Consider the following 60,948-nt stretch of genomic DNA (forward strand, 5'->3'; position numbering starts at 1 on the left):
AAAGTCAGGTATAGTATATCATATCACATTATTATAAGATCGGTGTCATAGACAACCTTTTATATAATAACATGACATTATACAAATATGATTATAATGTTTAAAAACCTTAGAGGCTTTTATACTTGTCGTATCCTTTACCGGGAGTGTGGGATGTCGTCTTAACATCCTCCCAGGATTTATAACAAGTTTTTTAAAAAATTCATAACATGATATTATATATTAATATATACACAATAAAAATATATAAACAATAAAATAAAAATTCTTACTTGTTGAATATTTTTGACTTCTTCTTGTATTTTGGAGCGTCGGAAATTATAGAGAACCTTCGAGCGATCGTGCTGATAACGTGTTGTGAAAAGTAAAATTTATAAAACTCAAAAACTCAAAATATTCTCAAACTCCACACTTTAAATTTATTCTCTCAAAATTGTATTTTTCTACACAAATGGAAAGACCTATTTATAGATCTCAATGGAAGATTAGTCCAAAAATTAAACCATCATCATCTACATCATCACACACTAATTTTCAAAATAATATCGCTCAATTTTCAACAATTCTAATATAATATAATATAACAGAAAGCTTATTATTTTGGGTTAGATTCAACGCATACGTGAATTAATGACTTATTTTTTTGCTGTACTGACAGAAATGCTTCCACATGACAAAGAAAGCTTATTGTTTTAGTCGGGCAAGATTAGCACCATATAAATTCAGAGATACTTCATTTGTTGATAAGTACTTCCAGACACACCAAAAGGAAACACATCAGCATTACACTATTACTATTACTAGTGAAAACGAGAAAAATTTAATTTAATTTTCCCAATTACTGCTCAATAATAATCTGCTGAATTTTGGCAAGACCATCCAGAAGTTCACGAAGGGTAGTTGTGGTTTTGTCCGCTGCACATAATTCTTCAATAACCATCTTCTTCAATCCTTCCAACTGCTCTGAAATCTGCAGGTGCCCGTCCACATTTTGCTGCACTGGCAGATCAGTTTCAACATTTTCTGGAACCACCGCAGCGATATCGTCAACACCGCTGAATCCCATGCCAGCTAATTCAGCGAGTTCAACGGAAACAAGATCGGAAACAGCATCGTTTTCTTGAATGTTCGAGTTCAAATCTTGGCCATGATCATGATCTTCAACCACAGAGATATCATGATGATCTGTGGGTAAGCCTTTGCTTGAGTCCAACACATCATCAACTGTTGTTATTTCATCGATCGATTCCAGTTTACTATTGGATTCTTCTGTGCAAAAGAGACGCATGCAACAAAACACAGAGTCACCCCTTATAGTCGAGGGATCGATCGGAGTACATTACAACACGTACGGAACATACTAACTTCTACTGCTCTTCTATTATATAAATAAATATATATATATTATTGTTAAGAATAAGAACAGTTAACCTTGAATTGATGATTGAGTTTTTCCTTCAGTTTCCTTCTTCTTGGCAGCTTTCCTCTTCTTGGGTCCAGACGGCATTGTTATTGTTAATGTGTTGAAGGACAAGTTTTCTTGGCTTTATATTAAATAAAAAAGTAGTATTCGTAGGAGGCAAATTAAAAGGAGACGAAGGGGTTGTTCAATTTAATTGCAAGTCTCTAGCTAGCTAGCTAGGATTCCATTCCCGGAGATTAGACTGTTGGAATTCTGACCTCTCATCTTCCATGCATTATTAATATTATGCATGGAGAAATATTAATTAGCTAGGAAGCCCCGCGGATCGACTCCATTCATGAAATGTACTTGACATATATCTATCAAATGTACTTGACATATATCTATTTCGTAAGTTCCGGAGTTTACTCATTTCAGTGTGTACGGTCGAAGGATATTATCCACTGCAAGTTCATGTTTCCTCATCATCATCATTATGTGTAATATGTATGTCATTAACCTTTTGATTAAATACTTATAACTTAACGGCAAGATTTGGGTATCCAAAATTTAAACTACCCACATATTTAGAGGATCTGAAAATCATAATTCCTGGTCGAAATACGGCTCAATTTGTTGGTTAGAAGAGTTATAATTCAAAGTACGTACATCAATACATTTAGATCATGGACAGGAAATTAAAATGAACATATATATTATACTTTATTTTTTTGAATCGTATAATATTTGATGTTGGACTGAAGTATATCAAGTCAGCATATATATTTTTTCTTCTCATATGCAGGGCCAGACCTTCCAAAAAGCCAAGGAGGCATTTGCCTCAGGGCCCGGGAAGGAGCCCAATCTTAAAAAAATTAATCATATACGTATAAAAAAATCTAATCAATGTTAAATAAAAGAAACCAACTTTAATATTTTTATAAATAATTGCAAGTCTAATAATCTTTTCAAGTTCGGTTTGAACAATTTAAACAATATCAAGAAAATTTTGATTTTTTTTAAAATAAAAATTGGATAAATTAACGAATAAACCTTGAGATTGAAGGAGTCTTGCATGAAGCTTCAACTATTTTTTATTAACAATGGACATTCAGACAATAATGATGACGAGTAGGGGTATTCATCGGTCGGTTCGATTTTAATTTGTCTAATTTCAGTTCGATTTTTCGGTTTTCGGTTTATAAAAAATGTAATCCGAAGTCAAACCGTTCTACTTTGGTTCGGTTCGGTTTTTGTACTATAATGGACCGGTTTATACGGTTCGGTTTTGTCGGTTTGATCATTAATAATATATAACATAATAAAAAAACACAAATTTCATTCAACATGTAATTTAAATACCCCAACACACAACTTAAAGTTATAATCATAGAGTGAAGAAACAAAAAAAATAACAAACAATATAAGGACAAACATCCAACCACAATCTTATAATATTTTACAAAAACAAAACAAATTTTGCTACGGTTATTCCGATTTTGATAGAATTATTAAAATTAATAATATAAATACATTGTAAAATATAATATTCTTTTTACATGATTTTTTAGTAAAAAAAATTAAAAATAAAGTTTAAATGATTTACATAAACTACAATCAACTAAAAATTACATAAACAACAATCAATTAATCAACTATAAATTACATAAACAACAACAATAAATAAATAAATAACAATCAACTAAAAATTATTCAAAATGATTATTCATTCACTAAATATCATCTTATAACATATATAATGTAAATATAAAATATAAATAAAATTATTAATCTAATTCAATTTCGGTTTTTTCGGTCGGTTCGGTTTTGACATATATAATCGAAAACCAAACCAAATAAACTTGGATTTTAATATTTATATCTGAATTACAAAATACGGTTTTCGGTTCGGTTCGGTCTTTGATTTTTTCAGTTTGGATTTTTGATTTTTTCGGTTTTATCCGAAATATGAACACTCCTAATGACGAGTTGTGTTTGGAGTTGATTGTCGTAACTCGTAAGATGCAACTAAACAAATGGAAAAGAGTAATCGATATGCTACAATATTTGACAAAACTGAATGGTTTATTTTCAAATACTAATATTGCTAATAAAATTTTGTTATTCATATTAGGAACAATTATATCAGCAAAAAGAAACTTGTCAAGTTGAAGTTAATAAAAAATTATCTTTGATTAAAAAAATGTTACAAGTTATACTAAAATGGCTAGTAATGTTGTATATTGACAAATAAATGGTTTGACAACTAGATTACATATATTTGAAAAATATTATCGTATCTAAAACATCTATACGAGTAGTATTTATGTCATTATTTCAAATATTTGTTGACTTGTTATTGATGTAATATATTGTTTCTGGTGTATTTATGTACTATTTGTCACATTTGTTATTTGCAAATCAAACTTTACAATTATTGTAATAAGATAGCCAATATTTTATTTTTCGCCTCATGTCTCGTCGAACTGAGATACGGTTGTGTTGATATGCACGAGAAACTTCGGTAGTCCGGTGTTGTTTACCCCAAACCAAGTTCAATAACACCAGAATTTTAAGATCGTGGCCGAAGTACAATGCACACGCCTTATTGAAGTACATATGTTCTTGCAAGGGTAGTGTGTTAGAATTTAAGTTAAGGGAGAAAAACGTAATTGTATATTCTGCTTGGATTTCACTGTCCCTAGGTTTAAGACGTGTTGAATCTGTAGTTGAAAGGAGTCAATTGATCGATTGAGTCCAATTTTGGATTCAATTTTAGCCCACCAAGATAAATCAGGCTCAAATGTTTTGACATAAACGAAAATGATATTTGAGAAATTTGGAAGTGTACAGTTAGCGTATAGGTTATGAGAAATTCTTAAGCATAGGTTCGTGAATGAAACGCACTAGTTCACCATTCATTTCCTATTCACATAAACAAAAAGAAAAGTTAAGCATTCATTTAATATTACAATAAGGAAACGGACTTGGACAAACACAACTACATAATAAACTTATGAACAACTATTCCAAAATAGTAACTGTTTTACGAAAATGAATAATCTCGATATAATATTCGTTATGTCCCGTTACATAAGCATTTAAAGAAACCTCAATAATCAAAGTGACACGAAAGACAGAGTGTTGGAGTACACAACGCTACCAACAGTGACCATTTTTTTAAGGAACACTGCTTTAGCTGTGTATTGTTTGTCGTTTGTTCCCATTTTATCTCTTCTTTGCTTGTTGGTGTCTCTTCAGTTTGTCGTCAACCAATCCTTCATCCTTTGGGACAGGCTTTGCAGATTCTTGAAAATATCTTTTTAAGCTTTCGAATTTACAAATTCTTTTCCCAATTCTTAAATATATACATGTAAATTTTGACACATTGATGATGCGTGCAACTTAAAAATTAAATTACAATATAATTCTGTATGTATTAAATTTTTTTAATATAAATAATAATTATTTATATTATTTCCCCATCTCATTTTGTGCTGAAGTATATAGAATTGGTTATAGTTTTTGTTACGAAAATAAATTTATTTGTGAGACTGATCTGATTCATATTTGTGATTAAAAACAATACTTTTAACATAAAAAAATATTTTTTTTTCATGATTTGTGTTGGTTAATATCTGTCATAAAAAAATTTACGTGTGAGACGGTCCAATAAATTTTTTTTCCTGTTTATATTGGAGATGGAGGAGACTCGAATCCAAGTCCTTCATTTATAGCGGGGGGAAAGGTGTATTTAGGGATGTGCAGCGATCGGTTTGATTCAGTTTTATATAATTATGATTTGATTTTTTGGTTTATGATTTTTCAAATGTCTAATTCGATAACCAAATCATTTAATTACGGTCTGGTTCGCTTTTATAGTACTATGGTCTGGTTTATACGGTCGGTTTTGCGATTTTAGAAAAAAATTCAATTGATTAACTATGTATCATTCTACGAGTTGTAAATTGATAATTTAAATTCCGTTTTATATAATTTTTCGTTAAGTTTTATGAGTTTACAATCATAAAATTTGATAAAAAAATTTTTTTACTGCTTTTCTGATTATAAGAGTTATATATTAAATTATTTTAAAATATATACAAATATCTTGTAGTAAACTTTTAGTAAATTTATAATTATTTATACAAATTTAATGCGTAAAAATATATACAAATAAATATAAAATAATTTATATTTGGATTATTAAAATGGCAAATTATTTTAAAATTCCCAAACCCAAACATTTCTTTCTCTTAACTCTCTACACTCAAATTTCTTTGTTTCAACTCCATAGTGGTCCCCAAATTTGTCTTAACAAATTGTTTAGAATTTAATCCTTTGTACGTGGCATTGTTTTACCTATCGAACCAGTTCAGGCAAAGCAGAACTATCGGTTACGCAAGGCTTCTAGCCGATATACTCTGGATTAGGGTCCAACATGCTTCCGTAAGATGAATTAAATTCAAAAACCTCTTTGATCATAGTGTCGTCGGGTCATACCTGTCGAGTTTTACGAAGTGCTCCTCACACTCCAACCACGTAGTCGCAACAGATGGTTTCTGCACAAGCTCCTTCAATGACACCCAGCACAACCTTAATTCATTTTCTACCTTAAGGCGTATGGTATATGAATTTAATTATAAAATATGAGCATGAAAGAACAAGAGACTTTAGAAAAATTATTCAGACATAATATTATTACATAAATCAACTCCTTTGAAGAGGAGAAGACAACTTGTTTAGCTACTCATAGTAGCTTTGTTCTTGAAATACATAAAAAGGAAACTTATTAAAAACTTAGAAAGAGAAATATTACAATAATTTATTTGTTAGAAAACTGAAGGGAATGATCGATATCTTCAGCTTCCTTGAATGCTTGTATTTATAGCTGAGGTTCCACTCGTTTCACCGAGAAACTTCAGGGAATCTTACAGCTGTTTGTCTTGTCCTTCTATGCCATTATTAATGGCATCTTCAGCTAGTGGATGAATCACCAGTTATTCACCTTGTCCTGTTATGCCATTATTGATGGCATCGTTTGTTGGTGGATGAGTCATATGTCGTCCTTTTTCTTTTGGCATTATCCTCCTCACATGTCTTCTTTATTCTTGTCGGGGCATCTTCTGCTTTTGCAGTGGTCCCCTGAAAAAAACGCATCTTTGGTGGTCCCTGTCCATCTTTGCTTGTCTCGGAAAGATCTTTTCGATCCGTTCGGGGTCTGAATGTTTTTCCAAACTCTGGCTCCTTCTGATCAGGACATTCTGGGCAGATAACCTATGACCATCTTCCTATGTGAGCCATGTTACAAAATTTTTGGCGAGTTTCTTTTCTCCCCGGCAGCTTGTTGTTCCACAAAAAGTTTATCTTCTTTTCAAAGAGTTCTTCCGCGAAAGCCGTAGTTTTTCCTTTTATTGTGTTTAACAGGAACGATCCATTCACAGAATTCTGGTAGAATTTGAACGGAAATTTGACTTTGTCCATCTCGGTGAGACAGACCCTAATATCCCATGCTCTTCTGGTTGAGATTTCATTTTCTCCAAAAGTGGACACCAAGGGTATTTTTTCAGCTTTAGGATCCTTGATAAATTTATGGCTCGTCATATCAGGTCTTCTTAGCTTGATGAAATGAAAGGGTTCGTGTGATCCTTTCCTTGTTGGTTCTGGAGCTGCACTAAAGAAATATAATTCTAGCACATCTCATCTGGACAAATGATCATTATTTGCCCATGTTTCTTGAACTGCTTCCTGGATCCATTTTGGTAACTGTGATATCTCCGGGAAGCTTGGAAACGTTGTATAAACTGAGGCCAAAGCCCCAAATTCATACCAGAGTTTTACATCCTTAGGATTGACATTGTTTTTTAGCCAAACCCTTGGATATATTCCTGCAACATCATCCCTGCAAGTGTTCGGATTGATTTCACTCCCTGTCTTCAATTTCTCCCACTTCTGTTGATAAACCTGAAATGAAAAAATAATAGCTGGATTAGTATCAATCTTAGATTTACCCTTGTCAGTGTTGGGCCTAAGATTGATCTCTTCCTCTTTTACCCCAGAGGCGGAGGGTTGACTTGATGAGTTATTCTCATCAATTGTTGCTTCATCCAATTCATCAAAAGCTGATGATAGATTAGCACTTGTTTCTTGGGTTTTGAAATCCTCAACCTTTTGTTCTACAACCAGTGGATGTATTTTTTCTTCTTGTAAAACCAATGGTTTTAACATTTCCTGTTTATGAGAAACCAATGGTTTCTTTATAGCCTTAATAGTTGGCCCTTGAATAGCAGCCTATAGTTGAGTTTGAGCTTGCATACATCCAGTAATACGATTATATACTTTGATCCGATCAGCTTTCTGTAACTTGCCAGCCATTTCAGCATTAATGACTAACTGGTTGAACTCGGTTTGAAGCAACCCAAGCTGTTCTCTGAGATGCCTTTGCATTTTCATGATGGAATCCACGTCACTGCCTTCCATCTCTTGTTAAGAAATCAGCAAGAATATTTTAATGAGATTTAATAATAACAATATCAAAAATATAATTTTGACATAATGCTTGCCATCTTAATAACCTACCTTTCTTAGGTTTGGATTCAATCTTATTTCTTAAGAAAGCTTTTACATGAGTGTTATCAACTTTCAACGTGAATTTTTTAGAAAGTAAAAATAATGGCCATTTTTCAAAAGTCCTTTTAACTGCATAAAATTCCTTCTCGTTGATATGCCATCTGATGGCCTCAGATTCTGAAAAAAGACCGCTACAGTATCTGCATGGTATTTCTCTTTCCGGGGTGATCTTGGTAAGAACAGCAGCCCACCATTCGTCACTGGCATCCGTGAATAATACCAGATCATCTTCATCTATGGGTATAGCCATTTTTGGGAGATTCTTACATATCTCCTTTAATTGGTTTACCCTTTTAGTATGGTCATCGGTCCATATAAACCTGGCATCCTTTTTTAACAAAGAACTGGACACCTTTCTGTACATTGCTAGGTTGTTTATGAACATCCCTGCAAAATTAACTACTCCTAGAAAACTCTGGAGTTGTTTTACATCTTTGAGTTTATTTGGAAAATTCTTTACCTTTTCCACAATATGGGGTTGTAGAATTATTCCAGTTTCATCAATCTCAATACCAAGAAATTCAATTTTCCTTGTTGCTATGACTGCTTTCTTTTCAGATAAAACGAGTCCTTCTTGTTTACAAATTTTAGAGAAAATCTCTAAGTATTTAACATGTTCGTCTATATTTTTTGATGCTATAAGAATATCATCAATATAAACAAACATAAAGTTGAAATAATCTTTAAAAAGATTATCCATCTTTCTTTGAAATATTTGGGGTGCATTGGCCAATCCCATAGGCATAACTTCCCAAATATAGTATCCTTGTGGAGTAGAGAAGGCTGTGAATTTTTTACTGCCTTCTTCCATTCGAATTTGGTAAAATCCAGACTTACAATCAAATTTTGAGAATACTCTAGCATTTCGTACACAGCTAATTAGGTGTTCTCTACTAGGTATGAAGTACCCATCAAACTCCAGGATTTTATTAATACCTTGGTAATTAATAACTAACCTAGGTTTTCCTCTTTTTATTTCATCATGATTTTTGACCATAAAACCTGGGCTGCTATATGGTGAAACTCCTTCTTTGATTAGACCAAGGTCCAAATGTTCCTTGATAATCATTCTCATATTCCTTTGATCTGTTATGTTCATCGGAATAGGCTTATATCTGACGAATTCATACTCTTTGCCTTTCTTTAGAGTAAGGCTGACTTTGAGTTGATTTCTATCCCACCATGCCAAATAATGCTCATTATAACTTTCTTTGAGCCTTCTTTTGACATCTTCAAGGGATACCTTATTTTCTAACTCTATATCTTTGTGATTTAGAGTTACCTTGAGAAGCTCCATATCCTATGTTCGGAGTTCTTGTTCTGTTGTTATTTTCAACATGGTTTCTCCAAATCTTCTTGGATATTTCATTTTTGGGTGAAAAAGTTGTCCTTTATTATCATGCTGGCTGCGAAATATTATCGGCAATTGTCGATAAAAAGCAACCTTGAGTCTTTGAACGATAATTTTATGATCAAAAATTGTAGTGAACATAAGTCTTCTTGACTCATTGTCTTGTGTGTACTTCTTAAACATTTGTAAGAAGTTATTTCCTAGCAGGATATCAGCTCCTGTATCATGGAAATAGATTGGTGGTGTCTTTACCTTGTACTAAGGTGTTTGACCTGCTCCTCCCACAAGGATTTCTGCATGTTTTATTCCTTTGCAAAGAATTAAAATTCTTCGAGATAAATCTCGTCCAGCAATTTTTGGCAAGTCCTCTTCACATTCTTCAGGAAAGACTCCTCTTTTTGCTGTACAAATTCCTGCTCCCGAGTCAATATAAGCTGCAAAGTATTCAGCCTTATATTGTTCGTATAACATCCCAATTGGAATGTAGATAGAGAAAGGACTTGTTGTCATTTTACTTAAAGGGATTACTAAATGGTCCTGCCATTTTTAGTAAACTGCATTGTAACTCAGTAATGCGATTAAGACTATTTAGCCTTAATACGTATAAGGCCTCAGTAGGTAGAGTATTGTTACTCTTTTTTACTTCTTTAATGAGTTCTAGTAAATCATGCTCATGATTTACTAATCTCAAAAGTTGCTTCTTCCTCTGTTTGTGAAAAGAGTTTTCGAATTTGATTAAGGGATTGTCCCTTATCCAATTCTCTTGGTTTTCCATTTCGTAGAATTCTTATTGAATCCTCCAAGTCTTTTCTTTTGCCATGAACTCTATTTTCTTTTCAAGGCGTTTCCATGGTTTATGATCCTCCAGGAATTCTAGACCAAGAATGAGCTGATCCACTTCTTTTCCTGGAATTCCACAGATTTGAACTTCCAATTCTCCAATATTTGTGACTCCTTGGTAAGTTTCTTTTTCTTGTTGTTCCAAATAGTAAATCGAGTTACAAGGGAACTGGTTCCGATGACTTGTAATTTCGAATACTATTCACTTCTTTCCATCCTTCTGGAGATCTAAGTTTTCCTATTATAGAAAACTCTTTTTCTTCTGGTGGAATTTCTTGAATAGGAGATTTGTCTCATCTCCTACTTGTCATTCGGTTTCCTTGGAAAGATAACCTTCGGGGTTCTATTTTAAGGTCTTTATATAGAACTGGTCTGTCTTCAATTTGGATGCTGTTTCCTGAATTAAAGGAAACTCGATTCTTTCCGGGTATATTGCTTGAGCAACTTTCCCGAAGATCTCTGGAATTTCAATGAACTCATTTCTAATAAATAATTCAGAATGATGAGTATTAGAAAAATCATATGAAATTTGATATGCAATAGAATATGGTCTATTACCTTCCTTTATTAGTCTTTTTTCCTTGAAGTTTTGATGCAACATCAAGGCTCGACTAAAGTCCCTGACAGCTAAATTGTAGGCTATTCTTGGATAAATAACTCCTACAATTTTTTCTGCACAAAGATTTCCTGAGATAGTACCCAGTACAGCATCTTGAATATTCCCCATTCTTTTATCACATACTACGATATCTATGGGTGAATCTATTCCTTCCTTAAAAGTTGCCTTAATCATTATTTGGATTGCTCCAATATGAATCCAAGACATCGTCCTTGCTATCTCACTTTTCAGATTTTGCAATTCCTCTCTTATTTTTTCAAAAGGAATTAACTGCATCTCTATTTGATTACTTGTTAACTCCATAGGGATTTCCATTTTCCTTCTGGATACTTTGTAAATCAAATGATGTCTTCTTTGTCTAAGCCCTAGGTTGCTTAAGACTCTTTCTACTTGTCCTGCCGAAAATCCTTGGTACTTCTGTAACGTTGGATTTTCTCTCATAATCCTTTGGACCATATTATGAGATATAGTTGTTTGACTAAAGAACCCAGCCAAACTCTCATTTGTTTCATGTCGAAACACTTCTTTTTTATTCTGATTCTGATTCATCATCAGATTCTTCTTGGCTAAACAACATCTCTTCTTCGTATATGTTTTCATCTGAGGGGATATTCTCAAATTGATATGCTTGGACTAGATCTTGAAAGAAGATCGCATCATCCATATCCGGCGTTGCTTCAAAGAGTTTAACTCCTTTTTTTCTTGTTTTCTGGACAGTTTTTAGATATATGTCCTCTAGCTCCACATGTCCAGCAGTTGCAATCTTTGAAACTTTCAATTGCTCTTGTATGAGTTCTTCTGAAAGTTCTTCTAGATGGTGTTCTTTCCCTGCTTTGTGATGAGCCTGTTGCTGGGGATGTTCTTGTAGGTCCACTTTTTCAACCCGATCTATAGGATCTGGCCTTTTTTTTGGACCAAAATGTTCTTGGTTTCCAATAACTTTTCATTCTTTTATTATAGGGATTATTTCTGAATTTCTTCCTTTTAAATCCCTGTGATCTGTTTTCGATGATCGTTGGAAGATCATTTTTTTTACAACATAAAGGTGTACGTTTATCTATACCCCTTATTTTCTTGTAGTACTTCTGTAATGCTGCCATATGGCACCATTCTGCCAATTTTTCTTTCAAAAAGGAGGCGCGTCTTGCCAATGTATCAAGATTACCTGGAACGTATTATTTAATCAGCATTTCTCTCCAGGGACTTGGCATTTTTGCGAAAAATAGCTGAATAACTACATTTTCCTCGACTCTTGAATTTCATATGTATTTATTGAATAACATAATGTATTCATCAACTAAACAGATATCATGTAACTCGAGGCTATACAGAGTTTGAGTATATTTTCTCTTTTTCTTTATATCTTGATTATTGAAATAGTCTACCCCTATGAATTGTGCTTTAAATAGGATGGCCATTCTTTCTCCAATCTCGCTGGAGGATTCTCCTGCTAAGATTGATTCCTTAGTTTCTGGCATAGTCATCTCCCAAGCGATCTTGACAGATCCCATTAGACTCATTTCTAGAAGTTTAATAAATCATTCTTTATTGAGATCTAATGTTTCTGCTGCTATTTTCATAGCTGATGTCCAGTCATCTATGAGATCTTCTCTGTTTTTGAAGTCCAGAACATTAAGGTTTAACATAACCCCATAAGGATGTATCGGGTCTAAAACAGTTTTTCCATAAGGAGTTTGATGTAGTGGTATCTTACTCCTTCTTGATCTGGTTCCTACTGGATGTGAATTTTCTCCAACATGGAACTCACTATGTGTTTCTTCTGTTTTAACCACATATCTTGGGGGATTCCCTATGGGTTGTTCACCCTCAGGGGAATTCATTTTTAGATCTACTACTTTGAGATTCGCAAAAGAATCCGCAAGATCTTGTAGATCCTCGAGATTTAATCTTTTTAAATTAGTCATCAGATAGTGTTTTTCTCTGATACTGCTTTTATAAGATTAATCATCATTTCATCATCAGTTAAAGGTTTTTGAACCATTTGGGTTTTACCTTTCTGATGTAACAATGGTTCGGTACCAAACGAGAGTGATAACCTTCTTCCTGTATTTTTTTTTCTTGAACCAGAAGTGTGTTCTAGATTTATGATTTTATTTTGAAGATCCTTTAAAGTTCCAAGAATTTCTTCTTGTTTCTTAAGGATTTCTTCAATTTGTCGAGGTATTTCATACAGCTGCTTGCTGTAATATTGTACCGTCTTTTAAATTTCTCTAAGATCTCCGGAGAGTTTAGAGAAATCTGGGGTAATCTCTAAAAATTGAGAGTTAGAAATCATCTTTCTTTATCTCTTCAAAATTGAGAGCATTAATCACAACATGTTGTAAGTAATCTATTGTGAATAGATTAACTTGTTTATAGGATTTTATATGAATAAAATCTTTTTGATTCAAACCTTCGTTTGAAGTCATCTATTGTAAAAATCTTTTCCTCAACAAAGAAAAGTATGAATTAACGAATAATATAAAGTCTGAATAATTAACCTAAAACTTTGATACCATTTTTGCGGATAATTCAAGTACCATAATTGAGCACAAACATTGCATAAATGAAGTACATAAATGCATAAATTGGGTACAAGAATTAAACATTGGATTTGACTAAGTTTGGTGGTCCTAGGGAGTTTTAAAAAAGAATTTTTATTGTAGGGATTTATAAAAAAGTTAGGTTTGGGTTTAGGGATTTATTCACAATTCACTCTTATCAAACTATATACACTAACCAATAGTCTAAATATAAATAAAATATTTATTTTATTAAAGTAAGGTTTAAATGGTCTGTTTGGTTTTGAAGTACATAAAACCATAACCAAATCATAATAATTTCGGTTTTAAGTTATAAAGCCAAAACAATAAATCTGGATTATGGTTCGTTTAGGTTTTCGGTTTCTTCGGTTTGGATTTTCGATTTTGATCATATCATACACACCCCTAGGTCATGTATTCATTTGAAAAAAAAATTGGTGCATTTTAAAGATTTATTTAATTTGCTCTAATTACCTATGTGAAATATTGAAAAATGCACACTTCTCTCATGTGAAATTTTAATAGACATCTTCAACCTGATCTTATATAAAATTAGCACACGCGCCCCTTCTGATGAGCAATTTTTGTGCACGCGCCCCTCATGCGACTAAGTCAATATTTTGATTTTTTTGGCACCAAATTATACCCATGTGAAATATTAAAATTACATATTTGACCTTTTGAGCATATAATTTTTAAATATATTCAACTCATAAGATCCAATTATAAAATATTTATCAAACATTTACATTTTATGAATTTTTATTTTTATTTTAAATTTATTACTATTAATTAATTTTTTTCTTAAAAAATATTATTACTTTATCTTGATATCCTTAATTTATTAAATCACTTCGTGTTTTCAATTTTTTCATTAAACATGCATTCATAAACAAGGATTTTTTAATACCTAAACGTACCAAAATATTGAACCAACATGATAAGTTCATGCATATATATTACTTTTTTCAATTTAAGACTATATATGTTTGAATCAAAATCTAAATTTTTCGAGAATATGTATTGCACAATTTGCAGTAAATAATAAAAAAAATAAAGTGGTTATATAATGATAAAATTTACTATTAAAATATATATTTTGTATAACTAACTAAGATAAAATAACTAATATTTTTCATAGTTATTTAATTAAACATATTATTTTATTCAATTAAATATAGAATTCATAGTAAATTTTATCATTATATAATCATTTTTTATTATTTATTGCAAATTGTGCAATGCATCTTTTCAAAAATTTAGATTTTGGTTCAATATTATATAGTTTTAAATCGAAAAAGTAATATGCTTGAACTTATCATTTAATTAGTTTAATATTTTGGTATTTTTACGTATTTAAATCCTTGTTTATGAATGCATATTTAATGAAAAAATTGGAAGCATGAAGTAAATTTAATAAAATAATGATATCAAAATAAAGTAATAATATTTTTTTAGAAACAAATTAATTAATAATAATAAATTTAAAATAAAAATAAAATAAAAATTTATAAAATGTAAATGTTTGATAAATATTTTATAATTGGATCTTATGGATTGAAAATATTTAAAAGTTATACTCCAAAGGGATCAAATATGCAATTTTAATATTTCATAGGGGTATTTGGTGCAAAAAAAATCATAATATTGACCCAGTTAGAGACGTCAAACGGGCCAACTCATGGCGGGACGGGCCAGCCCACCAAAAACCCACCTTTTGGCGGGTCGATGACGGGCCGACCTACCATCCTGTTGGGCCGGAAATCCTCAACCCAACCCAACTCAACCCAACCCAAGGTGGGTTGCGGTTTAGGCGGGCCGGCCCGCGGTTTGGCTCACGACAAAAAAATTATAATTAATTATAAATATCATTTCATAAATAAATATTAATAGAAATATATTAATAAAAATTTAAATTATTGATTTCATATGTGTAAATTTTATATAAAATAATTAATAAAAAAATTCATAACTTTTATTAAAAAATACATATATCATAATAAAAATAAAAATAAATTATTAATCCTCCAGGCCCGCGGCGGGCCAACCCATGCGGGTTGCGGGCCTTGGCGGGTTGACCCATCTAGGCCCACCTTTTGTTGGGTTGAAAAAATGTCAACCCAACCCACTTAAATTGTGTGGCGGGCCGGACCGACCCGGCGGGCCTAACCCAAATTGACGGCTCTAGACCCAGTCGCATGAGGGGCGCGTGTGCAACAATCGCTCATATGAAGGGACACGTGTGCTAATTTTATAAAAGGTCAAGATTGAAGATGCGTGTGTATTTTTAATATTTCACAGGAGTATTTGTTACAAATAACTCGCGTTTTAAATAACACGAGCTAATTTATTACCATATAACTATAATTTATATGTTTCACTTGGTATCATGGTCTGGAATGTCTAACAGAAATTGTATCTATCATCAATCAAAATCAGGATATCATTTACGTAAATTTGAAAATAACAAAAAATTCCTATTATAATAATCATTTTCAAAAAAAGTTTAAATTATCAAAATCAAAATAACTAAAATGTGCGCATTCACAACTATACTTAATAACTTAAATGTGCGCAGAAAAAAATTGGTGAAATTAGGTGTCATAAGTTAACTTAAGTTTCACCCCTAAAATTGACTAAAATTATGGCCACACACGTGTCGGATTCTAGATGGTTTCTAATAACGGAACCTTGCAAGCTTTTATTTTGTTTTTTCGAACCTTGCAAGTTACGAATAGGAGGATGCTTTTGAACCAAGTGGAATATTTTAATATAATATAATATAATAATAATTTCAAACAAAATTAATTGTTTTAGTAGTTGTTACGTTTTATTTGTGAGAATTTTTTTGTTTACCAAGAGGCGGAAAATTCGAAGCAATTTGTAAAACTGACCAAATATTTGCGCGATGGGTCTAAATGATATTGAAGTTAGAACATTTTTTAAAACAATTTTTGTGAAATTTATGATAGAACAACCTATTTGACTTTTTCATTGAATGTAGTGAAATTTTTAATACAAACCTATAAATATTATTAATTAAATCTAGAGTAACTTATTTATGTATGCAAAACTTTTTTTAAAAAAATTCAAAAACACTCTTTACCACTCAATTTCATATTCCACGCCTATCATTTCTTCCTATTTTCTGTCCGATCATTTTAATTTAAAAAACGGATAACTATCATTTTGATTTATTTATTTTTTTAAAAAAACATTAAACATATTTCCTTCTCCAATTTTTTTATGCCGTGTGTGCCAAACAATTGTGGTGCTCGTTTAAATGGTTTGTTTGATTGGCGGATATTTAATTTAATTAGTACTGAAAAAAATAAAATAAAATGAGCGGATCACCTTTTATCTCACCCTCAAAATATCTAAAGTATATTAGATTGTTCCAAGATGTAAGGAAAATATTCATTGATTAATCTAATAATATATATATCATTTGAAATCAAGAGTATTCGAATCAATAACATCTTTCGATGTTAAAATCAAAATTTTTATGGAAAATTAAGTACTTTTTAACCCATCAAAATAGTACCAACCACCCCATAACCTAGGCAAACGAACTCTTAATTCTGTTTAATTATAAAAAATAAAAAAGAAGCATGAATTATTTTTTAAAAAAAAAAAATTTATGAATTTGATGGGCATATTTGGAAATTCAACGTGCCCTGTCACTGTCCCATCCCTCAACTTGGTGAGGTGGGGCCCAAGCTAAACATGTGAAACCTAGTGAAAGTATCGCGGTCTCATCTTGTCCATACACGTGTCGATCCCTAATTGGTCTGGAAGTAAAATATCGGCTCATTAAACGGGACAGCTTTGCTAGATTCCATGCTCCGCAATCAACGCCCGACGCGGAAAACCTTTTACTCCCAACTGCTTCTGTTTTCACTAAACTGCCCCCATCTGTTTTCCTTTAACAAAACTATTTTGAAATTTCTATTTCAAAAACATATATTATTTTATTACATTTTTTTAATTTATGAATGGATATGATAATCTATTTCACAGTCTTTGCAAAAGACTATGATTTTAGAGAAATTGTTAGATTTATAAATTTGTGGAGAAGTATTTGAAAACAAAAGTTAAAAGTTGGAAATTTTTTATAAAGTTAGATTGTCTTTTTTATATGAAAAGTGAATGATTATTTTTCTTAAATTTTCTCATTCGAGTTGAATTGGCTAGCAACAAAGGTGAATAAATTCAATATTACCAGCCGAATTAAATTAATTAGTTTACTACTCCGAAAAATAGATAATTTTTCAGTATATGCATATTAAGGGAGTGATCAGTCTAATATCTCTCAAATTCTAATCATGCAATAGAACTCCATCACGTGTATTTGCCAATTTATATGTATTGCTATAATGAATGCATGAATCTTAAATAATAACAAAAGAAGTAAGAACAAATAATGGAGGCATTGACTCATGAAAAAAGGCTGCACTTTTAATTTTTTTCAATTTTTTTTATCAGAACGTTTCTTGTAGCATGAAGATAAATATTTCAGTCTCATTTACTTATATTTATGATAATACGATTTTTATTCAAAAAAAAATGTTTCTTATTTCAAAAATAGATGTAATATTCTAAAAAGGGTTGACCCCAAAAGGAACTCCATCCCACATGAGTCAGACCCATTGACTCATGCGGGGGGTTAAATCGAGGGATGTACACGAGCGACAGAGACCTGAAGGAGGGAGCAACGTGACCAACCCCCGAGCATACCCCACAATATTTCAGCAGAGATTATGTTTCACACGAGGATTGAACCCGCAATTGAATTTTTTTTCACGTCACCTCAGGCCTTACCAACTCCGTCTATGCCCATCTCAAGCCTTACCAACTCGCCTATACCCATGTGAGCAATAGATGTAATATTATATAATACATAATGGAATTCATTTGCTCGATATAATTTATACACAAATGCATACGTCTACAATAATTTTAAGCATGCATAAAAATTTGTTGGTCCTAATTTTCTTTGTTTGAGCATTTCAAAAAGAAATCGCTAAATCACTTTCTTTACAAGACAAACACACACGCAATATTGTATTAGCCGATGCATTCAGGTATGTATAGAAAGTAAAACTTACGAGAGAATCATTTCATACACCTATATTTCACGTTTTGTTGAGTGTCGAAGGAATTCAGCTCAAGTCTTCGATCATAAAAACATTAGATAAGAGACTCCAATTAAAAAATTTATCACATCTATCCCAACTTTTTCAACATCATCACATATTTGTATCAATTGATCATGCATTATGCATTGTCATGTAATGTGTAGCACAGAAAGTTGGTATAATAAATGTTGATCCGATTTTCTCTTATTTTGTCAAAACTCCTTCTTTTCTCATGATGCTTTATGATGAACACGTTCAGTAGATTCTACTTGACGAGCACTGCTCGACTTTTGAATCTGTCTTCTCGAAATCCTTCGATGCACGAACTGTTCTCTCACGAGGAATGTATCACAGCCTGACCTTGTAAGTGTCTGTACCACGATCAAGCTTGTACTTCAAACTCAAAATGAATTTTCGTGATATTTTTCTCACCTTGTCTCATTGGCTATCCAGAATTTGTTCCGCACAACAAACCAGACAAGCCTACAACATAAGACAAGCCTACAACATAATATATGTCGTATGCACGAAATATCGCTCTTTCCCGAGAACTCACCTTCTTCTCTCAAAGAATGTCATGAATACGGTGAATAAAAACAACAAAAAACAACCAACAAATTAAACAATCTGAAAATATTTGACATGAAAGATCATGATCGGCCTCTCCTTGGTCTTTGACGATTTTCATAATGAATGAAAATCTAATATATAAAGAATTTCATGGTATTCAAGATATAATAAATTCTTTCAAACTTTTCATCATATCTCCCAAGATATAATAAATCTTTTCAAAATCACATCTTTTCATATCTTTAATATTTTCAACAAATCACCACAAATATTTTGGTCGATTATCATCACATATCAGATCTTACCAAAATCATAAATCCTTTCAGAATGCAGCAACCAATTTTTTTTAATTTTTTTGAACCAAAATATATCACAAAAATATAACCAACCAAAAATATCATCTAACAACAAAGTTAGTGGCGGATGATAAGAACATGAATGGTGTTGAGAATACGATGAAATCACAAAACATAAATAAAAAGGAAAAAAAAGAATAATAATAATAAAGAGAAAAAAGGAGGGGGGGACTGGGGAGGGGTAAAAGTGTAATCTAAGTAAAGAAAAACCGGTGAGAGGGAAAAAAAGACCAAAATGGTTGCCGCGTATATATTTGAGGAATTTGACCCAAAACTTGCTCTCATTCATTCCCATTTTATTATTTATTATTATTCAGACTTTTCCCCCAACTTCCTTTCTGCCTCCATTAATTTCTTCACCCAAACCCAACAAATTTATTTCTCAATTTTATTCATCCAATTTCGCAAACCAAAGTTATGAAGAAATCAGGCATCTTCGCAGCTTCTGTTGCTGCTGCTGCTTCCGCAGCTGCCATCTCCACTTCTTCCTCCTCCAAGATTCTATTTCCTCGGGAGGTAATTATAATATATTTTAATTTTCTTATATTCATTCTGTGTTTTTGCGGAAATCATCTCTTTTATTATTATTTTTTTTCAAAAAAAAAAAAAAAAACAGTTATGGTTTCTGTTCGGTGACCACGATCAATCTAGTACGGGTGAATAGAATTGTTGATAGCAGTTAGTTTGTTTGTTTGTTCGGATCGGATTTTTTGGATCTTTTATAATGCTTGTTGATTTGTAGGATTGTTTCCAAAGGAAAAGTAACGAGAACTCAGCGGTGCAGGGAGCGTCTTCTTCGGATAAATTTGCGCCGAGGTTCGATGGGCTGAGATTCATAGAGACTCTGGTCACTGCTCATAGATAAGATGATATGATCTCAGCGTGTGTGTGTGTGTTTTTTTCTTCAAATGGGTGAAAAAACAAAATATTTATATATATTTAATATTATTGCTTGAATCATCGATGGAAACAAATTGTGATGATGTCGACAGATTGATGTTATGAAATGGTATCTTATTGGAAAATATTATGAAATTGTTAGGGATCATGAGATATGGATTTGTCTTTTGTCTTTTCTGAATAGTTATAGGGGAAATGAGTCGATCTGATTTATATATACATATATAAACGAGGTTAAATTGAATATGATATCTGGTTCAAATGAACCTCTGAGATGAACTTGAAAAGGTTTTTTTTGTGTTCATGTAGTTAGGATCGTATTTTTTTTCTTAACCGAAATATAGCGTTATACTTTAACAATCGTAATCGAATTTTCATTTGATGTTTAAATAATTAAATTAAATTTGACAATTTCGCCTGAATCTGTACTTTGACGACTCAATTTTTAACTCTTTGGGTGGATTTGCTCATCGGCACGCGTTGTCTTTTTGTTGTCAGTTTGATTGAGAGTAATATAGTACTTAATAGTTTATAATTATAGTTATATTAATTAATTATATAAATATATATATATATATATATATATATATATATATATATATATACATGTATGTATGTACAGACTATAGTCTATAGTCAACTTTTGGATTAAATTTCTATATAAACTCGACAATGGAGTGGTTGTAACTTGTAAGTTGTAACTATAAATCGAGATTAGGAATCATCTAAAAAATAAATAAATAATTCAATTTTGGTCCGAAAACTGGAGCAAGAATTGAATACGAATAGATAGATTTAGATTCATTAAAATTGAAATCGGGCTCGAATCATGTTGAATCTTGAATGTTTTAGTTCTCAAATATAACTAGACAATGTGACACATATATATAGTTTTTGGTGAACACCCACGAGAGACACCTATATGAGTGTCGGCTGAAATACCTGTGTTCACAAACTCATTTAACATATATAATTAGATAAGAACCAAAATATAACAAAAATCATTATTTAAATTTCCAAGCAAGTAGGGACCAGAACCATGTGTGATTGCTTGAGATAAAAACAACACCACATGTTACATATGTTGCATTGCACCCTCTGGTATGGTGTGTTGTCACATCATTTCACCGTATTTAGTATCAAATAAAACTTTATATATGTGAATTATATATAGAAAACATAAATTACAACACTTAATTTGGAAGTAGGAATTATATGGGACAAAGGAACACTGAATCGGACTAGTTGTCTGGATTTATTTGAGATGGTTCTCCTTTTATTAAACTTGTTTTTTTGGGTTGTACTCTCTCTTGTTGGACATGAACTTGGATGTTCGTTTAATCATTTATTCAACTTTCGTGCTTCATCTCTTTCTTACGCAACTTATCAAGTGAAGAATGTATATTAATATATTCTGTTTAAAAAAATACATATTGTTAATTTACATTCATAATATATATTTTATAGGGCATGCGTAATAACATCCTCTTGCCATCACGCTATGAATATTAATAGATAATTGTTGGGTCAAGTTCAATTTGGTAACTTTAACAGGAAAACGTACAGTCCTTGCATTAGGTCGGGACGGCGGCGACGAAGTCAACAATTTTATTATTTTGTTTTCATACGACTTAAATGTTCTTTAATTTGAAGTATCATGTAACAATGTCAAATATATAATCTGAAGAAAGACAAATAACTCTTACGTAACAAAAAGTGATTCTCCACCCAAAAAAGAAAAAAAAGAAAAAGAAAAAAGAAATGGTTCTATGTATAATAAGATAAATCGATCAGTTGACTCAGCGATATATTATAAGAAACTGACTGTAAAGCATACAAGGGGTATTTGTTTTATATAAAAATTTTTACCTAACTCTCGTCAATTATTTTTTGTTAAAAAAAAAATTTGCATTCAACTCCCCTGTATGTTATAATTTTTAGACTTGATAAAAAAAAATAAGCGTCGTCAAATGTATAAAGTGTAAGAGAGAGATACAAATGACAATAACATCCCCAAATTATAAGCATTACTGAATTAGATCTCAGAACGTATTTAAAAAGTAAAAATTTTAAGTGCATGTACTTCTTAGTTCTTACAAAAAGCTACTTAAGTATTTAATCAATACACCCTTTGTTTAAATGCCATTTGCAGTGGAAACCGCGGGACAAAATACATGAGCACATCAAATTTCTAACATCATCATGCTTTAGAAAAAAAATAAAAATTTAGGGCAATAATAAAACAAGTTGATTAACAAGTCAAATGCACTTGTTCCATCACATGAGGTGTAGCTTATGTTGGCCCAATATAGCACAAGCAGAGCATTATTTTGCAATCTTTTAGAAAAAAAGAAGTTCCAAAGCATATTCAATCATAAACCACAGTATATAAAAGCATCTTTGAATCCTTTTCTTCTGAATATTCGCATTCTCTGATTGTGCTATAATGCTATTCCCATTTATCATTCCACTTTCTGCTTATGCTTTTTCACCCTTTTCTTTAGGTCAGAGAATCTTCATTAATACTTTGTGGCAGTGGTTTCACAGTATTTGTCATTATGTTTACAAATCCTATACTTATCCAATCCCTCATCTAAGGGATACCTAAATAAATTCCAAGTCTCTCAGCATCGCTATTTCTGGGATTCGGTTCCATATTTTCGTTGCGAAGTGTCAATCATTGATAATATCATGTTCAATATATTTGAACCATCTATTATTACGAGAGTGCACGGTCGGCGAATATTTGTATCTAGTAATTTTATTTTTCTTCCCTTTTGAAAAATAATTGTTTCCTGTCCCAGGCAAATAGCAAAGATTCGTATGGGATGTGGAACCAAAGCAACGAGTGGAAACTAATTATTTGAACCATATAAACTACCAATAGTTAGGGGTGTCAAAATTCAACCCAATCCTTCAACCCGACACGATCCAATCCGAAAAATATCAGGTTAGGGTTGGGAGTTTTTGAGTTTGGGTCGAATCGGATTGACCCGAAAGCTAACCCGAAAAAATTAATCGGGTTTGGGTTGGGTTAGGGTCAACCCAGGTTGACTCGAAATAACCTGAAAGTTTTAATTATTATTATTTTTATATAAAATTAAGATAGATTTACTACATTTTTATACGTTGTATGTTTGAAAAAAAAATATTATATATTCATATAATATATTTTCTAAATTTAATGTTTATTTTGTACAATTTTATTTTTTAAAATATTTTTTTTATTTTTTGTATTAAGTATATTTTAAATTTTTTATAACTAAAAGTTCAAATTTAAATTATATATAAGTTTAGATCTTATTATTATGTGTTTTAAATTAAGTATTATTATTATTATTATTATTATTATTATTATTATTATTGTGTTTTTGAATTTTATTTAATAATTTTGTTAAAAAAATAAAAAAAAATCGGGTTAGTTCGGATTGATCGGGTTAGTCGGGTTCGGGTTCGGGTTGAGCATTTTCGGGTTGATTCGGGTTCGGGTTGAAGAAATTTTTAAAATAATTTTCGTCAACCCGATCCAAACCCACCCGACCCACCCGAATTAACACCCCTACCAATAGTGTTGACATATATATTTGGCATGCATGCCATTTGTGCCTACATACATGCATGTTCTGTGGATTTTACAGTAGATATTTAGATACCTCAAAAGTCAAAACAAATCGAGGTATTTTGAGCATCTAAACAATTTAGGGCATGTTAGGAATTCCACACAAATATAGTATGCTTTTGGGAGTTGAGACAAAATAATAAATAAATAATATTTGTTATTATTGGAAATTATATATTAAAATTAGATTGAAAATTATTGTGATGGTGATGTGATGATATTTTAATTTTTGATTATATAATGGATGACATATTTATTTTTGAACATTTCTCAATTAAGGATCTATAAATATACCTCAACATTTGTGAAGAAATAACACAAGTTTAGAGAGAAGATTTTATAAGTGTTTGGTTTGATATATATTTTGAGTTTTAGAGTTTTTAGTTTTTACCATAAATTTTTACTTTTCACAACATGTTATCAGCACGATCGCTCGAAGATTCTCTATAATTTCCGACGCTCCAAAACACAAAGAGAAGACAAAAAATATTTAACAAGTAACTATATTTATTTTATTGTTTATTTGTTTGTTGTGTATATATTTAATATATAATATCATGTTATTATCAGACATGATAAAAAAATAAGTTTTTAAAAAAAACTTGTTATAAATCCTGGGAGGATGTTAAGACGACATCCCACACTCCCAGTAAGGGATACGACAAGTATAAAAGCCTCTAAGGTTTTTAAATACTAACGTAATATGATTATACATTATTGCTTATATAATTTTATTGTCTAATTATATTTGTATAATTTCATGTTATTATATAAGAGGTTGTCTATGACACTGACCTTATAATAACGTGATATGATATATATTTATTATGTATATATACTAACTATATCAATATATAATTTCATGTTATTATATAAGAGGTTGTCTAGGACACTGACCTTATAATAACGTGATATGATATATATTTTATTGCGTATATTTAATTATGATTATCATTATATGCATCACATGATTATCACGAATTTTTATTCAACACATACTCGATTTTTTCTTACCCCCAACGATAACAAACAGCTAGTTTTTGCCCTATAAATATGTTCACTCAAACTCATTTTCAATCACACCAAATTCACTATTTCTCTCAAAATAATTTCTCCTCAATTTTTCGAAGATGAAGATGATGGCATTTATAAGGCTATTTTTCATAACGACTATGATCATCATGCTCACGAGTCTTGTACTCACCAACGATTTTTCACCACATACTTTTTCTCTATTTGTACACGCACTTGTAATCTTCGTTATTCTATTATTTTGTATTGTCGTACTAATAGAAATTAACTAATAAAATGCATTGTTATTTTTCTAGTACCACCATGTCAAATTTGGCAAAGATTGAATTTGTTGCGCTCGATATCACTGAAAAGAATTATATGCCATGGTCTCTCGATGTAGAGATGCATCTTGAGTCATTGAGTCTAAGTGATACCATCAAAGAAATATATCATCCTCACAAGAAAAGGCAAAGTCTATGATTTTCTTACGTAGACATCTTGATGAAGGATTGAAATGTGAGTATCTTACAGAAAAAGACCCAATGATTTTATGAAAAGGGCTGAAAGAAATATTTGAGCATATAAGAGAAGTTATACTCCCGACCGCCCGTGATGAATGGAATACGTTGAGATTCCAAGACTTTAAAAAAGTTAGTGATTACAATTCTGCGATGTATCGAATAGTCTCACAATTGAAATTTTGTGGGCATGTTGTTACTGAGATGAAAATGCTTGAAAAAACATTTTTCACATTCCACACATCAAATATAACTCTACAACAACAATATAGAGTGCGTGGATTTTTGAGATATTCTGAACTCATCGCATGTCTTCTTGTGGCGGAAAAAAACAACGAATTGTTAGTAAGAAATCATCAATCCCGACCCACTGGTTCAACGGCATTTCCAGAAGCAAATGTCGTAATCAAAAATGAAAACCAAAATCAAAGGCATTGACAATATTTTGGTCGTGGACGAGGTCGAGGAAGTGGGCGTGGACGTGGACGTAAAAATTATCGCGGTCGTGATCGTGGCCGTGGATATGAAAATAATCGAGATAGTTATTTCAATAACTCATCTCAAAAGAACGTCACGAACCACCCACAAAAAAAACAGCATGAAAATACGAGTGAAAATGAAAATCACTCAAAAAGATCTGAGAGTGTTTGTTATAGATGTGGTACTCCAGGACATTGGTCACATATTTGTCGAACCCCTGAGCACCTATGTAAGCTCTATAAAGAATCGACAAAGGGGAAAGAAAAAGAGACCAATTTTATTGAAAATAGTGACAATTTAATTGGTTCAACTAGTTTCAATGCTGCAGATTTTTTGAATGATTTCGAAGACATTGATTAAAAGATTGGTGGGACTAGATTGTAACAAATTTGTATTTTTCATGCATTCTTGTATTATAAAGCATGTTATATTTTGCATTTGTATTGTACTTAATTTTTTTTATTGCATTTTTGTGAAGTTTGATATGGAAAATGCTATGAGAAAACATGGAAATAATATCATGAAAATTTGCATACCGGATAGTGGTACAACGCACACTATTCTGCGAGATGAAAAATATTTCATGGAAATAAAACCAACAAAAACAATGGTGAATACCATATCAGGTCCTGTAGACTTGATTGAAGGTTGTGGTAAAGCACAATTTTTGTTACCAAATGGTACAAAATTTCGGATAAATGATGCTTTATATTCACCACAATCGAAAAAAAATTTGTTGAGTTTTAATGACATATATTCTCATGGATATGATACTGAGACGATAACTGATGGAAATCAGAAATATACGAGTCTTACCACATATAAATCAGAAAAAAAATATGTGGTTGAAAAATTATCAATGCTCCCTACTAGATTGCATTATACACATATAAGGTCAATCGAATCAAATATGGTGGTTAATAATTCTTCAATATTAACCAATTGGCATGATCGATTGAGACATCCTGGTTCAATAATGATGCGAAGAATTATTGAAAATACACATGGTCATCCATTGAAAGACCAGAAGATCTTTCAGAATAATAAGTTTTAATGTAAAGCATGTTCTCTTGGAAAACTTATTATAAGACCATCACCAGCTAAAATCCAAACAGAATCACTCATATTTTTTGAACATATTTAGGGTGATATTTGTGGGCCAATTCATCCATCATGTGGACCATTTCGATATTTTATGGTATTGATCGATGCCTCCAGCAGATGGTCACATGTATGCTTATTGTCAACTCGAAATGTGGCATTTGCAAGATTAATGGCTCAAATAATAAAATTGCGGAATCAATTTTCCGATTATACAATCAAGAAAATAAGATTTGATAATGCTGGAGAATTTACTTCCCAAACTTTCAATGACTATTGTATGTCAATGGGAATTACTGTTGAACATCCTGTTGCTCATGTTCATACACAGAATGGATTAGCTGAATCATTGATTAAAATTCTACAACTGATTGCTAGACCAATGATTATGAGAACAAAACTCCCTATTTCTATATGGGAACATGCAATTTTACATGCTGCGGCATTAATTCGCATCAGACCAAGTGCATATCATAAATTCTCTCCATTGCAACTTGCATTTGGTAAAGAACCAAATATTTCTCATCTGAAAATTTTTGGATGTATGATGTATGTGCCTATTGCACTACCTCAACGATAAAAAATGGGTCCTCAAAGAAAAATCGGTATTTATATCGGTTATGATAGCCCATCAATCATTCGATATCTTGAGCCTCAGACAGGCGATGTGTTTACAGCACGCTTTGCTGATTGTCATTTTAATGAAAAAAATTTCCCAATGTTAGGGGGAGAAAAGAAACACATCGAAAAAGAAATCACATGGTATGTTCCATCATTGTTACATTTGGATCCAAGGACCAAACAATGTGAGAAAGATGTACAACAAATTGTGCACTTGCAAAGAATTGCAAATCAAATTCCAGATGCATTTGCAGACACAAAAGGGATAACAAAATCATATATACATGTTGTAAATGCCCCTGCTCGAATTGAAATTCCAAAGAAACAAATTGAATATACTCATGATGTCATAAAACGCTTGAAGCGTGGAAGGCCAGTCGGTTCCAAGGATAAAAATTCTCGAAAAAAAAATACATAGAGAAACACGATGATCATACAATAGAAAATGGTGTTCCAGAAGAAACACCTGATGATGAAAATATTCTGTCAGAACCACAAACTGACGAGAATCGTGAAATCTCTATCAATTATATTAATACTGAAAAAATATGAAACCGAAAAGATATAGAAGATATTGATGAGATATTTTCTTTTAATGTGGCATGTGACATCATAAATGAAAATGAGGATCATGAACCAAATCTTTTGGAGAATGTAAAACTCGTTATGATTGGGCCAAATGAAAAGATGCCATCCAGGTTGAATTGAATTTGCTAAATAAACGTAATGTTTTTGGACCTATAGTCCTCACACCCAAAGGTGTAAAACCTGTTGGATACAGATGAGTTTTTATTCGAAAGCGAAATGAGAAAAATGAAATAACAAGATATAAAGCTAGACTTGTTGCATAAGGTTTTTCTCAAAGGTCTGGAATTGATTATGAAGAAACGTATTCTCCTGTTATGGATGCAATTACGTTTCGATATTTGATTAGTTTGGTCGTGTCTGAAAATTTGAAAATGTGTCTTATGGATGTTGTTACAGCTTACTTATACGGATCACTTGATAGTGATATATACATGAAAATCCCTGAAAGATTTAAGATGTCTGAAACACAAAGTTCAAAACCCAAAGAATTTTATTCTGTAAAATTGCAAAGATCATTATATGGGTTGAAGCAATCCGGCCGAATGTGATATAATCGGCTAAGTGAACACTTGATGAAAAATGGATATGTAAATTATCCAATATGCCCTTATGTTTTCATCAAGAAAACAACATCCAGATGTGTAATTATTGCTGTATATGTTGATGATTTAAATATCATTGGAACGAATAAAGAAATTCAAGAAGTTATAATGTACTTGAAAGAAGAATTCGAAATGAAGGATCTTGGAAAAACCAAGTATTGCTTGGGTTTGCAAATTGAACAAAAAGAATGTGGAATTTTTGTTCACCAGACAAATTATACAGAAAAGATCCTTAAACGTTTTAATATGGATAAATCAAATCCATTAAGTACTCCAATGGTTGTAAGATCATTAAACAAAGAAAAAGATTCATTTCGTCCATGTGAAGATGATGAAGTTATTCTTGGTCCAGAAGTACCATATCTAAGTGTCATTGGTGCTCTTATGTATCTTGCAAATTGCATTAGACCTGATATATCTTTTGCTGTAAATTTATTAGCAAGATTCAGTTCATATCCAACAAAGAGGCACTGAATGGAATTAAACATATATTCCGTTATCTACGAGGAACGACAGATTTGGGACATTTGTACTCAAAAGACACCAATCAAAGTATCATTGGTTATACTGATGCTGGATATTTATCTGATCCACATAAGGCACGTTCCCAAACCGGATATGTATTTACTCGTGGAGGCATAGCAATTTTTTGGCGTTCACAGAAACAAACACTAGTAACAACCTCATCCAATCACGCCGAGATTATTGCGCTACATGAAGCAAGTCGTGAATGTGTTTGGCTAAAATCAATGACACAACATATCCAAACTTCTTGTGGATTATCAGTAAACAAGAATCATGTGACGCTGTATGAAGATAATGCTGCATGTATTGCTCAAATGAAAGAAGGATACATCAAAAGTGACAGAACCAAACATATCCCCCCAAAGTTCTTTGCCTACACTCTAGAGCTTGAGAAGAATAAAGATATTGATATCTGTTACATTCAATCAAGTGAGAACTCATCAGATCTCTTCACAAAGGCGCTTCCTACGGCAATATTCAGAAATCATATATATATAATATTGAGATGCAAAATCTACAGCGTATGTGAAGAATCGATCGTATTAACATGAGGGGGAGTTTACGTGGCTGTACTCTTTTTTCCTTGCTATGGTTTTTATCTCACTGGGTTTTCCTAGTAAGGTTTTTAACGAGGCAATATACAAACACATAATATCACGATCATCATCAAAAGGGGGAGTATTGGAAATTATATATTAAAATTAGATTGAAAATTATTGTGATGGTGATGTGATGATATTTTAATTTTTGATTATGTAATGGATGACATATTTATTTTTGAACATTTCTCAATTGAGGATCTATAAATAGACCTCAACATTTGTGAAGAAATAACATAAGTTTAGAGAGAAGATTTTATAAGTGTTTGATTTGATATATATTTTGAGTTTTAGAGTTTTTAATTTTTACCATAAATTTTTACTTTTCACAACAGTTATGTGTATATAATATAATATTTGTTTTTAAAAGTATTTGATTTTAATGTGATGTCTTTCTCTTTTTCATTTTTTGTGTGTGTAATTTGATAGGTCTGTAAGTTTTTCTTTTAATTTAAAGTTGAGAATATCAAAAGACTAACCAAGTTTTATTTTCCTTTATATATTGCACGAGTTTCCGGTATTTGATATTTTGAAAGTGTTTTTTTTTAAAGTTTAAGTTATTAAAATTGATATGGAGTATTTTGTTAATTTTTAAAATTGGTCATAAGAAAAAAGGACAAGGAAATACAAAAAAATTATGAGATGAAAAAGTGAGTGGCAAAGTTGTAATCAAATTGAAAGTCACACCAAACATAGCAAATTTGTCCGTCTCCTGTGCTAACCTTAATATACTTAAGAGTGTGTTGAAATGGCAGATTATTAGTCTGCCTATAAATTATTTTATCTATCTCATATTTTTTTATCATATTATTTATCCATCTTTCAATTATTTATCACATCAATCAAATCATAAACTATTTATCTTACATCAATCAAATCATTAAATTTAAATTACTATATTAGCCTTTATAAATAATACTATTAATATTTTTATTAATTATTACAAGGATAAAATAGTAATTTACTATTTTCATATAATATATAATCAATCAAATCAAACAAACCATAATCTATCAATCAAATCAAATCTTATATTAACTATCATTTCTTATTTATTTTTTATTACAATATATTACTTATTTCTATAACCATAATCTATCAATCAAATCAAATCTTATATTAACTATCATTTCTTATTTATTTTTTATTACAATATATTACTTATCTCTATATTATTTATCTTATTTCCACTTCAAATCTCAACGTTATAACACGATAGATTAAATGTAAGAAATGTGGCATCACAGATCGGAAGACCTAAATCATAATGCAAACACAAACAATACATCACATTCATTGGACGACGCAACTCAAGAGATTTGCAGAATACAACACCCCAGCAACCACATGGGAAATAAAATAAAATTGTTTTCAAACTCAACTCAACTCAACTCAACTCAACTCATCCATCCATCCATCCATCCATAATCATACTGGAAGATGCAACCTTATTATTGCTCAACAAGTTTCTCCTTCAAATATTTCAAGATAGCTTTTGTTCCTCTGTCCAAAACTGCCCTCCGAATGCTATAGTCATAGTTGTTCAAACCATACAAAAATCAATAAAAACTTGTTATATATTGCCACCATAATTGAAAGACACTTCCACAATGTGAGTTTAAAATATTCAATAAACTCAAGCCATGGAAACATAATATTTTATATGAAATTCAACAAAAGGTCGAACCATGGATACATTAGATCCTCTAAAGGTTCCAAGAAAAGGCAATCAAGTACAGAACTACAAACTCCTTTAGCATGAGCCTGAAATTACCAAATAGTATTTCGACTCTAGTAACATCACAATAACATTCATTTAGGAGGCTATCATCTCTCATACATGCAATTGACACATAGTTTATAGCCATCACTAGGAATACTGACTAAACCACTACTATTTTGATGTATTTTCAAAAAAGAAATTTTACAGAAAAAACCTTCCAACAACATGAAGGGACAAATAATCACTTAATGCGGCAGGGGCCAAAATCAAAACAATTTAAGTAGGTTATACTTCCATGCACAAATATCAGATATCAGATACCACTCACCAAGATAATACCAACCTTAACAGTAGCCGATAGAAGAATGAATGTGAATGAAAATATGTAGATGGAATGACATCATTTCAGGGAACAACCAAATACTTTATTATTTTAGGACATTTTTGAAAGCATTAACATGAAACTCTAAGTAACAACTTCAAATCTGCAGTCTACAAAATTTCTATTTTATTTATTCACTAAACTGATGGATATTTACTAGCGAAATAGCTTCCTGTACATTCCATCTAAATATTCATGGTGTTTTATGCTGCCTCCTAGACCCTAGTGAATAATGGTTATTAGATTCCAAACGTCAGGATGATCCCTGACACAAAAGAGATCACAAATCTGACACAGAATGAACAGCTTTTTATTGCAGTCATTTGTAAGCATAAAGTCAGGTACTCTTGCCACAGGTAAAGTAAACAGGAGGGAATATTTGCAAGAGTGATGCCTCCAGTGGAAATTGTTTGTAGGTCAATCCCAAATGGCGAATTCTATGTCTCGAAATTTCAGTTTCTTAATTAAATTGGATAGATTCGCCTGCTCAAATTCAATTTTGAGTAAGCAAAAGGAAAATTCTGGTTGCGGCTTGATTTCAGTCATATTTGTCATTTATGATAGCTCTAAACTATTGATTTATTTGATGGCACCAAACCCTAGAGTAAGTTTTGAAATGAATTGGGTGATTTGCAGAAATGGTTCTACAATTTTTCCCCCACAACTAGGCCTCTCTAACTTTCCTTATATAATACCTTCTCAATGGGTTTCCATCAAGTCTTAACACCTGCAGGCTGGGTTCGAGCAAACCCTGCAAAACCAAAAAACCATGGCAGCCATTACTAGATATTTAAATAAATTAAATCAGGCTCCAGATTAGGTTCAGGAGACGAGGGAAAGACCACCAAGGAAAATACATACAGTAGTACAGCTATTTTTTCTTTCCTCCTACTTAGCTTATAATATTTTCAGGTAAAACTTGACATTTTTTTAGAAGTCAACACTTCATAGAAATTGTCTACATGCTTAATTCTTCATTGGCCTGCAGTAAGCTGAAAGGGGAGATTTTGATAAATTGCTATGGAAAATATTTCTCAAATGTGTCAATTATGCCTTTTATATATTCCCACACCTGATATCATCTTATGAAAATAGTATTAATACTTAAGGTAAATATAGATTTCAACACACACACTAGGAAAGAGAACGTGCAATGCACTTGAAAAATTTATAATAAAATATATGTTTAGTAATATCTAATACATAACAGAGAAGAGATAATTGATTGACAATAATAATTCAGACACAATATGATTAATTAATGGTGGGATAATAAAGGAGAAAATGAAGGGTATAAAAGGAAATTCACAATTCAAAGTGGTATATTTACATGTAAAAAAAATGTTAGATATTCCCTACCTGATATCATCTTATGGAAATAGTATTAATACTTAAGGACACTTCATCATTATAGTGGATATAAATATAATCAATGTTTATGCAAATGAATTCAAGGACCATGCAACTCATGGCAAATACAACACCGAGAAGTTTGTAGAACTTATAAGGGCCATGTGTGCTAACCAGTTCTGGTGGAACTGAAGAAATATTATTATCTGAAAGGTCAAGCTCTGTAAGAGAAGTCAGGCCTTTTATGCTCTGCAGGAATATGAAATATGGACGTCAGTGTAATGTATAGTTTAATTGGCTGAACACTGAGTATTGTAAGACTCCAAGGCAAAAGGTAGCAGAGATGGTGCAAGAGACCATGAGAACAACTACAATAATAAGATAACAACAATTGGGAGAGGAAGTATTAATATTAACTATGACTAGTAATACTGTAATCATACTATAAATAACCATATAGTTTTATCCACAATAATAGTAGTAAAAACAATAATACTAATAATATCATACACAGAAGTTATAAATTTGGTAAATGATTCACAATCATCTAATCAAAATTCATTATCCAGCATGAAATGTCCAAAACAATTCATAGACCCTGTATTTTCTCTGCTTTATCTGGTGAAGTAACTTAGCAGATATCGATGAAAGGAGAATATCTTTTGAAATCTTTTGATCTACATAGGAATTTTGTGCTTGAAGATCTCAAGGAAATCAATTTGGAAATTTTACATCACCTGCTTTCGTTTATGCGGACCATACAGGCTGTCTGAAGCTATATATACATTAAATCTTTTTTTTAGGTTAAGGCTTGGTGAATATTCAATTATTCATACAGAATTTATGCTTATGAATGTTATCAGCTGGACTAGACACATACTCTGTCAATACTGATTGAACCAAAAAATTATGCAAAACTACACTATATACATGTTTAATATTTTATAGTAGAGATGTTATAAAAAAAAATATTTTATAGTAGAGATATAACGAAGAGAAAAATCCACACGACCAGATTTACGTGATTTAACTATGAATATCTAGATCCACAAGACAATCAAATAGTTAAAACTCTAGTAAACTTTCCTAATTTAGAATAAAAATTACGTTAAGAAAAATTTCCATCAACTAAATCACAATAAAATAATATCAAAGATGCGTCATAATCATAATAACCTTAAAATCTAATTCTATAACATAATTTTTTAATTTAACAGCGTTCTGTCTCTATTGCTGTTGTTCAAGAAAGTTCAATCTCTGACTGAATTAGATGGCAAGGAAAATTAATTATACTTGAAGAAAAAGGCCATTATTATTATACATTGTTGGCAGCAAAATTAAACTTCGATGGAGCTAACTTAATTGATAGAGCCGTATTTTTGTCTTTCAAATCAAAAAGATTTTATAAAATGACAAAAGAATCTCAAAGTTAAGGACAGATTTCCGTTTCCAAGTTTATGAAGAGCTGCCAGTGGTGCTTCCAAATTAGATTCCAACCAATTGTGTTCAAAGGGAATATCTAAATAATGTCTAACTCGTTGGCTACAACTTACAAGTCCCAAGTCACATAATGCCCCAGAATTGCAGGCACTGTATGCTTGCACTATGCAGTACAACACATAATCCATAAATATAAATACATGATGCACGAAACACCATTAAGAAAGTCGTAAATATACGAGGAGATCCAAAACATTAAGCAGATATTCAAGTGGAAATCAGGATAGCTAAAGCTGAAAGGAGATAAATTATTCAGTGAGAAAATATTACTGCTGGGATCAATTGAAGGGAATTTTGACTCAAATCAAGAATCCTGAGAAGCTGTAAGGAAATTATATCCAAAGGAAATGCTGAAATTTGCATCCGTCTGCCCAGAAAGTAGAAAAAGATAGATAAACAACATAAATTTAACGTGCAGATGAATAAAGTTCAACAGAAATAAGTATTCAATTAACAAACCTCAGGTAAAGTTCCTGCAGCTCTGATATACTTGAGAATGCTGGGTTATCTGGTAAAGAACCTGCAGTGCCACTCAAATCAAGAACCTGGAGCTTGGAGGCAGTTGCAAAGCCATCTGATGGGATCTATTATGAAAAAAGATAAGAAATAAGCAGATATAATGAGATAAAATACAAGTAGGCTTTACCTAAGATATTTGAAGAAACAAACATGTGCAACTCAGGGTAAAACATGAGACTATACAGATCATTATCCCTGGAAAGGTTTTTTACTACATGTTCGATGAAGATTGAAAATGGTTGTTTATCTTTCTGCTAATACAGGGGCTTGCCTTCGCAATTAAACATCTTGCATTCCACAAAGTTTCAAATATAATCCCATCTAATCTTACCATCTGAGCATTGAAAACATCAAAGAGAAAAGACAGAAAATCTACCTCCCATCTTCCTACAGAATGTCGTAATTCATTTGATTTCATCTTTTGCAATAATACACCAGAGAAGAATTAATAAGTTTATTTTTCCATCTCAGTTATCCCTGGTACCGAATAAGCAATTCAAAAATGTATAGACCAAACAATGAATGATAAACAGGAGCATACATAAATGGCTTGCAGATTTTGTTCAAAAACTAACTGTTTCTCAGACACTGGGAAGCTGTAAATGTTTTATGTGAGAAAGAAGTATAACTTGGGAGACAGCATAAAGATTCAAGTACCAGCATTTGGATTCTTGGAGAAAGAATATGCAATCTGAACAAAGATACTCATTTGCTAAGCAAAAGTTTTGTTTGACTGAAAAAAGGCGCCTAGCCCCCCCTCCCCAAAAGAACCAAAAAAGGAAGGGTAGAGTATTACAAAAAACAACAAAACATTGTAGCATTATTTCACCTCTTTTAGTGGATTTCCATCAAGTTTCAAGCATATTAGTTTAGGAAGTGATGACAAAACCACACCAGGCCACTCTACTATCTTGTTCTTGGACAGAATCAAAGCCTGCGACAAAATGTATCCAATAAAAGATATCATAAATAGCACCGACAACTTGGAATAAAATAGAAGTCTAGCTGTAATTCTACAGAATTAAGAAAGAAAAAAAATGATAAATTCAAGAACTATGAATCCCTTCCTAGGTAGTATTTAGATCATGATGTGGATTTCAGTTAAGCTTTTGTACGTCATCATATTGATACTGAAAGCTCAAGGGATAGATATCTAAAAAAACCATCACAATATCATTCATATCCATTAAGAAACAGCATCTTCTGGAAATGGTATATAAAGGTAATGTACTTCACAAATTAACATACAAAAAAACTAGATTCTCCTGCACATTAAGTTGGGACACACAAAAGGTGGATACCATAATTTAACCATATCAAAATTTCACGAAATTACGGTCCAGTTGAGTATCGAACACACAAAAGAATCTGAATACAGAAGTTGGGTTTTATCATATGGATGCATCTAAAAAATCTTTACATCCAAAAGCTAATGTATTTCTTTATGCTTTTATGTAAAGCAGAAGGATGCAACAGATTCAATGACTACCTCAAGAGAAACACAGGACATAATTTCCGAGGGTAATTCTGCAATTGAATTTCCTGAAAGATTGATCTTTGTAATGTCACTTGACTTCCATACATCAGATGGGATCACATCCAAGCCAAGTCCAGTTAAAGAAATTTCCTGACAATTAAAAAAAGTAAAAACTAAAGAAATTAAAAAGGTTAGAGCATGTGTGTACACTACATATTAAAGAAGAAGACATAAGAGTGATAGTATTGGTGCTTCACCACTCTAAGGTGTAATTGATTGGTATATCCAACCCATTTCTTTTTAATTTTCTAAGATGGAGTTAATATTTATTTAATCTCTGTATGTATCATCATTAGTTTAAACAAAATATGTAATTTTTAGGAAAAATATTGAAGTTTTGATATTTAGATGAAATAAAATGTGTGCACCACATGACTACTGAAAATGTGTGCACCACGTGACTACTGACTGGTTTAAATCAAATATTTGTTGACAGTTTTATATTGACTTTTGGGTTGTAGGCTCGTCCATATATTTATTTGAATTTGTTAGACCTCTCTCGTACATGTCACAGAGGCTCGAATACACAACGAATGAAAAACATCAATCTTGAAAAACGAGATTAACCCCAAATATCTATATTATAGGAGGTTACTTTTGATGTCAGAGACAATCGAGCAGCCATGGAAACAACATCCTCTTTCATTGATGTGGTAGCTGCAGACTCTGCACCACAACATGATTAATTCATATGAAAAGATATAGTAAAAAATTACCATCTGGGAGGAGATTTAACTTTGACTCTACAAACAAGATGCACCTTCATCAGTTGGTAGTCTACTTCGAAGATACCTCAATAGAGCCGGTGTAGGTCCAGATACCAAGGAACTGAATGAGAAAAAAATGCGCAGTCAACTCCTGAACAAACTTGAAGCATGCCAAATCAAATGAACAAAACAGTGGCTTAGACCTCCGAAGTGTTCGCAGTGGGTTCCCAGTGAGTAAAAGTTTGCGCAGTGTTGTCATCAAGCCTGGATATCAAGTTATAGCTAATATTAGGCAATGAATTAACATAAAGATATTAGCAACAAATCGGAACCAAACAAAAAAATATAGATAGATTCTTTCAAAAAAAGTAAGGTAATTAGGTGAGAATGGAAGGTAAGGTATTAGTTTTAAGCTTTACCTGATGTTAAGCTGTTAGAAAGTATTTAACACAGAACCCTTACTACTCACAGTCAAAGCAACAATATCGAGGATTTTTCCACTGATATTCTTTTTTGTATATTTGGGAAGGGGGTTTCAACTTTCACATGGGTCATGAACCTGAGACCGTGTCCTATATTAGGACACTGAGTGCCACTGAGCTAGGAGGCCTGGGCCCTGTAGCAATTTTTCCACCGATTTTTCAGTGAAGGACAACAGATAACATCAGTGTCAGATTTTCTCTAGCACTGGCTCATTCTCAACTCTGAAAAGAGATCTCAATTTATTTCAAAATAAATTAAATGCAAATACCACCTCTTCTCTCTTCTCGAGACACACACGCACTACAGGGAGCCAAAAAAACGAAAAAGTAAAAGCTCCAGTTCTGGATACGAAGCAGTGGGAACGCCAAAATTAAATGTTGACTGCACGAAGCCAAGACTAAAATAGACGAAGAGCAGAATAGTCTTCCAAACCTAATGCTGAGTTATGTCGATCTTAAGTCATTCCCAAGGAAAAAAATTGGTTTACCTTAAAGAGATGCAAGCAATTTTAAGTCAAAAATCACAAAATATCCACAGCAAGAGGATTTAACTTGTGTACACCTTATGTTTATCAGGAGTAAGATGCTAACCTTACCAATCTCAAGTGGCAAACCGGATAATGAATTATTCGATAGGTCTAGCACTGAAAGATGCAGACTGCATGCCTCCACAGGAAACTCTTTCAGCTGCACACAGCCAATACACGAGGATAATTTACAATAAAAGACCATTGATATCACCTCTGCACAATCACGACTCCAGTTAATACTGAAATACAGCTTCATCAAATTTTAAAGACATAAAAAGGAGACTCGTATTTACCAGAGTAATATTAGAAAGTTAGGAGGTAATTGTAGAATTTTGAACACTACTGAAATAGATACCTGGTTTGACTGCAAATCAAATGTCCCCAACTGAGTCAATGATCCAATTTCTGCTGGTAATGAAGTTAAAGCATTATTCCTGTAAAAATAACATATCTAAGAGACAGATATATGCCAATCATATTCAAAACAAAAATGGGAATAGTCCAGAAAACCATGATATTGAATTGCGTATTGCGACATAGAAATAAAACTAACCCTATGTAAAACTCTAACAGGGATGAACAACCCTTTATTGATGATGGAATAGAGGAAAGTCCTGCGGAATTATAAATGTGTGGGTAGAATCTCAGCCAATGTCACATATGGAAAATCAATAAGAGAGTGAAGGGAATGTCATTAAACTTGGAGCATTTCATTGGATAGATCCATTACAAACTGGGTAGACTCACTGTTTTGGTGAAGCTCAAGCCGAATTAAACGTGAAAGGCATCCAACACTCTCAGGAATACTGCTTAGCATGTTTTTTGCTTTAAAAAAAAGTTTGAATTCAGTACTGCAATTAAAGTTCCAGAAACAGAATTACGAAGTGGAAGGCAGGAATGGGTTTACATGCATTAAGTTCCGTAAGCATAGTGCATGATGCAATAAAATTATGGGATAAGGTTTCTAGCTTGTTTCCCTGAAGCAAAAATAAATAACAATCTTAAAATTCGTAGCAGATTATAACAATTGACAAAAGAAATAAAGAATAACAGATACATCAACACTAGATGAAGCTTCACCTACCTCAACATTCAACTTAGTTATTGAACAATTTGCTAGTTCTTCTGGCAAGTAAGATATGTTGTTGTTTGATGCCTGATAAGATCACAAAAACCTCTTTTAGGAAACTTGCAACTCTCATAAGTATGTATCCAACCAAAAAAATATAAGTGGACTTATTTCGAGCAAGAGGAGGTTGCACATTTCGAGAAATCAAACCCTCGCGTAGAAAATCTGTAAGTGGACTTATTGTTCTTAAAAATAAGTACATGTCGTAAATGGATTGAATGTACTTTCTTTCTGAATATACGTTTTTGGAATAAAAGGTATGGTTTTGGACACTGTTATGATTCGAAATTTTAAGTGGATGGGAATTCTGAAAGCTATGTTATGATATGGACCCTAAATAATGGGATTATAATCGTTTTTAAGATCTCGCCCCTTAGGGATTAAAAATTAGGGACTGATCAGTTTTCCATCAAAGAAATTAGATGAGATTTCAGTGCTATACGATGATGATATGTTTATGACACGATGATGATATGTGATATGTTTATTATGTCATAATATTTTCGAAAAGTTCATGCATGCGATTTTGCGAAATCTTGTTATATACTATGTTCAATTGCACCCACTTGCTGAGTGTTTCCCAAGCACTCACCTCTCGCTCTCTCTCCAGATGAAATGAAGAACAAATTGAGGAGGACACACAAAATATGTTCTAGGGCTGGTGATGAAGATGGATTCAAGATTTAGTTTAAGTTTAGTATTGTTAATTTAAAATTTTATTTCAAGATATAAAACATTTTGGCGTTTGATTTTGTTTTTGGGACTTTTGGATTGTAAGGAAAAGTTTATTTTTGAATTATTTATGAAATAGACTGATTGGTCTATACCATATTATGGGGCTTTTGTTTTCGAATTTCGTTCGTCAAATAACGCCGATGGCATGTCTCGGTCGTGGTTGTCACATGATAAGATCACAAAAACCTCTTTTAGAAAACTTGCAATTCTCATAACTACGTATCCAACCATAGTTGTTAAAGGCAAGCGGCGAGAGGCGCCACCAGGTGACCCCTCTACGCTTGGGATATACTCAGGCGAACCCAGGCGCGTGTCTAGGCTCGTCTTTAGATCCCAAGGAGGCGCCTCAGTTTTTTTTTTTTTTTCATTTTTTTTTAAAATTTCTTTTCTTTTTTAAGTTATAAGATAAAGAAAATGAAAGTCTAACCTAGAATAAAATAAATAGGCCTAAGTAAAGTCATATATTTTCCCTTTTTAATTTAAAGAACATTTAATTGAGGTTTTATTTCCCAAACTATTCGAAAATTACATTTATTGATAGATAGATAACAATTATAAACCAGGATCAAAATTGTGATAGAGTTCAACCTACCTTACGAGTATTACCCTAATTATCAATCTAATGGTTCAATGATTTGCCACGTCAGCTCTCCAACATTAATTTTGCTTATGTGTTAAAATATAGATCATTAGATCCATGATTTCGGCATTACCTATGTTGCATGGATACGGGCACGGCTATCGGATCGGATACGATATGGGTACGGCGATACGAGAAATTTTGAAAATATAAGACACGATACGGCTAGGATACGACTATGATTAAAAAAAAAAAATAATATTATATATATCTACGAGAAGTGCAGAATTTGGTGCGGCAGCGTGTATTATATATAAATAGCGACGGAACACACGCGTTGCGTGTGTAAAATAATAAAGATAGTAAAGATATAATTTTCTTAAATAATATATGAATCTTTGATTTGTCAAAGATAATATTTGAATTTTTGAACTTTTGAAAGTGGATAAGATGTGGTAGTTATGAGTAAATTATAGATTACTTTTAAGTGGACATGGGTATTTTTGTAAAAACTATTTGGTGTCATCAAATCGAACCACTAAGGGCCTCAACTTTTATAATATAGAAAGATAGAAAGATATTGATTATAATATAATATTACAGAATCTGGTGCGGCGGCGAGCGGCGGCGAGCAGAAAACTTCAAGGTCCAAGGAGTGGTGTTGGTGATGATAGACGATGAGAAGCAGAGAAAGGAGAAATGACAAACTGAAAAGAATCGATCACTTAGGGGCTTTAAGCCCAACTTATATCAATATATTTATTAAGTAGTCATCACACATTTTTTATTTTTCAATTGAACCCTTAAAACTTTAATTTTTTGCGATTTAACCCAAACGTACCCGGAAAACGTACCCAAGCCTAACCCATGCCGTACCCAACTGATCAAACTTGAAAAAGGTCAACGACATGGGTTTTGCCGTATCCGACACGCGTATCCGCATGTCGTACACGTACTCGTTACTCCAAAAAAAAAAATTTTTGGAGTACCCATGCTACATGGGCATTACCCTAAAGACAATCTGTCTTAAAGTATAATCTAAATTGATTGACTGGACAAATTGGTAGAGAAAATCCCCACACTTATTATGGTAAAAAAGAAAAATAAAAGTAAAGAAAAAAATATGTTATTACTAGCAGATTTCTTAACCACACAACTAAGATTAGAAAAGTAAAATTAAGGCAGAAAGATGCGAATAATGAAAATTTTCTTATTGTATTCTCAAAATATATGTACTTTACCATAAAATAGCAGTAGTCGATAAATTTTTTTTGTGATATGATATATTTTTGTTTAGCTTAATTATTTCAATAATAGTGTTTCGTCATATAATAACATTAAATAAATATATTTTTGAAAAATTAATGGTGTGCCTTGTTTCGATAAGGTGCGCCTCGTCTTGCGCCTCAAGCTCCAGGAGTCGAGGACCCCTTGCGCCTTGCGCCCTTAACAACTATGTATCCAACCAAAATATAATGCTTAAGTTGAGGATTGTGACTGTGCAGTGTTGCGCAAACATAGTTCCGCAAACACAGATGAACGTCTGGGTCGTGGAAGAAGGTTTGCTAAGATTCAGAACACCTGAAGGTTTCATAATGATTAAAATTTAAATGTAGTCTAATATGCTTTATCCAAGACATTGGTTTATTAGTTAGAACTTGAGTTTTCTCTTGATATTTTTCAATTATTTAGAGTCATAATTGAATATACATGAGCCTCACATTATTTTCCAGTGTTCTAAATGGCGGTTGAGGCGGCCGCCTAGGCGGTAGGCGGCCCTCGACCGCCATGCCTTGGCATGAGGTGGCCTTTTCAGGCGGCCCAAGCTGTCCGGCGGGCGGCGAGGCGGGTGAGGCGCCGGTGGCGGTGGCGGGCACTCAGGCGGGTGAGGCGGCCAAGGCGGTCAACACATTTTTAAATTCAGTCAATGGTCAAGAGTCAACTAATTTTAAAATTCTAGTCAAAAGTCAATAAATTTTAAAAACCTAGTCAAAGTCTACCCATTTTAAAACCCTAATTATTGACTTATTTTAAAAACACTAGCCACTTTCTTTTTGTTTTTCATTTTTGCACCTTGTATAGATGATATTATGTTTATGAAGCTATTTTTATGCATAAAGATTATTTAATTACACATCTTACATAAAAAATTATGACTATTTTTTATTACATTGCATGACTATATATGATTACCCATTAAAATGCTTAAAAAAATTCAACCGCCTGGCAGCCGAGGCGGAAGGCGGTCACGGACCGCCCCGCCACCGCCTCCCACCATTTACAACACTGTTATTTTCACAAAATGCCAACTTTGAAAGTAGTCAATCGATAATGGTTTAAAATTTCCTTGTATAATTGTTTTTAAAAAAGAAATATATGCACCGAAATATTCCGATCAAAGGTAAACAGCATGCTTTAGAATGAAAATCGCTAAATACATGGTGACCAGAAGTTGCTAAAGTTGGCCTCCAGGATCTAAAGCTAAAGGAGAGCTGGACACCTCAGACTGTCCCCATTAGTAGTCCTTGAAGCTAAGGCGGGTAAGCTCAGCATGATCTTACTCAGTTGAGGAATTTGTGTCCAGGAGGGATGCCTTAAGCTTTGATTTGTGCAGCAAGTGCATTGAACCAATAGTCGGGGAATTTGCTAAATTGGTAAGCCAGGGTTTTTGCATATTCAGGCGTTTTATGGCTTTCACATGCTTCTTCCGTGGCATAGGATTGATAGAACTCATGCAAGACAACTTGCCCAAGAACCAACTGATGTTCAGTGACAGCCAGTAAATGCATGAAGATATGAGGAACATTTGTTCAGATGTCTATGACCCCAGCCCATTGAAACCTCAAACCCATCTCTATCACGATTCCAAAATTTTGATCATGTAGATGATGGCATTTCAACAGTGTGGAAAGACACGGGAAAAAATCGAGGCAAAAAGTTAATCTGCAAGACGGATGTGGTGGCTGGAATTGCATATTGCAAAGGACAAAAAGGAATTTGTAAATGGAACTTGCAGAATAGGAATAAAGCAGGGATATTGTTTCTACAACATTTACTTCATATATTTCAAAGGTATAGATTATTACCCCCAAAAAAATGGTATTGATTGATTTGGAGGTACATACACAGTACCTGTCTACCTGATTTGACGTTATTAGGCTTTTTGAGGAGCACAACCTCACCATTCCTTACATATGTTCAAATAATTGTTTCGTTTCCATTTATTCTTTGTATCCTTTGTTGTAATGAGATACTCATGGGTTCCTTGAGTAACCTGACCCAAGGCTTCCAGGGCCCGTCACAAATATTCTCATGACTAAAGATGCAGAGCAGCATAGCCAGCAGCATTCTCGGATCAAAGGAGAATCTCCAAACTAAAAGATTGTCATCTCAACACAAAAGCTGAAGACAATACAGCATCTGAATTCAGCTCAGACCAGGCAGTATGCAAAAAAACATTATAATTCTGTGGTTGAGCACCAAAATTTTAGGAGGTACAAATCAGGTGAACGCAATATGGATCACGCCACATCCATCATAGCTTTCACCTACTTTCATGGAGTTGACATGATCAAACTATACAAACACAAGTTCATCTCTCTATAAAAAGTGAAGACTAACTTGATCATTGATGAGGATTTGTTGAGGGCTACCTCACAGAGCCTCTAATTCTATGTGTTCCATCGTGGTGCTCATAACGACATCGTGTAGAGATAAGTTGGACAGATAAATAAAAATATCAGCGAAAAAAGATGACACATCCCAAATAGTATCATATCACACTCTACAGTGAACACAGTTATTCAACACACACAACCAACAATATGAATAGCCTCACCTAAAAACTGTAACACTACTGAAAGCTCACCTTAATTTCTGAAAAATTCAAGCAATTTCCTAAGGAACTTGGGAGAAAGCATAGTCGGTTGTTAGAACAGTCGAACCTGGAGCAAAAACATACAAGTCAAACTCTTCAGAAGGAAAATCAACTTCACATGTCTGTTGACGTTTCTAGAGATGGTGAGAAAATAACGATCAAGATATCTGCACTACACATATAAGCTGTCCAGAATCTGAACAAAATGTGCGTACTTAACGAGAGCGGTTGCCGATCCAATTGCTTCTGGAATCTCCGCGATCGAATTAAACGATACATCTAATGATTTAAGCATCTGGAGTCTGTCAAAAGATATCAAGCATTCCACAGACAATGTACAATATCAATATTAGAAATACAAACATAATTCACAGATCAGGTGGGTATAATAACGTACTCTCCAATAGCTGCGGGAAGGCGTGAGAGCTCATTGTGACTGACATTCAGTATGGACAATGCAGACAAATTTCTAATGTCTTCTTTCAGCGATTCAATATTATTATGCGCCAGAATCAGCTTCTGAAGATCTACAGCCTGTAAACACTCACGGAACAGTAGCGAACACAATTAGAAATTAAACAACGAAAAAAGGACACAGTAAACCAAAAAACACGATATTATTAATACCTCCCACCACTTCTCATCTTGACCCACGGCATCCAAACTTTTGTACACATCATCTGGAACTTCCCTGCCATTACAAAACAAATAAATGCAAATGAAAACATTTTAATTTACATGGTGACACACACAACCACACAAACATATATATATATTAAATGTGATTCGTATCCATTTCTAAGAAGTCATTGAATTCAAACATCTGCTATGAAAAAGGAACCTGAGAGAGCGATTGGAAAGATTGAGAGAACCGGATGTCCGTGCAGCTTTTAGGATTCGATCCATGTCGGATTCGATTGATCTCGGAGTTTAGCTCTCGCAGATCTCTGTGTTTCACCTGAAGATTGAAGCGGCCCCTGGACCTTCAACGGCTGACGTGCGGGTGCGCTTTTTCGGTTCAACCATAACTCGCATTGACATAAATCGCGATTTTTGTCATTTCCTTTTGGGGAGACATCTAAACCAAAACCGGTGTTGTTAATACATCATTTGTAATAAATGTTATTTATAGAAGCAAGGCTGTAAGCCCATGCTTTAAGTTTCTTTTTTTTAAATAAATAAATAATGATAATGTAATACGTCTTGAGATATTTTTTTTCCTTTTTGTTATCGGATGAGATGATTAATAATTTATAATATAAAATAAATAGATATATGTGTAGATAACAAATTGATGTATAATCTATATCTATACTATATATAAAACAAGAGCACTTTAATGTCTTTTGGTATGCCCACTCTTAACTTTTTTCTAAAAAAAAAAAAACCCACACAAATTTATCAAATTGCAAAAATTAAATAATGTTAAAATCAAATATTTTAAAAAAATAAATCTATATTATACATATGCATAACATAATATTTATATATAACGTTACACACACAATGCATGTGCGCTGCGACTAATTCCAACAATAATAGAACTTGAATCAAATGATTGGATAGTAAAAATATCAATATTCATTTAATATATTATCATTTACACAAGGTTCGATATTTATCGGTTACAAGTTTAATAACTTTGAATGAACAAAGTAAATCATGTTGAGCTCTTGAAGGGTGTATGAGTTGGTGGAGTAAGTGGTGGTAAGGAGTTCCGATTTCGATTCTCCACACCAACACTTTCTCAAATCAATCTGTCGAACAGAGTTTTTTCATTGCGATGAGTTGACCGTAATAGGAAAAAAAGGTAAATCATGATGATTTTAAATATAACAAACTAAGCCAATGGAATCTGTGTTTCAACCAACGTGAGGGAATCATCCAATCAAGAAAACACATGTTTGACATCCACACAAAAAACATAACCTTTTTAACAGCAACAACGATCAATAATATACTCTGAAAAATTACAGATTATTTTATGACTTGTCTCTACATTGTTATAATTATCATGATACAATTTTCACCGCCCTCGCAATGTGATTGGTGAATGTATTTTGAAAATAACTGGCAATTAGCTCTAATCTACACATCTTGATATTAGAGAACTCATTGTCACAGATTAGGCTCACTTTCGATCTATTATATACATACAACAGACTTTACATATTAAAATGATCATCGGGTCAGTCTCTGCATCTCAGTTTCTTCGTCTTTGAGAGTCTGGATGAGCAGAGGAGGAGCATACTGAGCCGTTCCCTGGTGTTCATCAGAATCTTGACAGAATGAGAGTATGACAGTATCAATAGACATCTCCACAGCTCCAAAAAAGATCTTGGCGACAATATACGCGAAACCAGAGCAAACCTGAACCCAATGTAACCACCTAATCAGCCCGTTTCTTTGGACATTTTAAGTTGCACCGATACTTTGTTATCAACTAATCATGTTGCACGTACAATATATTCGCGTAAATCTAACAATAATATATTGGTGCATTCATAGCAGGGCATACCAGCACAGGAAACAGTGGGGAGGAGATCTTGTTGTGTGCAGACTTATATTTATCAGAGTCCAGGATCAGAAAAGCGAAAAGTGCGCTAGTGAGGGTGACACAAAGCTTCCCAAGAAAGAGAATCACATCTCCCAACACGTTCACCTTCCCAATCTGAAGAATGTTGCTCATAATCAACTCCGTTGCAATCTCAGATGCTTCAAAGAAACCTTTTCCAGTTATTGCAATCTGGAAAGATGGATGATATCATCAGGTATTAAGAAGAAAAGTGAAAGCTTTCCTGTCATAATTAACATGCCATACATTATAGCGATTCAGTAAATTCGAAACTGTCCAGGAGATACAAGAACTTAAACTCACCATAATGTAAGCATTACGGTTCACATGTTTAATAATCCATCCTATACACCTCAGGCTACATAGTGAAGTGCGATGTGCCATCTTTTCAATCCGGCTTTGAGGCATAGATTTGATGCGTTTAAGTCTTCGACGAAGTGCTTCAAGTATAAATCGAGTTGATTCAGTAAATGTCACGACTAAAGAACCGAGAGCAATAGATCCTAAATTGTATCGTGCAAGCCGCTTCATCGAAGAGAAAACAGGAAGGAATGAGATCTGTGGCTGCATTAGATTGAAACGAAGATTCATTATGATATGCCTATGCCTAAGCCTTTTAAAATGTACCATAAATAAAAGCTAATTCACGTCTGAGGATTAATTGTGGAAGACTCGTTATTATTGATAAAACCAAAAAGAAAACTTACGAAAAAATCTTTTCAAGATCCATAACATTACAATTCCTAAAAGATTAGAGTAATCCACTACTAAGCATTTTTTAAAAAATCTAATTCCATTGTATTAGCTATTCTTGTGCCATCGAGCCACAAGTGTACTTGAAGAATTCTTACCAATGTTTCACCTCGAGCCCAATAATACGAAGCAACAGAACTTGCAATAACTGTAGAGGAAAATGCTACGATGAATTGGGTGGCCCAGAAGCCACCAAATAGGTGGAAAAGGATAGCGGCTGAAATATGAGAAGTATAGTGAACTTTATAGCCACAGCAACTATTACAGCTCAATTTTTTTTCTTTGAGATCATAGGCACAACAGTTAGCTTCACAATCATTTTGGACAACACTTCCAGAACTAAAAAGATGGAGAGCAGCGGACAACCAGAACATATAAAAGATTGCTAGTATGGCATATGGGATAATAGGAAAATGTATCAGTGTCCGTATATCTCCGATAACCTTCGCAGCAACCTGGAAATTGAAGTTGAGCTATGTCATAAAACACAACAAAGAGGCATGGTACCGTCAAATTAGAAAATTTGCAATCTCTCAGACAATTAGAACGTGTGATATGCTGATTTATCCATTTCATCCTCGAGGGTAAGATGCGAAAGAACTCTCGGTTACATCGTGAAAACGTTAATGCTAAGAAAGAAAAGAGTTGAACAATATCTGTTCAAGGGGAAGATATAATTTCTCACAGCATATTATTCCTGCGTAGTTGGAACAGTTTGGTTGATGAACTGCCATTTTCCAGACATTCCAAAAGTTATAAAGACAACAAAGATTCACGCTTGGATGAACTATGATTACCGAACAACATTACATATTAAATAGTTTTTTATGGAATCTGAAGAGGAATCCAAAAAATGCATATGACAATTCAAGCCCATTGTTGGATCTCCATTTTCCCACAAGCACACTAGTATTTCAATTGCTTCCGTTTCTTCTTCTTCTTCTTTTTTTTTTTTTTGTGAAAGTTTCTACAAAGATCCGAGTATTAAATTGTAATAGTTTACCCTGGATTCTGGGTTTGATGATTAATTGAGATGCATGTGATAAGCTTTGGTGATGGATGCAGAATACAAACTAAACACACTAACTTCCTGATCATATTTAGTGGAAGATGTAGGCTATTTTTCAAACCATCGTAAATATAGAACTACTTACCTTGAGGACAGAGCTTGCCATAAGTATGCGACGGACTATAGCAATAGAAGATAAGAGAGAAATAATCATCACAACGGTCATGAGGACAGCAACCAAATGAAGATGATTTACAGCCTGAAAAGGCATAATCCACATCAAGATACATACTGCCTACTGTAACAAGTATTTTTTGGCAAGAAGGAAATTGAGGGTTGGAATTGGAAAATGGACTTCTTCCCTTGAAAATTTGAATAGGTCTTCGAATTCCAATTATTTTACCCCCAAATTCCAACGTCCAAAGGCAACTAAATCTGGTTAAAATATTCAGAATTCAAAATCTTACTCTTGAGGATACATGATAATACAGGTCATGCTCACCAATGATCGGGGAGATGGCATCATTTCCTATCCATCCAGCTAAAGAGCAGGAGAAAAATATTTCAATCAGTTCATTTGGTAAATATCTACAACATTATTTTATAAAACTGCAGTTGATCAGGGCCGGACAGCCAATATAATATCTGTGGATGCCAGTTAAAGTTCCAAGTGTCAAGGTAAACTGTAGATATTTATTGAACAACAGCCGAGGATCCATTGATAAACAAGACAATGGTGTATCCAACATCGTGGCTCTACTATAGAATTCTCCTGTCTTAAGTTTCAACTTGGTAGTTCAAACCTCGAGAATCAAATTGATTTCGAGGGACCACCATTTCTTATTGTTAAATTAGTCGACACACAGGAAAATACAAAAAAAATTAACACATCGAGTTAGATTAAGCATCAAGGTCCAAGAGATACGTCGAGGCAAGATTGCTAACCTTTCAAATAGGTAAACATGGTCAGAGATATAATGAGAATACTGAAAAGTGTAACTGTAATCCATGGCATTCCAGAAACAAAGTATCGGATCATCAGAAGCCATAAAATTGATAGGAACACTGGCAGGAATCCTCCACAAAGAAGTAACACAGGCCATGCTTTTCCAACATCAGCCACATATCTCTGCACATATATTCACAGAAAGAAATCATTTTCAGTTTTAATCATCAATGTGATGGAACAATTACAAACCATTGGCTTCACAAGATTCAAATCTTTACAGGTCGGAAAATTAATTTTGAGAGTATTTTTTTTAATCCTGAATCCTGTCGTCAATCCTCATCCCATGAACTTTCACTAACATACGTAAAAACAGGACATTCTACTTGAATCACTCAATATTTTTATCGAACAAGACAAGAATAATATTTATAGAATGGTTTGATATTTTCTTCTCAAGTTAGCTTGGAAAACCGGAGATAACTGACCTCCAAAACTCCATTTAGCTGCTACATACTTCTATAAGAACAGTTAAGAAAAGAAGCAAAGTAGCCAATCTAACCTTTAATACTGATGACTCAGAGTTTATAGATTTGTGGATGGATTTATCAATTGCCATGTCATCTATGACTTTCACTCCCCCCATCTCCTCCCAATTCCTTAGAGAAACATTTGATGCACGGGCAATGAACTGACAGGTCCAGTAAACTGACAAGGGAAATTAAAAAGAAAACAAAGTACATTTCAATCCAGCAGTTCGCAGAACAAGTGCAAACGCCAAGAGTTTTTTTTGGTTACATGATCACCACTTAAATCAATAGGTTGAATGTTGTAACATTCTAATTACCATTGACACTTGGAAATATAACTGGATAGCAAGGACCCTGAAGCTGAAGAGATGTGTTTCTAAGTTGAGGAGTAAGGTCTGCGAAATAATCATAGTTTCTGTCGATCCAGTCGTCGAGTGACAGATGAACATCCCCCTCCGGATAGTCGCAGACCCAATTAAGTGAGTCTTCAGATGGGGCCGGACAATCCATTAGGCAAATACTCCGGGCATTGGAGAGCTCAAATTTACTTTCCTTCAAAGTGGTTTGGTAGACCTGGTTTGGGTTTAACCAGTATCTGAGTTCCAGTTCCCGGAGATCTTGTTTGGCATGTTTGTCACCACACAAGTTCCCGTTATAATCCAGTCCATAGTTTAACCTGGTATACCCAAAAAAACAGAAGGTAAAAGCTGGAGCACTGAATTGATAAATGATCACATTTATGTAAAAATATTCCAACAAGAACTTAATTTTTTGCTTCTCTGATCCGCAAATAGATTTTGTAGCCTCGCCATTTAATCAGAAAAGCACCCAACAACAGAATGTGGGAAGCTTAAGCAATCACTCTAAACCAAATCCTGTCAAGAATCACAAACTAAGCCCATAGTTTTTCAAGACCTTCACATGCACCAATTCATGGGCAGTCGCTCAACAATAAATGGTGCCCAAAAAGTGTGGACTCAAACTTCAGGAAAAAAGAATATGCGCGCATACTCACAAGAACTAAAACCAAACAATGCGCCATTATTATAAACAGACGAGAGATTCTACCTCGAACAGAAGCAAAAAGATGGAATTTTTCTTACACCAACGTCGTTATAGTCATCCGTAGTATCAAGAAAATGGTCCAAAAAAAAAACAAGTAGCTCAAATTGATTCACCTCAACGGGTTTCCTTTGCTCAATCCGAAGCTGGAGTTTACAATCATTGCCACCCAGAACCCACTGAACATCACTAGAAACACCACATCTCTGCACCTTCTATTGTGCTTTATGATATCATTGTGTGTATTCCCCATTTCACCATTCCCATCACTTGATGGGTACCTCCCCACAACAGGACCCAACGGCCCTCTCATCTTTCTTTTTTCTTCTTTCTTGGTATTTACTCTATGTATGCATAGCCGACTGTGAAGGAAAAAGTAGCCATTTAAGAAGAGTGTGAAGGAAACCGTGACTAGGACCCATCATTTATTTAAATTTTGAAGGAACAAGATAAAAGAGAGAGAATTAGCATTTAGCAACGAATGGTGTCATTTGTAGAATCAGTCACAAATCACAATACAACAAATTTACATGTTTACGAGGTAGTGAAATGATTCCATTAATTTTTATTTTTTAGAAGTCATAAGTTTAAGGTAGTGTTTGGGAGAGTTTTTAGGAAGCACTTTTCAACTTTTTTTTCATAAAATTTCACCAAATTTCAAAATTTTGTGAAAGAAAAGCTATCTCAAACACTACCTAAGTTTTGTTCAAGTTGTTCTTAGCTTTGCATAAAATCGAAAAATTATAAATCCAAACAAAAGAAATCAACATCGAAACGAACCGAAAATAGAATTATTTTGGTTCTGATATAAACGTTAAAACTAGAGTTTATGTGTTTCGATTTTTGATTACATGTGTCCAAATTGAACCATTAGAAAAAAAATTAAATTTTAATTAGACTAATAATTTTATTTATATTTTATTTAGATCATATATTTTATGAGATGATGATTAATTATTTTGAATAATTTTTAGTTGATTTTTGTTTATTTAATTTATTAATTTTTAATTTAAATACTTACTAAATAAATTAACTAAATCGATAGTATAAAATTTTAAATAATTGTCAAAAATTGAATAAACCTATCAAACTGAAATAACCGAACAGTTTTAATAGAAAACCAAACTAAACCGAAGAAAAACCTTAAAATTATGCCCTCGAAATTCATTGTATCAATTTGGAAACTTGCTTATCAATCAATATCTAGAAACACGATAATAAAATGAAAAAATTCTAACCATTATAATCACATATAAATTTGAAAGAAATATTTTATTCCTTAAAATCATCCTAGTTTGAAAAGAATTTTTTTAATATTTTTTGTCTTTCTTGGACATGAAGTAATTTTATATAAGTTATTCATTTCCTTGAATAACTTGATTTGAGATGTGATTAAGTTTATCATAATATTTATTATCTTATCTCTAATGATTTAATTTCATTATTATGTAGATTTGACTTGATAAAAAAGGAACAAGATCTAGAAAATCCTATGTCTACAAGGAAACATCTACAAGGAAGGATTCTAGTCTATATATTGGAGAGAGACAAATAAATTGATGGACTAATACATAGAGAGACCGTGAGAGTGTTACAGAGAGCTTCACATACATACGAGAGAACTGAAGATCTTCTGAAGACTTGTCTCGGTCGTGATTGCTTGAAGCCGTGAAGAACACTCGAAGATTGTTGATCGAAGAGTGTTATTGTCTCACGTGTTTTGGCTTCAAGTTTTTCTCCTTACTTCGTTTTCATTATTCTATTTCTTATAGAATGTTTTACGAAAACTTTTACTCTTTATTTTCTCAATTATTTTGAGAAATTGATTTTTACAATAATCACTAGTTTTAGGGTTTGTAAAACTCTTTGAATTATTTTCTAGTGAAGTTTTGCCCTGAGGCGCTGCAAGAGTATTTTATACTCTTGCTTATTTATCTGAGTCTATTTATTTGGTTGCTTGTTTATTTTATTTACGCTTTAATTATATTCCGCTGCAAATTACTCAAGGTATTATTGTAGGTGATGTCAACACCTTGTGACAACACCTCAAACTGTTTATGTGCAACCCCTATTCCCTTACAAGTGGCATCAGAGCCATATTCTTGATACACTAAGAACTGATCTTGGTTTTGTTTATTTTATTACAGGGAATAAGATGGACTCATCGTCTGTTGCGAACTCGTTCATGAAACCTCCGGTCCTTGATGACACGAATTACGCACTATGGAAGAATAGGATGCGATATACTATTAAAGCAATGGATGTTCGTGCTTGGCAAAGTATTCTGACTGGTTGGATCCCTCCAAAGACGCTAGATGAAGATAGAGACTATATCATCAAGAAAGAAGAAACTTGGACTGCCGAAGAAACACAAAGTTCAAGCTACAATGCTAAAGCACTCAATGCAATTTTTGCAACTGTTGACATGAGGATGTATGGAATCATAGCTGATTGCACTGTTGCTAAGAATGCATGGGATGCTCTTCAAGAACACTGTGAAGGAACTGATAGCATGAGAAGAACAAGATTGAGATTGTTAAATGCAAGATTTGAGAATATCAGGATGGATGAGAATGAATCTATTGTTGATTATGATAAGAAACTTAGGGAGATTGCTACAGAGGCACATGCTCTTGGAGGACCTATTGCTAGTGAAACTATGGTGAACAAGGTTCTTCGATCCTTGCCTAAAAGATTTAATGGGAAGATTTGGGTGCTTGAAGAAATTAAAGACACTTTAAAGATGAAGATGACTGAACTGATTAGCAACCTTCAAGTTTTTGAGATGAACAATTCAGAACAAGAGAAGAATAAAGGAAAATCAATAGCCCTTCAAGCTTCGAAACCCTCATACGAGGAGTATGTTCAATTTCATCAAGAAGTTCATCAATCTGACTTAGAAGATGATTCGATCTCTCTTATGACTAGGAAATTCAATGATTATCTAAAGAAGATGAAAGAGTCAAGAAAGACGGATCAAAAACTCAAGGCTCCAATGTTCTCTACCAAGCCTTTAAGGATTACTGGACCAGAACAATCACCAAGGAAACCTGTTGATACTCCTAAGCCTCGACTGATGTTGGAAGGGAAGAAGAAGTTTGTGTCAAAGAAGTTGAACACTGTTCAATGTCATGCTTGTCAAGGTTTTGGACACTATGAAAATGAGTGTGCCAACACGCTTAGGAAAGGGATGAACACGTCCTTGAGTGATGGAGAGTCTGAAGAATAAGAACAAGAAGATGAGGAAAGCCATACTGCCTTATCTGCCCTACTGAAGAGCAAGAAAAAGTTTCAAGTCAATCCTTTAGGTGTTGCCGCAGGTGTTGCCAGACCTGGCCGCAACATCTCCCAAAGGTCAGTTTGTTTGAATTCCTCCATTACTGATAATATGTGTGATAATGATACAGGTGAAGAGACAATATCCATGGAAGAAGCTCGGATGATGTTTGAAGAGTTACATACTGATTGGGTTGGAAGAAATAAGATGAATACTATTCTTTCAAAGGAAAATTCTGATCTAAAGGCTGATGTGTCAAGACTGGAAGTCATGCTGAGTAAGAAAGACATGGAATTAAGCCAAGTGAAGAAAGAACTCGGAAAAGCAAATGCTACTTTGGCCAAGTTTAATTCAAGCACTTCCAAGCTTGATTCGCTACTCATGATGGGAAGAGATGGTACGGTTGGTTTAGGTTTTGAAAACATCATATTTGAGGTTGGTGAAATTTCGAAAGGCCCTGTGTTTGTCAAGGAAAGAAGCAGTACAGAAAGCTCAAGCAGAAAGGCCTTACCTATTGATCCTCCAAAACAAAAGTCACAGCCTGTTGCTCCTTCAATGTCTAGAAGGAAACGTAGGTACATATGTCACTAATGTCATAGACCTGGTCATATTAAACCGTACTGTTTTAAGCTGCAGAAAGACTACAGGTATAGATCTGCATCGAAGGTGTTGCCAACACCTCCCCACAACATCCCTAGAAACAGATCTTATGTACGAAAGATTTGGGTACCAAAAGCTGATATTCAATGCAAGCTTCGCAATGTGCTTCATGTTGAAGGATTAACCGCAAATCTAATAAGCATAAGCCAACTTTGTGATGATAATCTGCATGTGCAATTTGATAAGAAATTATGCAAATTTTTTGATGATTCAAATCTCTGTATCATGATAGGTACTAGGTCATCCGACAACTGCTATCAACTCGGAGAAGAGATGGCTTGTAGATACACCAAAGTTAATGAGTTTGATCTATGACATCAAAAATTGGTTCATGCAAATTTCAAGATATTAAAGAACTTAAGTAAGTTAGATGCTGTAAGAGGTATGCCTAACTTAAAATTTGGTATTCCATTTGTGTGTGAAGCATGTCAGAAAGGGAGGCAAACTAGGGTGTCACACGAGGTGTTGCCAACATCTGTGACAACACGCTGCCTTGAGCTTTTACATATGGACTTGATGGGTCCAATGGATGTTGAAGCTTTGGAGGTAAGAAATATTCTTTTGTTTGTGTGGATGATTTCTCACGACATACTTGGGTAAATTTTCTAAGAGAAAAATCGGACACATTTGATGCCTTCAAGAAACTGCTCACTAAGATTTCGAACCTATACAATCTGAAGGTAATCAGAATTCGTACTGACCATGGTAAGGAATTCGAAAATTCTTCTTTTGCAAGTTTGTGTGATAAGAAAGGTATTTTTCATGAATTTTTTGCTCCTAAAACTCCACAACAAAATGGAATTGCTGAAAGAAAAAATAGGACTTTGCAAGAGATGGCAAGAGTGATGTTAAGTTCGAAAAATATTTCAAAACGTTTTTGGGCTGAAGCCTTGAATACTGCATGTCATATTTCAAAAAGAGTTTATTTAAGGAATGATACTACTATGACTTCCTATGAAATTCTCATGGGAAAGAGGTCAAACCTTAAATATTTTCATGTTTTTGGATGTGTATGTCACGTTTTGAATGATAGGGATCATCTTGCTAAATTTGATGCAAAAAGTGATAAGTGTATGTTCTTGGGATATTTATCAAATAGCCGAGCCTATAGGATGTATAACTTGAGAACAAGGACTATTTTTGAGTCAATTAATGTTGTTTTTGATGACTTTGCAGATCTAAAGAAGAAAACAGATGAGGATGAAGTTAATGATTTGCTGGATAATTCTGGAAATTTAGATGCTGTCAAAGGAGAGTTGCCAACACCTTCGACAACACCTCCTACAGAAAATCCAGAATCAAAAGTTGAAAAGCCTACTGATAAGAACATTGATGAGAACAGTGAGGTAAATGAAGCTGGAAAGAATGTTCCAAGCAGAATTCAGAAGAATCACCCAACCTCACAGGTCATTGGAGATGTGCATGGAGACTTGCAAACTCGAAGGAAAGAGAAAGTGGATTATCAAAAGATGGCAGGTTTGTTGTGCATGAGTTCTACATATTCTCAGGTAAGATTCTCTTGTTTCTTGTCAAACATTGAACCCAAAAAGGTTGGAGAGACTTTAAAAGATGAATTTTGGGTCAATGCTATGCATGAAGAGTTAGAACAATTTGTTAGGAATGATGTTTGGTATTTAGTACCGTGTCCTGCTCATGGTAATGTCATAGGAACTAAGTGGATTTTCAAGAATAAAACTGATGAGTCGGGAAACATCATTAAAAATAAAGCTAGGTTGGTAGCTCAAGGATACACATAGGTTGAAGGGGTGGATTTTGATGAAACCTTTGCTCCTGTATCCCGCATTGAGTCTGTCCGACTTTTGCTTACTATTTCATGCAACATGGGAATGAAACTTTTTCAAATGGATTTAAAGAGTGTCTTTTTTAATGGGATCCTAAATGAAGAAGTCTATGTGAAATAACCTAAAGGGTTTGAGGATCCAAATCATATTGATTATGTGTATAAGTTAAAAAAGGTATTGTATGGATTAAAGCAAGCACCACGTGCATGGTATGGGTTGGCTTCAAAAGTGGTGAAGTTGACAAGACTTTGTTTGTGCAAAAGTCTCAAGGCAATATCTTAATTTGCCAAATTTATGTGGATGATATAATTTTTTGTGCTTCAAATGATAAACTTGTTGATGATTTTGTGAAGTGTATGTCTTCTACATTTGAGATGAACATGGTTGGTGAGTTAACATATTTCTTGGGCTTGCAAGTGAAACAAATGCATGATGGTATATTTTTGTGTCAAAGCAAGTATGCTAAAAATCTTGTAAAGAAGTTTCTGAATGACAACACTAAACACATGCGCACACCTATGGGGTCTAATGAAAAATTGTCTAGGGAGGATGTTGCCGAAGGTGTTGACAACACCCTCTACAGAAGCATGATTGGTAGTTTTTTGTATTTAAGTTCTACTAGACCTGATATCATGTATAGTGTTTGTTTGTGTGCTAGATACCAGTCTAACCCAAAAATTACTCACTTGAAGGCCGTAAAACGTATACTGAAATATGTGGCTGGAACTTTGAATTTGGATTTGTGGTACACTAAAGAAACCAATTCGAATTTGGTAGGGTTTAGTGATGCTGATTGGGCTGGGAATTTAGATGAGAGAAAGAACACTTCGGGAGGATGTTTCTACTTGAGGAATAACTTAGTATCTTGGTATAGTAAGAAACAAAATTGTGTCTCACTGTCTACTGCCGAGTCTGAGTATGTTGTTGTTGGTAGTTGTTGCTCTCAACTCCTTTGGATGAATCAAATGCTAAATGATTATGGTGTTAAGAGTGATACTCCAATTGTGTACTGTGATAATTCTAGTGCCATTGATATATCCAAAAATTCAGTACAACACTCTCGAACTAAACACATTGACATTAGACATCACTTCATTCGAGATTTGGTCGAGAAAAGCATGATCTTAATTGATTTTGTTGGAACTAATAACCAATTAGCTGATATATTCACAAAAGCTTTGGATTTCGAGAGATTTTTTTCAGTCTAAGGAAGTCTCTCAGTATGTGTGCATTATAAAAAGCACATAGATGTTGTCAGGAGTGTTGCCAACACCCTGTGACAACACATTTTCATGCATGTGCATTTTTTTTAAGATTCTAGGCATACTGCATTCATGCATTCATTCTGTTTTGTGATGTGTTTGATATTTTGTAACCATTGACTAGATTTCACTCAGGATTATTTGCAAAATAGTTTTCAGTTTAATTGGATTAATTGAAGAAGAGTTCTGACTAAGTCACGAAGTAGTGGAGGGACGTTCGTGTATTCCATGATCTTGTCCCAAGTGAAAAGTGACTTTGTAAATTCAGAATAACAAAAGAACAAAAAATGATGAAGCTTGAATTGAATCAATCATCAAATTTGATTGATACTCAGAAGCAAATGCAAAAAGCTACCTAAAGGGGTCCATTTGAAGATCGTTCCTTTAGTGTGCAGGCTACCACTTCTGCAATAATAATGAATTGGATATAATAGTTTTTCTGAATTCTGAAGTGTTGCTGGGAGATGTTGCCAACATCGTGGATAACACCTCACTTGTCAACATTTATTTGTGCATAAAATTGCATTTTATTTTTATGTCACACTCTGTTTTTAGACATAATTAGGGCATGCATATTTGTGAATATATTTGGCCGAAAGGTTACAAATTCTGATCAAATAAAAATTTTGATTTTTGCCTTATCCTCTGAATTTTTGAATTTGAAAGTGATTGGATTATGTTACAGTGGTGTTATATTCTGATGAGGAGTTAATTTTGGTAATATTTGGTGAAATATTTGGGCCTAGATTATCGGTGAAATTCAAGGGATTTATTGACTATTTTAAATCGGATTTGTTACCTTTTTTTGAAGAGTTACTGATAAGTGCATTTTGTGTGCATTTATTCATGTTATTTTTATGTCTATTTTATGTGCATTCATATTGCTTTTATGTGTTTTTATGTGTTTTAGTTCTTGTGTGTGTATTACACTCTCCGGGTTAATTTTGTAGGAAAATGGATTTTTGAATATTGAATTACGGAGCAGCCTTGATCGAAAAATCATATTTAATTTTACAGAGATCAAACTCCGATCTCAACCATTCACAATGAATTTTAAGATGTTTTAAAGCTGCTGTCAAAATTTCAGTTTGATCCTACAGATAGAACTTAAGATATGAATTTTTCAACATTGTCGCACGGAGCAGAAAAATCCACTCGCTCGAGCGAGAGTCGAGGCTCGCTCTGTCAAAATTTCAGCTAGATCCGACGGCTAGAACTTAAGATATGAATTTTTCAACATTGTCGCATGGAGCAGAAAAATCCACTCGCTCGAGCGAGCCAGACTTGCCAAAAATCTTCCGGGACAGAGAGTTGCTCGCTCGAGCGAGACCTGTGCTCGCTCGAGCAAGCGTGGCGTGCAGATTCCATATATTTGGAAACTCTTGGTCGAAAAGGATTCTATCTTTTAGAGATCTTTGGACACTTAAATACCGATCTAATCATCAGATTAAGGGTTCCAACACGCAGAGAACACAGACAAGAGGCGAGAGGCGGCTACGGGCGTGGAGATTGAAGACGCTCCATCAGATTTTTTCTTATTTTCTTATTTTCTTTCTTAATTTTTGTTTGACTATTGTTTTCAATTATTGAGTAGTTTATTTTTAACCAAGACGGCGTGATTGGGCCGAACAAATTCATGTAGAAAACTTGGATGTTTGTTTGGGATTTTTCAGAGTTGATTTTGTTTTATTGATTGTCAGATTTATATTTTTCTTGTGAATAGTCTGATCAACTGTTTGCTTGCATGCTAATTGATTCCAAGTCGACAGAAGAGGTTTTGATTTTCATCACTTTGATAATCAACATATTGTAAAACTGACTAGAAATAGAATTCGGTTTCAGTGTGCGGTTTGAGTGCAAACTGAATTTTCATAAATATTTAATGCATTCAAATTTGATTAGAATTACGAAATATTAGTTCATTAATATTTGAATAGGTTTGATTGTTCTAGAAATAGTCCTTTGAACAAATTAGGAGAATTCCCGTGAATTAAGATTAAATCTG

The 60,948-nt window shown here is 33.3% G+C and overlaps 4 protein-coding genes across 4 annotated transcripts; 1 reads left to right on the plus strand and 3 right to left on the minus strand.

Annotated features, from left to right (window-relative positions):
- Positions 1-796: 796 nt before the first annotated feature.
- LOC140889986 (uncharacterized) lies at positions 797-1,507 on the minus strand. Its single transcript, XM_073297732.1, has 2 exons — positions 1,432-1,507; positions 797-1,269 (listed from the first exon to the last, which is right to left on the minus strand). Exons 1-2 carry the CDS (start codon positions 1,505-1,507, stop codon positions 839-841), a joined length of 507 nt encoding a protein of 168 aa, XP_073153833.1. The 3' UTR covers positions 797-838.
- Positions 1,508-19,738: 18,231 nt separating this feature from the next.
- LOC140889987 (uncharacterized) lies at positions 19,739-20,517 on the plus strand. Its single transcript, XM_073297733.1, has 2 exons — positions 19,739-19,965; positions 20,192-20,517. Exons 1-2 carry the CDS (start codon positions 19,867-19,869, stop codon positions 20,312-20,314), a joined length of 222 nt encoding a protein of 73 aa, XP_073153834.1. The 5' UTR covers positions 19,739-19,866; the 3' UTR covers positions 20,315-20,517.
- Positions 20,518-31,212: 10,695 nt separating this feature from the next.
- LOC140887154 (plant intracellular Ras-group-related LRR protein 6) lies at positions 31,213-46,151 on the minus strand. Its single transcript, XM_073294222.1, has 21 exons — positions 45,909-46,151; positions 45,695-45,758; positions 45,465-45,601; positions 45,283-45,369; positions 45,059-45,134; positions 39,831-39,902; positions 39,654-39,723; positions 39,494-39,571; positions 39,300-39,360; positions 39,102-39,180; positions 38,813-38,903; positions 37,938-37,998; positions 37,788-37,855; positions 37,623-37,693; positions 36,980-37,117; positions 36,320-36,424; positions 35,431-35,555; positions 35,242-35,338; positions 33,646-33,720; positions 32,817-32,872; positions 31,213-31,543 (listed from the first exon to the last, which is right to left on the minus strand). The coding sequence occupies exons 1-21, from the start codon at positions 45,971-45,973 to the stop codon at positions 31,468-31,470; spliced, it is 1,752 nt and encodes a 583-aa protein (XP_073150323.1). The 5' UTR covers positions 45,974-46,151; the 3' UTR covers positions 31,213-31,467.
- A 914-nt stretch (positions 46,152-47,065) lies between these two features.
- LOC140891454 (choline transporter protein 1-like) lies at positions 47,066-52,348 on the minus strand. Its single transcript, XM_073299947.1, has 10 exons — positions 52,059-52,348; positions 51,198-51,556; positions 50,913-51,058; positions 50,350-50,533; positions 49,872-49,945; positions 49,550-49,663; positions 48,494-48,850; positions 47,946-48,206; positions 47,586-47,813; positions 47,066-47,437 (listed from the first exon to the last, which is right to left on the minus strand). The coding sequence occupies exons 1-10, from the start codon at positions 52,253-52,255 to the stop codon at positions 47,249-47,251; spliced, it is 2,109 nt and encodes a 702-aa protein (XP_073156048.1). The 5' UTR covers positions 52,256-52,348; the 3' UTR covers positions 47,066-47,248.
- Between the last annotated feature and the right edge of the window lie 8,600 nt (positions 52,349-60,948).

The sequence above is a fragment of the Henckelia pumila genome, chromosome 3 (assembly GCF_033568475.1).
Source record: "Henckelia pumila isolate YLH828 chromosome 3, ASM3356847v2, whole genome shotgun sequence".
NCBI lineage: Eukaryota > Viridiplantae > Streptophyta > Magnoliopsida > Lamiales > Gesneriaceae > Henckelia > Henckelia pumila.

Coding starts and splice junctions, on each gene's coding strand:
- LOC140889987 (XM_073297733.1), top strand. CDS start 19,867: ATGAAGAAATCAGGCATCTTCGCAGCTTCTGTTGCTGCTGCTGCTTCC. Junction 19,966..20,191: donor AGATTCTATTTCCTCGGGAG/GTAATTATAATA, acceptor GTTGATTTGTAG/GATTGTTTCCAAAGGAAAAG.
- LOC140887154 (XM_073294222.1), bottom strand. CDS start 45,973: ATGGATCGAATCCTAAAAGCTGCACGGACATCCGGTTCTCTCAATCTT. Junction 39,181..39,299: donor CTGTTAGAGTTTTACATAGG/GTTAGTTTTATT, acceptor TTATTTTTACAG/GAATAATGCTTTAACTTCAT. Junction 35,556..36,319: donor ATGGAAATCCACTAAAAGAG/GTGAAATAATGC, acceptor TTTTCATAATAG/ATCCCATCAGATGGCTTTGC.
- LOC140891454 (XM_073299947.1), bottom strand. CDS start 52,255: ATGAGAGGGCCGTTGGGTCCTGTTGTGGGGAGGTACCCATCAAGTGAT. Junction 51,557..52,058: donor AGCAAAGGAAACCCGTTGAG/GTGAATCAATTT, acceptor TGGGTATACCAG/GTTAAACTATGGACTGGATT. Junction 51,059..51,197: donor TATATTTCCAAGTGTCAATG/GTAATTAGAATG, acceptor TTCCCTTGTCAG/TTTACTGGACCTGTCAGTTC.
- LOC140889986 (XM_073297732.1), bottom strand. CDS start 1,507: ATGCCGTCTGGACCCAAGAAGAGGAAAGCTGCCAAGAAGAAGGAAACT. Junction 1,270..1,431: donor AACTCAATCATCAATTCAAG/GTTAACTGTTCT, acceptor TCTTTTGCACAG/AAGAATCCAATAGTAAACTG.